Source organism: Glycine soja, chromosome 8 (assembly GCF_004193775.1).
Source record: "Glycine soja cultivar W05 chromosome 8, ASM419377v2, whole genome shotgun sequence".
NCBI lineage: Eukaryota > Viridiplantae > Streptophyta > Magnoliopsida > Fabales > Fabaceae > Glycine > Glycine soja.
The window spans coordinates 7,197,222-7,268,629 of record NC_041009.1 but is presented as its reverse complement, the minus strand read 5'-3'; the positions used below and the strand labels follow the sequence as shown (position 1 = coordinate 7,268,629).

At 31.1% G+C, this 71,408-nt stretch overlaps 7 protein-coding genes, 1 non-coding gene and 1 pseudogene across 14 annotated transcripts in view; 6 read left to right on the top strand and 3 right to left on the bottom strand.

The window, feature by feature from the left end:
* The window catches only part of LOC114421557 (cysteine-rich receptor-like protein kinase 10), a 4,100-nt gene extending 1,341 nt beyond the window's left edge, over positions 1-2,759 (top strand). For both annotated transcript variants that reach the window (XM_028387535.1, XM_028387534.1), the window contains exons 4-6: positions 829-1,063; positions 1,417-1,567; positions 2,077-2,759. In XM_028387535.1, coding sequence (XP_028243336.1) covers positions 829-1,063; positions 1,417-1,567; positions 2,077-2,481 — 791 coding nt within the window. In that variant the 3' untranslated portion in view covers positions 2,482-2,759. The remainder of the gene's footprint in view (positions 1-828; positions 1,064-1,416; positions 1,568-2,076) is intronic.
* A 922-nt stretch (positions 2,760-3,681) lies between these two features.
* On the top strand, positions 3,682-6,320 carry LOC114421556. Of its 2 annotated transcripts, XM_028387533.1 has the most exons (5): positions 3,682-3,921; positions 3,996-4,391; positions 5,112-5,526; positions 5,648-5,865; positions 5,952-6,320. In XM_028387533.1, exons 1-4 carry the CDS (start codon positions 3,762-3,764, stop codon positions 5,847-5,849), a joined length of 1,173 nt encoding a protein of 390 aa, XP_028243334.1. In that variant the 5' UTR covers positions 3,682-3,761; the 3' UTR covers positions 5,850-5,865; positions 5,952-6,320. The 2 variants fall into 2 exon arrangements, with proteins under 2 accessions (XP_028243334.1, XP_028243332.1); XM_028387531.1 differs by having other exon boundaries at positions 5,648-6,320.
* Positions 6,321-8,211: 1,891 nt separating this feature from the next.
* On the bottom strand, positions 8,212-8,292 carry TRNAL-CAG. Its single transcript has one exon. It is a non-coding gene; the product is annotated as a tRNA-Leu (tRNA).
* A 4,932-nt stretch (positions 8,293-13,224) lies between these two features.
* Positions 13,225-16,902, top strand: LOC114421555 (L-Ala-D/L-amino acid epimerase-like). Of its 2 annotated transcripts, XM_028387529.1 has the most exons (7): positions 13,228-13,857; positions 14,626-14,736; positions 14,849-15,065; positions 15,231-15,564; positions 15,677-15,738; positions 15,835-15,907; positions 16,474-16,902. In XM_028387529.1, coding segments are annotated over exons 1-7 (1,329 nt in total). In that variant the 5' UTR covers positions 13,228-13,326; the 3' UTR covers positions 16,475-16,902. The 2 variants fall into 2 exon arrangements, with proteins under 2 accessions (XP_028243331.1, XP_028243330.1); XM_028387530.1 differs by lacking the exon at positions 16,474-16,902 and having other exon boundaries at positions 13,225-13,857; positions 15,835-15,908.
* Positions 16,903-19,552: 2,650 nt separating this feature from the next.
* Positions 19,553-26,887, bottom strand: LOC114421554. The gene is made up of 6 exons (XM_028387528.1): positions 26,288-26,887; positions 25,926-26,140; positions 22,599-22,884; positions 22,430-22,515; positions 22,209-22,300; positions 19,553-20,529 (listed from the first exon to the last, which is right to left on the bottom strand). Exons 1-6 carry the CDS (start codon positions 26,609-26,611, stop codon positions 20,282-20,284), a joined length of 1,251 nt encoding a protein of 416 aa, XP_028243329.1. The 5' UTR covers positions 26,612-26,887; the 3' UTR covers positions 19,553-20,281.
* A 5,473-nt stretch (positions 26,888-32,360) lies between these two features.
* On the top strand, positions 32,361-36,780 carry LOC114422850 (LEAF RUST 10 DISEASE-RESISTANCE LOCUS RECEPTOR-LIKE PROTEIN KINASE-like 1.4). Of its 3 annotated transcripts, XM_028389397.1 has the most exons (6): positions 32,361-32,512; positions 32,649-33,344; positions 33,592-33,708; positions 34,492-34,527; positions 34,621-34,887; positions 35,523-36,780. In XM_028389397.1, exons 2-6 carry the CDS (start codon positions 32,882-32,884, stop codon positions 36,446-36,448), a joined length of 1,809 nt encoding a protein of 602 aa, XP_028245198.1. In that variant the 5' UTR covers positions 32,361-32,512; positions 32,649-32,881; the 3' UTR covers positions 36,449-36,780. The 3 variants fall into 3 exon arrangements, with proteins under 3 accessions (XP_028245198.1, XP_028245196.1, XP_028245197.1); XM_028389395.1 differs by lacking the exon at positions 32,361-32,512 and having other exon boundaries at positions 32,521-33,344; XM_028389396.1 differs by lacking the exons at positions 32,361-32,512; positions 33,592-33,708 and having other exon boundaries at positions 32,521-33,344.
* An 11,550-nt stretch (positions 36,781-48,330) lies between these two features.
* Positions 48,331-53,673, top strand: LOC114421553 (zinc finger protein 4-like). Its single transcript, XM_028387527.1, has 2 exons — positions 48,331-48,745; positions 52,487-53,673. Exon 2 carries the CDS (start codon positions 52,580-52,582, stop codon positions 53,333-53,335), a length of 756 nt encoding a protein of 251 aa, XP_028243328.1. The 5' UTR covers positions 48,331-48,745; positions 52,487-52,579; the 3' UTR covers positions 53,336-53,673.
* An 8,047-nt stretch (positions 53,674-61,720) lies between these two features.
* Positions 61,721-66,177, top strand: LOC114421552 (protein OBERON 3-like). Of its 2 annotated transcripts, XM_028387526.1 has the most exons (3): positions 61,721-62,711; positions 62,775-63,701; positions 65,377-65,963. In XM_028387526.1, exons 1-3 carry the CDS (start codon positions 61,904-61,906, stop codon positions 65,961-65,963), a joined length of 2,322 nt encoding a protein of 773 aa, XP_028243327.1. In that variant the 5' UTR covers positions 61,721-61,903. The 2 variants fall into 2 exon arrangements, with proteins under 2 accessions (XP_028243327.1, XP_028243326.1); XM_028387525.1 differs by having other exon boundaries at positions 61,721-63,701; positions 65,377-66,177.
* Positions 66,178-69,227: 3,050 nt separating this feature from the next.
* On the bottom strand, positions 69,228-70,968 carry LOC114422311 (annotated as a pseudogene).
* Between the last annotated feature and the right edge of the window lie 440 nt (positions 70,969-71,408).

Genomic DNA, 71,408 nt, shown 5'->3' with positions numbered 1-71,408 from the left:
AAATTTCATTTGGTCTAGCCGACTGCGGAACATGGTCTTTCCGTGCGTACCTTTTCCTTGTGATTAAATCTTCTAATGGTCAAACAATTTTTCCATTCCACTATCAGAATCAACTTTTATTTGCATAATTATAATTATGTGCCGTTCAATTTTAACTTCACCTTTACCAAATCTATTTTCTTCAAATATAGTTATTTTTTTACTATTTTTTATATTATGTCGACCCATGATGGACCTGAAACTCTGAAAGAGACTTCACCCGAGACCTTGACTTTCATGCACATAAAATTATTCATTTATCTGATTCATCGGATATCTTGCGTAGACAATAGAATGTTCACGACGAAACTCCTCATTCATCTTATCAAAGCCATGACGACTTTTGTTGAATGAACCATCCCTCCCATTTTCTCTTTTCCTTGTGAAACAAGCACATGGGTTAATTATTAAAAGGTAGCATTTGGAGTTAGAAAACGAACTTTCAAGTTTGGATCACGCTTCCACTTTCTACGAAGGATGCTGGAAACTTCCTAAACCTGAACTCTTCTTTTCTAGATACTATATTAGTTGTCGTGGAATAATTACTAATCCACTAAATCTGATCAAGTTAATATAAATTTAGGAATCATGATTTATGCGAGGCACTTTTTGTTTTAATTCATAAGAATCAAATACAAGTAGTTACCAAGAATTTCCAACAATATTCTACTAAAATAATTGACAATTGAATTTATGATGGTTGTTCCTTTAAAAAAAAAAAATCGTGCTTGTTGTTGTTAGAGATTAATTAATTTTTTGTTTAACAGTAAGTTGAAATGGATGATGCAGAATCACAAAAGAGAGAGCAGCTTGATTGGAAACGTAGGATTGGAATAATCACAGGCGTGGCAAAGGGGTTGCTTTATCTTCACGAAGACTCACACAATTGCATCATCCATCGCGATATCAAGGCGAGTAACATCTTGCTTGATGATAAATGGACGCCAAAGATTGCAGATTTTGGGATGGCTCGTCTTTTCCCGGAAGATCAAAGCCAGGTCCATACACGTGTGGCTGGAACCAAGTAAGCCTATGTTTTTATTTCCCAAGACGAGTCGTAGCTAACACGCAAGTTTTTAATTGGGTGATTTGATATATGATGTGCCATGGTTTGATACTAAGAGGATAAAAAAAACTTTTTATTGAAAAAATATTGATTATAGTAAAAACATAAAAATCATATGATAATATTTAAAAGAGGGGCGGCAATATACTTTTTATGCCTATCAATTTTCTTAATGATAATGTATATTAAATTTTAATATACATTAAAATATTAGTAAATACCCATGGCACATCATATATCAAATCACCCAATTAATACTCTTATGTTTCTTATAATAAAAATACTGATACTAATACTTGGGAATAATACAGTGGGTATATGGCTCCGGAATACGTGATGCATGGAAATCTTTCGGTGAAGGCAGATGTATTTAGCTATGGAGTTTTGGTATTGGAGTTGATCACCGGCCAACGAAACTCTTCTTTTAATTTGGACGTGGATGCGCAAAATCTGCTTGATTGGGTAAGAGTTTTTATTTTTTATTTTTTACTTCCTTCACTGAGGGTTTAGGTATAGTTGTTTCTCTATCACCAAAATATTTATTGTATTTTTCTAGAAAGAAAATGCGTCTCATTGACATTTCCATAAGTTTTGAGGACTTTTTATTTATCAATAAATTAATTAGTAGCAACTGGTCAATGGACATCGATCAATTAATTAATTAGTAGCAACTGGTCGTTGGACATTGATTGATAACCCACTTAAATGCACCTTTTCAGTCTTTACAAAATTAGCTCTAACCTCAACACCCCTAACCTAACTTCACCGTCACGGCATTATCTCATGCCTACATAATCAAACTGCATCTAAAATTCCTATTAAGAACTAGACCTTTTGGCCCCAAATTATAAAAAGTACCGAGCCCAATTTGATGTTTGCCTTCGTGTTTTGTTTTTTTAATGGACAAATGTTAATTTTTTTTATTAACAGAGAGAGAATCAAACTTGCAATATTTTTTCTTTTCGTTATAGGCATACAAGATGTACAAGAAAGGGAAGAGCTTAGAAATTGTGGATTCTGCATTAGCATCTACGATAGTAGCCGAAGAAGTAGCAATGTGCGTTCAGCTGGGTCTGTTATGCACTCAAGGCGATCCTCAGCTACGTCCCACGATGAGGCGCGTGGTTGTGATGCTGTCGAGGAAGCCAGGGAACATGCAAGAACCTACGAGACCAGGAGTACCAGGTTCAAGATACAGAAGACCTCGGAGACACTCTGCATTGTCTTCCACAGTGGGTACCTCTGGTGCCTCTGATTCACACACTTCTGATTCTAGTAATAATTATAATACCACGGTTACTACTAGTGCCACGGGGACTATCTCAGCTACTGCAGAAACAGACCCAAAAGGGAAACGTCCAATTCGGGAGGGTTAGTTAGTTTAGTCTAGCTTCACTATATTGCTGTTATTCTTTTTGCAATGTAAGTATGTGTGGTGTTGAACTAAGTAGAATGTAAATAGATCGAGGCTATAGGAATGGCGATCGAGGCTTAAGTGAATTCTTATTCTTTAATTAATGTTACAAGTGAGAAATTATGTAATCTCTCATTTTCCATGGTTTACACAAAAACCAATTGTTTCATTCATACGGGTTCACCTCAAAAGCAAGTTAATTGTTGAAGCAGAATGGTATTAGTGTAGGCATTTGTTTCATGTATTCTCACTATTGAATCTAGCATTTCTCATCTCATTGTATTTCGGAAAATCTATTTCAAAATGTAAATTTATATCTCAGAATGGATATTTCAAAATGCAATAAAAGATACAAGATACATATAAGGGAATACAAGATTCAAATGCTTTCTTGTAAGCGTTGAAGTAGTTGGGCGTTGGCCAGTGATTTCCAAACCTTATATGGAAGGACGCCTTTTTGTGCTTAACAAAAAACAAAGAGTGAGGTGAGCTTTATGTACAAAAATAAATGATTTTATTAATTTATTTCCTTGAAAAGTGATTTAATTGTGTTATGAATATGACAATTTAAAAATGAATATTATGCTAACAAATTTTAACATAGTAGATGATTGAATTTTTAAAACTTATTAGCAGAAATTTGATTTTTACCGGAAAAGATAATTTATTTCGGTAATTTCTATCTCTTTGAGAGCTAATCTCAAACTTTTGGTAATGAGATATCTTACTTTCGGGTAAAAAATAATTTAAAACATACATATTTAACATTTTTGAAAAAAAGTTTTGCCCATGATTTCTATTAGGAGAAAAAAAGATTTAAATATATTTTTGTCACTAAAATTTAATGTTTTTTTTTTCATTTTCGTTCCTATAATAATATTCTTTTTCGTGTTAATTCTTATTGTTTGTTTCGTTTTTTTTTCTTAAAATGTCTTAAATAATATTTTTTATTGTTAAAAAACTTTTTTTTAGTTTAAAGTGTTATTTGAAGCACTTTAAGAAAAAAAAATATTTTTAAGGATTAAAATATTTTTATTCAGAGACAAAAATGAAAAAAAATATCAAATTATATAGATAAAAAAATATATTTAAGCTAAAAAAATAATAATAAAAGGTAAACAGAATAAACACTCAGTTCAACAAAATAAAAATAAAAATAGAGAAGTAAACAGAAAAGGGGTTAAGCGGGAAGACTGAGTAGAAACCCTAGAGTGAGAAAGAAAGAGAGAGAGAGAGAGAGCGATGAGGAGAACTCTGGTGAGAAATGGCAGTCTCTACACTCGCAACCTTCTTCATCACTCCGCCCTCGCACTTGCCGCTTCATCTCGTCCTCAATTCAGACTCTTTTCCTCCAATGAAAACCCCCCACCGGTTCCCCAAATCGACGACGTGAACAACAAAGGTATTATCCATCTCTCTCTCTCTAACGACGCCGTTTTACACCTTCTTCCATTACCTTTCAATTTCCCTTGGCAGAGCTGAAAGCGCAGATCGAGACCTACTTCAAGGGCGACGAGAAGGTGCTCCCGTCGATCATGGAGGCGATTCTGAAGCGGAAGCTGTCGGGGAATCACGAGGACACCGACGACGAGCTCATGGAGGAGCTCCGCATGCGTCCCCTCGACGACGTCGACGACCGGGACTTTGAGTCCGACTTCGAGTCCATTCACGACACCGACGAGGAGATCGACGATTTGTACAACGCCAGGGACGTGGTGATGAAGAGGATGGTGAAGGATGAGTACTTCAACATGGATGATAAAAAGTGGGATGACATTGTTGAGGACGGGATCAAGCACGGGCTTCTTAGGGACACCAAGGAGTGCGAGGAGATTCTCGAGGATATGCTCAGCTGGGACAAACTCCTCCCTGGTAGTACACCATTCTCAATTATTGATTAGAAAATAGTACCAAAACTACATTAGGATATGCATCTAAGTTTTGTCTACATTGAAATTGGAGAAACTTGATTTTTGATTCCATTGCTTGTTGATGTGCGTGTTTGGTTTCTCTTTGGGCAATTGATTCTGAGTTCGTAATTGATTTTGAATACATTTTCACATGTTTGGTTTCACGCTGGAGAAGAATTTATGATTGATTCTGGGTTGAAGCAACTTTGAGTAGTTTCTGCATGGATCCAAATTCAAAATTTTGTACTGAATTTTATCCCAAACTTGATTTTATAATAAAAACATCCAAACATAAATCACAATACTTCAAAATCAATTTTGCAAAATCAATGTTTTGTAATGTTAAAGTACTATTACTGATAATCCTGTTGTGTAGTGAATGGTAATTAAAGTTTAGAGGAGAATGTAGGGAGTGTACTATTACTATTTAAGTATCATTAATCTATGTGTTGATTGTTACTCTGGTCTTGGCTAATTAGTTCTGTTTAAATGGGTTTTGTAGACAACACTTGATCTTGTTATGTTGTGCTTTACATTTATTGCATGTTCCAGCTGAAATTTCATGATTTGCATCTGAGACAGTTCTCCGTGCATTTTGAATTTTAGTGTAGTTGTCAATTGCAGTTTTAGAAGTGGTTTAAGTGATGTGCTAATTTGCTGATTTGGTTATGTCTTATGATAGATGATATAAAACAGAAGGTGGAAGTAAAATTTAATGAGCTAGGGGACATGTGTGAAAGAGGTGAACTTGAACCTGAAGAAGCTTACGAACAGTTTAAGAAGTTTGAGGATGAGATTGTGGCGAAATACTTGGACAAAATGGAAAAAGAGGAGGCCTCACAGTTTGATGATACTGTTGTGCCAGATAAGAAAAAGGACTTGGATGATCCACCGGGTGAAGGTCCAATTCTGCGGTGGCAAACTCGGGTAGTCTTTGCTCCTGGTGGTGATGCTTGGCATCCAAAAAACAGGAAAGTGAAACTGTCAGTTACCGTGAAGGAGCTAGGGCTTTCAAAATACCAATTTCGCCGTCTCAGAGAATTGGTAGGAAAACGTTATCATCCAGGGAGAGATGAGCTTACAATAACTAGTGAGAGGTAATGTTCTATCTTTTTAAAAAGTCATTCATGTATTATTCAATCTTATAGCATCTGGGTATGGGCCTTTACTGGAAGCAGCCACATTTGTGTTTGAAATGTTCTTTTCCATATTTTGAAGGTTTGAACATCGAGAAGAAAACAGAAAGGACTGCTTAAGGACCCTTCTCTCTCTCATTGAGGAGGCAGGGAAAGCTAATAAACTAGTGGATGATGCTCGATCTTCATACGTAAAAGAGAGGCTTCATACCAATCCAGCTTTCATGGAGAGGCTGCATGCGAAGTCAATGAGGTTGCGAGAATCTAATCAGGTTCCTGCTTGAGGTTTTCAGATCTGATGTATGAATTTTTTGACATTCACCTGCCATAATTTTTTATTGCTCCCTGGTTTTTTGTATGAGTCTTATCATGGGTTCCGGTTGCAGAAACAACCTCCCTGCTTAGAGCGTAAGGCCTCATACATCTGATCCTTCCTAGACCCCACAACAGCAGGGGAGACTCATGCACCGGGCTGACCTCTTAGTCATATCTTTCGTATTTAGTGCTTGAATAATGGATAATTTTTTTTACCTCTTGACAGATATTGTATGCTAGTTGACTCAAATGTTACATTTTTGAGGAGTAACATTGATCATAGAAAAGGCTGAATGACCTCACACTGAAGCAAGGGATTTTTATAACCGCAGTTTACAATGACCAATTCTAGCGTGCTTTTCCACAAAATAGAGAGAATAGCCACCTCACTCTGTAACAAGCACAATTATGAGTAATAAGCAATCTCTATTTCTCTGCTACTCCCGCCCATACTTTGTCTAAGTAATCAATAACATGTCATGCGTCTTAAATTTAGGGTGCTTATTTCATTTAAAAAAACATACGTATACTGTTGAGACAAAAAATGTAGAGGAAAAGTAGTTAGGGATCATTAGAGGGAAGAGTCAGTTAATTGAGAGAAGGACTATATCCTTCGGAAGGATTAGTCGAATATTCCTCGAGCCAATTTTTTAGTGCCTCCTGTCAATTCAAATAGTTATAAAATACTCTGTTTAGTCTCAAATATAAGAATAAGAACAAAAAATCGAAGCATGCTATCTGAAAAAGTTAGTTAATCATATTTAATATTTAATAAGAGTCATTAGAATTAAAATTTCAGTTAAATGAAAGATATTTTAGAGGTAGTTGCATCAAATAAAGTAAAATTAGTTAAAATTTTATTATATTTAAAATCAAGAAAAATATTTTCTCTCTTATATTTGAGACAGATAGAGTATTAGTTAATTTTCGCTTTTCAAAGTTTTTCCTTTTTTCCAAACTTACCACAGTCCAATGTGCAGAATGCATCCGTTTTCTCGGTTGAATTAAATCCCGATTCCCAAATGCATCCCCCCATTTTCATAGAGTGAATTTGCTTTCCAGCAACCCCATAAAAAAAACCTTCTACCGATAGTTCCGGCACCGTTGTTCCGATTAGTTCAACTCCACTCTTTCCCAACGGAGTTCAGTGCACCTATAAAATAATTCAGTTTGATTTGTTAGAAATGTTTTGCAATTTAGTTCGAGTGAACCACATTTGCAATTGGAAGAATTCAGAACAATTCAGTTCAGTTTGAACAATCACAACTTTCTTCACTACTTGAAACTATGTAGTAATCACCATCACTATATTCACTGGTGTACTTCATGACACAAGAAATTAAGATCTGGTTGGTTGCAAGCTAAAGGACTATAGCACATGTTTCTGTAAAAATAGGGCAGTAAGTTGACAAAATACGAAAATAGTAAAAATAAGGTCACATGTGCAATGTTACATTGACAACATACATGAAGCATTAGCCAAATAGAATAAGTTAAAAAAATTCAATATATTGTGATAAGAGGGGATAATTTCCTTTCGAGTAGGAGTAACTCCAGGAGTTTAAGGGAGGTTAAGGGAGAGAATTCAGATCTGATAATATTCATTACATATATCTCAGCACCCCTCATTCTAGTGCAACAAACTCATACTCGGCATACTAGCATAGGCTATTGCATAACAGAAAGATAGAATATATACCAATAGACTAGGGACCACATGCATAACAGCATTTTATTAACTTTTTCCTCCCCTTCTATTCTTAAACAAAATCTCTCAATTTCACATGTACTGCCTTGTTACGAATCGACCTGGTGACAACGGTCCTATTGGCCTCCTTCTGATTAACTCGTGCTTTTGGGTCCTTCTTCAACTCAACATTAATCATATTGTTGTCCAAAATAAATCATTAGTTCATCAAAATTCAAAACCAAATGATTATATACAACGACCAAATAAATCATTTTGGTCCGGGTCATATTTTTCCCCCTTTTCCTTTCATCCAGCACCACATAAGTCCGTTTCACCATTTTACCCTACACTCACAGTGGGATAGAATCAGTGGACACCAAGGTTTAAATTTTATTCTTAAAGCGAGCCTTATCGCTTTAATTTAATGTTATTCTAAGGCTGAGATTCATTCATTAATTCAAATGTAATATTTAGTGCTTGAAAACGAAAGATGTGACTAAAATTATAAGAGGTAAAGAGAGAATATCAAACCTTACATGATCAAATATCGTTAGTGACAAAAAAATCAACCATCAAAACATAGAATATCCGTATCCATGTTATTAAATATGAAGTATAATTGCATGAAACAAAACATATTGTGTCAAGAATGGGATTCGAACCCATGCCCTTTCGGACCAGTACCTGAAACTGGCGCCTTAGACCAACTCGGCCATCTTGACTGATATTCGGTGATTTGTAAAAGTTTTATTTATTGTATTTTACATATCTACAACTGCATATGGCTGCAATAAAAGATTAAGTTATCTTTTCATTTTTATTAAGTGACACCGCATATGAATTGATAATTCAGAAAAAAAAAAAAACGCATGTGAATTGATGACTATTTTATGGTGTTAAATTGTCTTAATCGAAAAAAACAAAACATACTAAAAAAAATAGAAATGATGAAAATCTACATAAAAATATTAGTTTTTTATTTTTTATTTGAGAAGATAAATAATAAATAGACAAAATTACACTTTTGGTCCCCCACTTTAGGTCCAATTTTGCATTTGATTCTCCGGTAATTTAATTCACAAATTAGATCCTTTATTTTGTAAAAAAATGCAATGTTGGTTCGCCGATGTCACAATTGGACGTTGACCATTAGGCAGTAACGTTGACAGCCACTTATCAACGTCTGATAGGCACGTAAAAATAAACATTTTTTAAGTGTCCTTAACCCTAATTAATTATCTTTAATTTATTTTAAAAATTATTAAAAACCAAAAATATTCATTTTCCTCACTTCCTCTCTCTATCTCTCTCTCCAACTCCCACCGCCTTTGCGATGTGAGTTCCTCCTCCTTCTCCTTCATCACGAAAGCCTTCGAACCCCCAAATTGTTGCTCCCTTTGCTTTAAAGTAGCGAACATTTGCGATTCTTGAGCCCTTAAACTCCGATTCATCCCCAAAACCCAAATTCCTTCATCTTTTTGTCCTCCTCTTTCCCATATTACCCTTTTCCTCTTTCTTCTCTTCTTTCACGTTCTTCTTCTCTTCGTCTTAGCGGCAATAATGGTGTCATGACGGTCGACAATAGTAGGGATGTTGATGCGTCGTTTCCTAACAGTTGTTTCCCAAAGTTTTGAGCTTTTTTTTTGTGTACGTGTTAATTTTTTCTCATGGGTGCCAAGTTATAAGCTTGTTTTCTACATAATTGTTATTTTTGTGTCATTTTACTCTCAATTTTGAGTCCAATTTAGGAGAATAAGAGACCTGAGATTTTAGTTTAGAAAATTAGATGACATTGATGATGATGATTTGTGATCATATTTGAAATTATAGTTACAAGGAAATTATTGTTCCACTCATTTGTAACATTTGTAATTTGGCCTTGTTTTCTATGTGATGGGGGGTGGTCCATGGTCGCGGCGTCGCCATTGTGGTGACCACCTGTAGACGTGGAATAGGAAAAAAGGGAAGAGAATGAGGGGTTGCTAAAAATTGCTTTTTGTGTAGGCGTCGTTGTCGAAATGATAATTAATTAGGGTTAGGGACACTTAAAAAATGTTCATTTTTACATGCTTATCAGATGTTGATACGTGGCAGTCAACGTCATTGCCTAACGGTCAACATCCAATTATGACGTTGGGGGATCAACATTGCACTTTTTTACAAAAAAAAGGACTCAATTCGTGAATTAAATTATCGAGAGACCAAATGCAAAGTTAGACCTAAAATGAGAGACTAAAAGTACAATTTTACCTAATAAATAAAAAACTTTTATTTTATTTTATTTTAGGATCTATAAGGAGAAATTTTATTTCTAAACATGAAATGGAGGGAGAGACAAATATCTTTTCTTTTTGTTTCTTTAAAAATATTTTTATAACTAAATAAATTTAATCAGATTACATTTAAGATATATATTTTTTACATTCGCATTCAATTATGAATTGTCATGTATAAGTTTATTAATTTGTATATTTTGATAATGTAAAAAATCATACAATAACAATGTATAAACTATAAAGATTAAGCCTAAAAAAAACAAGAAAATTAAGGTTTTTTTTTTAATTTTTTGGAATATTTTTGTATAATTTATTTTTACTCTCTCTCCGATTTATCCAAATAAAAAGAGAAAATTGTCATCATTTATTTTCTTTACAAATTATATTTTTTTATTGTCTCCATTTCAATTCTAGTCCAAACATGTCCGTATGGGCCAACTTTTGTTTTGCTAACCTAACCTTGGCTATGCGCCACATACATTTGGATGGTGAAGGTTGAAATGATTGAAGTGGGTCCTCTCTATAAAACCTATCACAATTTGTCCCCTTTTCCATGTAAAGGTAGGCCCAGTTCGTGACACAGTTTGATGTTAGTGCTTTCACGTCTTGCAAATAAATGGACACTGATAGGGAACTAGGGTGGGTTCTACTTGTTAATTACCATTTCAACAAGTTCTTGCTCAAGATAATATCTCCTCTCATATTTTCCTTGGAAAATAATAATGTACGAAATAAAATCAAATATTAAATATAAGCATATCTTTCAGAAAAATTCAAACATTAATTCATCATATTACATAAAACTAATTTCTTCGGCTAGATTTAACCTTTGTTGGTATCTCTCTCATTACATGCCTACTTAAATTTGCCTCAGAATATTACAATTTTAGAGGAAAAAAAATTAAAATATCAATTACTTTTTCTAATAATATTTTTTTATATTTACTATGAGTAAATTTATAATTACATTTTAACTCTTTTAGTGATGATGCTTTTAATAAAGAAAATAATTTTAATATAACTTCATATAATTAATATTTTTTATAAAATATATATTATTACCTTGAAAAGGTAAACAATACGAGACACAAATGTATTTGTCGTGAAATCAAATTGTGTAAGCTAAGATGGCCCGCAGTTTGTTCGTAAACTGAGACTTGGACTCTCATTCTCATAGACAAATCTTGGCAGCCCAATGGTCACTTTCAAGTTTCAACTATAAATTGTGCTCATTGGTCACTTTCAGGTTTCAAGTTTTAACCATAAAAATTAGCACTCATATTTTAAATTTTTTAGGGTATTTCTAACAGTGTTTTTAAAATATTGGTTAAAGAATCCAAAGAAAAAAATATTTATTATAGAAATTATAAAAAAACATAAAAAGTTATAGATAACACCACTTTAGTATTTTAATAAAAATATTTCTCATTTTAATTCTTTAATTAATGTCTTAAGAATATTAATTATCATTTTTTATTTTTTATTTTTTATACAGGCGTACATATTTTAATTAAAGGGCCATTATGGACTTGGGGAGGCTACAACTGATTCAGTACTTTCATTATAAAGCAATAATTATTCACCTTATTGCCCAATGCGTGGATAATTGTATTACCTTTTTAGATAAAGAGGGATGAAGGTTGGGTTGATGGTAGTATTAGTGTAAAAAAATTATATAAAGGGAGTATTAATTAAAAAGTAAAAGGAAATTACATACTATATATTATATATTATCTTGAGGTTTATTTGTGACATTAAACTTTAAAATTATTTAAAAATTACACTACACTCCAATTATATAAACTTACTAATATTTTTTAACATATGCTAATAAAGTACTCTATTTAACCAAGGTTAATAAATTAATTAGTATTAAAAATAACAACTCAAAACTCTTATCTAAAAAAAACTCAACTCTCTTTTTTACAAAATTGATGTTGAATGAAATTAATTTTGAAATAAAGTAAGTTATATTGTGATGCTTTTATTAGTATGGTAATAGTAAAACTTTACATGAAATTTTTAATCTAATACACACATTACCTAAGTTTATTTCAATTTGAAATTAATTTTTGACTCAAAATTAATTCCTCAATATATGGAAGATTAACACGAACGTAGATATTTACTTAAAATAGTATTTTATCGTGATTTTAATTTAGAAGATAAAACGTGAATCGCAACATGTACTGAACAAGAAAAAAATAATGCCAAAATTACGTAGAAGGGTGTTATGCTTCAGGGACACTGACTGTTTTCACTGCGTCCTTTTGGCATTGCAAAGAGACACAACTGTGGAAGTATTATATATAATTCATTTCTATTCACTGCTTAATCAAAACTTAATGTCATCAATGATGGCAGACGAGAATCGTCGCAGTGTTGGTGTGGGGTTATTAATTAAACAGTTATAATGATTTCCTATCTAGACCAAAATATACTTCAAAGTTGCTGTATTTATATATACATATATATATACACACAGAGAGAAGGTAAGACTATAATAATGAAGAAACGGAAAATTCATAAACATAATGTATATATTAAAAAAACTTAACCTAATCACGCCGTATCCAATTCATTTTACATTTTTAAACATAATACTTTTTTTTTACAAAAATATTTTTATTATATTTTAGTTCTTCTCATAACATATAGTTTTTCAATATTTAGTGTGTGTATATTTAAATTTCTTTAATTATTAATTAGTTTTAAATATTTTATTTACGTTAAGGTTTTTATTTTTTCTCTAATTCTCAACAAGTTAAATTTTTAAATTAATTATTTTCATTTTTAAATATAGATTTTTCCTGAAATCTAATGTACTTATATTTAGTCATATTTATGGTATAAGAATTTAATAGTATTTAAAACTAGCATTTCCCTAAAGTACATAAACTTTTTCACGTGGCCACTTCCCTTAAATTTATTTTCGTTTAATATGGAAGAATACACTGTCGTATCAGTTTTTTTGTTTTCCTATCATTATTATGTAGTACTACAATATATTGTACTAATAGTATCTATTAAGGAATGCTAAGGCCAGTCTCACACTCTATCTTAAATACTCTCTTTTTATGAGTTAATATTTATTAGAAATTATTAATTTTAATGAATTTTATTTTTTATTTAGTATAAATTAGAAAAAAATCGTTAAATGAAAAAAAAAAACCGGTCATAAAGAAAATATTAGAAAGAAAATGTCATCACTAATATTTCCGTTTACTTCATTATTTTAATTTGATAAAACTATAGATGGTAGTAATTTTTTTATACTTTAAAGCACAAATTATTAAAAAAACAATCTTTATAAAGTAATGAGCATAAAGGTTTGGTGATGTGTTAGGAAGAAGACAGCAACATAGCAGTATGAATCACCTTAATTGGTTAGAATTAAATAATGAAATTCCCAGCTTAGCATCAAAGAATTATAAATTGCATCAAACATTAACATAGAGTTGTTCACAACAACCCAATCATATGCTGCCACTCCTAGGATCCAACATGGCTCAAACACTAAACTGCAGAACACTACAACCAATGGACTCAACTATGATCAAGTCACTGTCCCACAATCCAAAAAACGCCAATTCCACCGCATTCACAAGGCACTTTGCCAAAAAATCTGGTGTTTTTATCAAGATCATGGCTTCTGCTACACCCACAGCAGCTCCTATCACCTTTGGATTCAAGAATTTGTTGGAAACATTCACTGTTGATGTGCATAGAGCAGAGAACAGGCCACTGAATGTGCCCTTAATAGCCCCTTTTACCATTGCTACCTCTAGATTGGCCAAGGTGGAGAACGTGGCCATAAGGGTTGAGTTGAGCAATGGTTCTGTGGGGTGGGGCGAGGCACCAATTTTGCCTTTTGTTACTGCAGAGGACCAGACCACTGCCATGGCCAAGGCTTCTGAGGCATGTGCCTTCTTGAGGAGATGTCCTGCACTCACTTTGGGTTCCATGTTGGGGGAGATTGCTGGTATTCTTCCAGGGCATCAATTTGCTTCAGTGAGTGAGATCAATCTTAGTTCATGTTTTACTAGTGTTTGTGGTGTTGTTAATCATTCTAATCCTCTAATGTTTCTCTCACTTCTTATGCTTTTGAAATTGATATGGTCTTTTTGACCCTTTTACTATACAAATTCCTTGAATTTTGAATATCAGCTTTAGTTTTCTGCTTGGTAACTAAGGACATGAAAGGAGTTACAGATTTTGAGAAAGTTTCAACATAGAATCTTGGATTGTATTTTGTAATATTTACTGGCTTGACTTTTCCCTTTGTGTATCTTTAAGTTTGGTTCTTTAATTTGCTTGATTTTATGAAAATATTTAGTTACATCCTCGTTTACTTAAAAGCTGTTAGCTTCTCTGTTCTGGAATCAATATTAAGATAATTCAAGAGAAAGAAGGGAAAATAGTATTTTCTTAATCCTCTCTTTGTAATGATCATACTCTCTACTCAGTTTGATGGAGAAAGAAGGGAAAATATAGTATTTTCTTAATCTTTATTTTATTTTAAGAAATTAGTTGTTACTTTTTGATGGAGAAGCAACCTGAGATTTTTCAGTTTGGCTTCTGAAGTCGAAAAGGTTTCATCAGAAATTCGTGTTAATTTATGTACTGTTTTCTTACTCTTGAAAGAACAACCGACTAATGTATGAATAAGGTAGTAAATCATAGCACATGGTTTTTTTATCTTTAGACTTGGTAGGATTTCTTAATAAATGCGGCAGAAAAACTTTTTCCATTCTCATGGGGTCCCCTGTGTAATTGAAGGTTAGGGCTGGGATGGAGATGGCAATAATTGATGCTGTTGCAAATAGTATTCGTGTGCCATTGTGGAGGCTTTTTGGTGGGGCTTCAAATACCATAACCACTGATATTACAGTTAAGTTCTTATTTAATCTTAAAGAACGTGCTTATGATGAATTTTTTTTTACAAAAGTATGAGAAAAAAACTATCTGCTAAAAAGAAATCTAAGCCAGCTTATATGTGCAGATCCCAATTGTTTCTCCAGCTGAAGCAGCTGAATTGGCTTCTAAGTACTATAAAGAAGGATTTAAGACTTTAAAGCTGAAAGTGGGCAAGAATCTGAATGCCGATATAGAAGTGCTTCAAGCTATACGTGTTGCACACCCTGAGTGTCAGTTTATTCTTGATGCTAATGAGGGGTATAACTCTGAGGAAGCAGTTGAAGTTCTTGAGAAACTACATGGTTAAAAGCACTACATATATAGTTAAAGTTTTTCTCCATCCAAATAATTGTCATTGTCTTGCCATGCAAGAAAATGTACACACACATGCACCAATATGCTCATGAAACTTTATTGCAATATATTAGGCAATTTGTCATTGAACTTAGATTTGTTTTCTATTACAGATATGAGGTTGACTCCTGTTCTATTTGAGCAACCAGTTCATAGAGATGATTGGGATGGTCTTCGGTATGTCGGTAATATAGCAAGAGAGAGATATGGAGTATCTGTTGCAGCTGATGAGAGTTGCAGAAGCATAGTTGATGTTTACAAAATTGTGGAAGGGAATGTTTTAGATGTCATTAACATAAAGCTTGCCAAAGTTGGGGTTATGGGTGCCCTTGAAATTATTGAGAAGGCAAAAGCAGCAGGTTTAGATTTGATGATTGGTGGTATGGTTGAGACTAGACTTGCTATGGGTTTTGCTGGCCAACTTGCTGCTGGCCTTGGCTGTTTTAAGTAAGAACCATTTATGCTTGAAATTTTTTAGCCATTTTTCAGTTTTTATAACTTCATATTTGTTCACATTCCATTTTATTAATGCATTTAAATATTGCAATCTTTTTTGAAGGTTCATTGACTTAGACACACCACTTCTGTTGTCAGATGATCCAGTTCTTGAAGGCTATGAAGGTACACACTGCCTATATCCATATAAATTTTAGGTTTTCATGTAGGTTTGATTGATGTCTTTGCAATCTGATGACACTAGGGTATTTCTCTTAACAGTTTCTGGTGCCACTTATAAGTTCACAAACGCTAGGGGACATGGTGGATTCCTTCACTGGGACAACCTTGCTTAGTAAGTTGTGATTTTCTTGCACAATATGGCTCCAGATAATCCAGCATAGTTGCTAATATATGCTAGGTGATTTCTGGTATAAGATTCATACGATAAACAACAATGATTTACACCTTAAAGGAAGCTTTTTAAGGCTTATACTTGGTTGGAGATTTAAAACAATAACTTTCAACACTTCACCTAATAACAATAACTTCAAGGAGAATTAAAGCTTCTATGCCCAAGTGGTCTATAGGTTGATCTTTGCTAGCCCTATTCTTCAAATTCCGTTGAATTTCAACGCAATGTAGAGTGAGAGTGTGAGACTGTGCTAGTCCACCTTTCAAGCACAAAAGGTTTCTTGCATGACAAGGCATGCTAGAGATATAAAACCAACTTGTGTCCAAAGTTCTATATACTCCGATGAATCAAATTAAATAGTATATTCTTGTCACCCTATGGCAATCATTCGTTCTTTTGAGCGTGGAGGGTGGAATCAGCCTTACTCTTGCTTATGTGATATGTAATGACTTTTGGTATGCATGCTAACTTCATTATTTTTTATATCTTTATCAAATTATGTGCAGATGTAAAAGATAATTATGCCAACACAAGAATCTGGAAAAGCATAAATGGACAAGTTGGTTAAAAATTGCCTAATTAAGGTGTGAAACTGTGGTTACAGTACAACCATACGTGAAGATTTCTTGTCCGGAATGAGTAGCCAATACTTATCCACAATTGCTATGTTTTTATTTTTATTTTTATAAGCACCCCAATTGCTATGTATTTAACTTATTCGATTCCTCACCCTTTTCTGTAAAAGAAACTGCCTTCGAGGTCTTGCACCAAATAGTAACTAGTTCCTACTTTTTTTTTTTTTTTTTTGATTGGGGAATAACTAGTTCCTACTTGCTAAAAGCTAGGAACCGCATATGATATATATGAGATATGGATGTAATATGATATGAACATGGAAATACAGCAAATTTTTAAAAATAGGTTTAATTATTGAACTTTTGGTTTCTACAATTTAAGCTGTGAGCGATTTTGATCTTACGATTTTTTCAGCTAATTAAGTTATTCTATTTCGAAAATTAAGCAAATTCAGTTTCCTCATCCATTTTGTTCCACTTAAAACTCTCAGATTATTTGTATTATTTATTAAAATATTAACAGGCAGACGATGAAATTGAGGTATGGAATAATTTTAAATGTTTAGAAATAAGAAACTTAGTTGAAGATAAAATTTGAAAGAGTTTATAAGATGTGAAATTAAGGAAAGGAAAATTTTGAGATCCTTTATTTTAAGATGAAATTTGATGTTTTAGACTTTTGGTTGACGAGTTCTCTGAATTCAATATGCAAACATTCTGAATAGAAAATAAGAATCTGAGGGTATTAGATACAAGAAAATCGACGGGAGACCAAATTTGTTAATTGGTTAAAAACAAAAATAGATTGACTTAACCTAGTTTAAAAAAAAAAAAACTTAAGAGACTAACTTCGTGATATATAAATTATGAAGTTATTGAAATTTAAGGTTATGTCAGAGAATACATTTTAGTTAGTTTTAATTTTTTTATTAGTTAAAATGTCATTTGATTATTCAATAAATAATTATTTTTAGTAATTTTTTTAATAATTTATAACGTTTTTTAAAATACACTTAAAATAATTTTTTTAAATGTTAGCTTCTATCATTTTATATTTTCTTTTCTTTTAATCATTAATATATTTATCAAATTTTTTACTTATCATTTTAAAATAAATCATGATTTTATTATTTTTCAGTCATTTTATACTTTTCAACTATTTCAACAATTAGTTTTACCAAATACTTATAATTTAATAAGTTAATTTTTCAGCTTTCAACAGTTAACTTCTAGTTAACTTTTTAACTTTCAGCTAACTTTTTTCAATTAGTTTTGTCAAATATAAGCTTAATAGAAAAAGTAAATTACACTTGTATCTCCTGTGTTTTTTTCCAAATTGCAGTCGACATCCCTCTTGCACCCTACAAAAAAATCCCGTAATTGTTTAGCTCACATTACACTCGGATTCTCTTCCTCCTAAACATCATTTAATAATTTAACAAAAAATGAACATATTTTAATGAAAATTTATGTCTAAAATACTCTCATTTTTCACACACTCGCACTCTCTATGTTTTCCTTCTTTCAAAACACTTCTCATTTTTTGTACCCTACAAAAAAAATTCTTAATTGTTTAACTCTCATTACACCTAGATCTCCTCCTTCCTAAACATCATTTGATAATTTAACAAAAAATAGACACATGTTGGTCATATAACTTTTAAAGAAAATTTAGGTCTAATATACATTTATCTTCTTCCTTTTAACTTCATAAAAGACATGACACCATTTTCAACATGAAAATATTTTAACACTCTTTCTTCTTTTTCTTTTTTCTCTAATTGGACGTGAACCCAATTTTTTATTGGAGGTGAACCCACATTATTGGTATGCTTGTGTTAACATCCTTTCTTTTTTTTTTTTTTAGTTCAATTTTTGTGTGCATGTTGAATCGTTTGGTTGTTGCGTTTTTGTTGGACGTGTTTTCAACAATGTCTATTAATTGAATATGGTCCTTTACTTCAAATTTTAATGTTTTGCTCCTGTATTTATGTTTTTAACTTCTTTCTTTGAAATATTTATTTTTTATGGTTAGGAGTTTGATATAATGTCTCAATCAAGAACGACATCTTCTTCAAATGTTAGCAACAATAAAGTAAGAGTCAAATATTAAAGAAAAATTATTATTATCTTGAGAAAGATCCATGCACAGAGTCAATTGTTCATTTGTTATTGAGTATTTAACAAATATGTTAAGATAATTTTGTCTGTTTACGTATTTCAATTGATGTTAATTAATACGTTAACAAAAAGTGAGTAAAAGTAATGTAGAAAAAGATAGGAGCATCATGTGTAATTTGAGAAAAACACACAAAGTGCGAGTGTAACAAAGATGTTAAAGATAATTTTGTATGTTTACATATTTCAATTGACGTTAGTTAATAAAATTAATAAAATGGGAGATAAAAATAATATAAAAAAAGAAAGAAATATCATATACAATTTAAGAAAAACACAAACACTGCAAGTATAATTTACTCGAAATGGAATGAAATAGAGTGGAATGTAATGCAATATATAGGTCACTTATTTTGACTTCATACCGTAACCTCCAAATTGAGAGGAGATATAAATTAAAATTTTGGATAGAATGGAACCAAATCCATTCCATTTTATTCTAATTCAACGATATTAAAATTTCGTTTCATCCCACGTCATTCATCTCTTACTAATTCAAACACATAGCCTTCATATATAACACGTTTGGTTTCAAGTTTTGAAAGTCCAAAACTACAATTTAAGCAAAAGTTTGTCTCTTGTATGGTCCAAAACCATGGTTTGAGAATTCCAAACAATTGGTTGCACTAAGTTACATACCATACACATCACGGCATTGAATTCGGCTTCCCTAAAGCTCTACTTTTATGCATGAAATACACTATTCAACTATATGGAAGCAAAATCGGTATGGCAAGAGGCATGCTATATAACTCTTTGTGTGGCCAATTGATCATTTATGATTTCAAATACTCCACTGTTGCAAGGAATCCGAAAAATAATTTCCACACTGTTTTCTCAACACAAGTAGTTTAGATTTATCACTGTGCGAAAACTACATGATTGATATCATACGTTCTCTACGGAGTATTCCACCATCATCGAGCTAATTATGAACATCTCTACTAGTACAAGAAAAGTTTAAACATCGTAAGAATGTAAAACTTATTTTCATACAGCAAAATATTGTACACTTACACTACAATCTCTCCTCACCAGAGCAACATGTTCATCAGATATAGTACCAAAATTGGGCCACGCAACACAGCAAAGTCTCAGTATTTCACCTATTTTTCTTCTAAATCACAACATCTGGAAATATTTATCTCTAGAAATTAAAGGGATCTCAACCATTATTGAACCGAAAATGCTCGCACAGTCTGGCTTAATCCCCACATATCCTTCCTGTGAACTTGATTGTCATACTCCACTGTGGTTTTATATTTAGTTTTTATCCCATTTCATTTGGACCCTCCAATTATCTGATAGTTTTTCCTCCATATAACTTTTTTTTTTCTTTTTCTTTTTCACTTTAGCAATCTCTATGAATTCATTGCTTCATATTGGCTTCATCTTTTTGTGCTGCTTAGGCATATCACAAGAATCCACAATTAGGCAGTCCTCGCGCCATCACAATCTCTACAGATGGATGGACTTTTATCAAGTTTGCACCAAGCAATGAACACAGAAATTAAGGCTCAGTTTTAGCCAAAAGCAGGAAAGACATGTCGTCTTATGCAGTTCATCTATGGTATGTGCCATGTGATTTAAAGAACTGAAAATCCGGGTGATTAACCTGAACTAGCCTTAACCAGTTATCGGCAGCCTGCAAGAGGGAACTCACTTGTTGAGATTCACTAACTCCTTTTTTCATCCAAATAGACCCCTTTAACTTATAGGAAGCCATTGCAAAAGTAGGCATAGAAATCTTTGGTACAACATCCATCTGACTGGGATAAACCAGTGTTGGAGCATGAGTACGACCACTTCCTGCAAAATCAAAAGAAATGTTTTGAATATAAATTAGTCAGTATTATCAAAGTGATCTAACAATTACATTTCACGTTTTTGGAAGAAAGCAATGTTGTCCCATATAAGCTTTAGATAACATCAACCAGCAAGTTGAGTAAGGCACCATAAGATTAAGAATCAGTTTCTGTTTTACCATATTTGTCAATTTCAAACTGAGCATAATAACGGTAATTGAGCAAAGATTAAGAAATTAAGACAACACGATACTAAAATTCTATTTGGTTTTGTGCTAGGCAGGTTGACAATGGAAGCATAATAGTTGCCACAATGATTGATGGAACAATACTAGAGGAATAAAAAAAAAACTTTCATGTGTACAAGTGGGTCACAACAAGTGAGAAAACAAATGTGCTTATTGAGCATGTCCAAGAGTTGAGACCACAATGTTTTTTTTAATAGATAATAATAATATAGTCCTAGAGAGTCAAGAGGTAACAAATGGGGTGGGAGGTTAGAGATTGGAAGATAAATTTGGAAACACATGGTTTTGGGTTTAAGTATTAGTAAGGAGTATGTGAAATGTAAGTTTAGCAACAGATGCATAAACCCTAGCTCAAAGGTGAAAATTGGAGACCGTACTGTATCTTGAGTTCATCATACAAAAATGATAAAGAAATAAAAGAGTGAAGTAAACCATAGGATTCAAGCAGGGTGGATGAAATAAAGTGTCTCTAGTGTTATGCATGACTAAAAGGTACCATTCAAGCTTAAGTGAAAATTTTACTGTGCAGCTACAAGACTTGAGATGTAGCAAAGAATTTGAGTGTTGACCAATAAAAAACCGATACGAGAATAAACTCCACATAACAGAGATGAGAATGTTGCATTGGGTGAGTGGACATACTAGACAAAATAAGAAAGGGAATGAATGCATTAGAGAGGAAAGTTGGGGTGGTAACTATTGTATTGAAAACCCCAGTAGAATTTAATTTCACCTTAAGTGATTTTGGCATGTGTGGAGATTTGTAGAAGCCCCACTAAGAAGAATAGAACAGATGGAGGGTAGCCCTATCGCTAGAGGTAGAAACAGATTAAAAAAATTATAGGTGAAACCATTAAAAAGGATTTAGTAAACTAAAGAAATGATTTACATATTATGACATCAGTTTGATCCATGTAGCTGACTCCAATTAGTAGGAAAAAGGCTTGGTGGTGGTGGTGATGGTCAATTTCAAATTGCAAATGAAAAAAAGGAGAAATATTCATTCGCACAATTAGAAAGTTTGTAAGAAAAGGGGAAACACTTGGAGGAGTATTTGTTCTCCTATTCTTGATTTTTTATTAAAAACTGTTCAATTGCTTTGTTAGATTTTATAAATTTCTTATTTCTCTTTCCTGAGCTCATAACACACGTAGCACTTATTACTTGTAAGAGTTAAGAGTCAAGTGAAAAAAAAATGGAGTTCATTGAGTTCATGCTAGTGGAGCCGATGCCCATCTTTCATATTAGTTGACAAAAATGGAATAGGGGAAACAGTAAAGAGTAAAGCCCTACTTTGTCCTCCAAAAATACAAACATCATCAGTTTAGTCCTCAAAAAAAAAATTGTCATCAATTCAATCCCTTAATTATGCAAAGTATCATTGAATTGCTCCTTTTGAGACAGAGAAATGAGTGTAATGAAGTTCCATAATTACCTGTCAAGGGTGTATGGAGTGTATGGTACGTTAGAAAGCACCCATCTAAATCTTTTAAAGTTGGACCTGTGGGTATTCGATATATAGGATACCTAGAACATGAAAATAAAATATGTTAACAGACAAAAAAAAAACAGTATTAAACCATTAGATAAAGTTAATCTTGCGAAGTCTATTCAAAACAAAAAGGAAAGGGGGGGATAAGTGATGCATTAGATTACCATGCCACAGACACCCAACTGACTGGTAATAAATCACAGCTTCTCAATGACTTAATGGTAGGATAGTGGCGTGCAAGATCTTGTATCTGTCAAAATATTATAAAGTATAAGATAGACAGATCATATTATGGATAGATAAGCAAAACATTAACTAAGGATCAGTAATTGCCTTGTCAGCCAATGGTTCACGACTATAAGGAGGATCTTGTTCAAAATACTCGAATAGTAGATCTTGAGGATTCCCAGTTTCACTATCATCACTTGAAAATCCTTCTTGCACAGTACTGCATTTATCATGCATAGATAGTGTGTCCATTTTCAGTGAGACACCACCTGTTAGATGCTGACTACTTCTTTGTGTCATAAATTCAGTCCTTTTTCCATATTCATAATCACTACTTCCTTCACTACATGAATCTCTGTAGTAATCACCCTCACTGTCTTCACTGGTGTACCTAATGGCATAAGAAATTCATATCTGATTGGTTACAAGCTAAAGAACAATAGCACACACTTCCATAACACTTGTTATAATTACATAGAAGTAGGACAGCAAGTTAATAAATTACAAAAATAGCAAAGTAAATTTACATATTTAATTCAAAAGTATACTTGCTAATGTTATAACCCAAAAAAAAATGCTGCATATAAATATGACTCCATTACAAACAGAAACCTGCCTTTCATTAACAGCTTGGACACCAAATAATTCACTCAAAAAGAAGTGAAACAAAAATAAGCACATAAAAATAAGCAAAAAATGATCCTCATGAGTAATAACTTGAAAATTTGTACATAAAAATGTGCATGATCAATGACTATTAAAAAAATTGTTACATGCAGACGGCCCAGTAACCTTGGCAATTTTGTCCAAATTCTAACAAAATAGTCTAAATTCTAAAAGTAAAAGCATGGCGTCACTTGGTGAAAGTGTAGCTTCAACAAAATCAGTGCTTTAAAGTTTAAAGCACCATTTCATACACTTTCCCCCAAATGTGGTTTTAAGTAGAATTAGATGCCTTTTGGTTAAATTGCAATTTTAGTCTCTTAATTTCTAAATTCATGATTTTGGTTCCCTGAATTTTAATTGTAACATTTAGTCCCCTGGTTTTATAAATTGGTGATTTTGGCTCTTCTGGTAGATTATTAACAAATAATCTTGATTAATTGAGTTATTAATCTAATTATAAATTAATTAAAACCATTAATTATTAATCATAATTTTCTACAACATTGTGTTTTTCCTCTTCTCCGCAAACACCTCTTCCACCTCCCTTGTCGCACGTGACTTTATCGACCGCAACACCACAGTAGGATTAATATTCTTTTATTATTTTTTTTAATAATTAATAATTTTATTTAATTTACAATTAATTTAATACATCTAATAATCTTAATTATTAGTTAATAATCTACCAAGGGAACCAAATGTTACAATTAAAAATCAAGGAGCTCAAAATCATGAATTTAAAAAATGAGAAGGATCAGAATTGTAATTTAGCCATGCTTTTTCTATAAGTAAAATCCTAAAACTAAATGATTTTGCACCTTCAATATCAAGTTTGATAACCATGATCCATACACTTAACCCTCAAGGAAAATCTTGAGTAATGAGGTAAAAGAGGGGAGATCAAAATTGGTGCTTAAATTTTTTCCAAAAAACATTGGAAGAGAAGTCAAAATTAGGAAACGGTTACCAAACAGAACAAATTGAAATGACTATAATTTATAAGGGCGATACATTGCACAAGACTCCCACCAAACAAATAAATTGTTCCTAGGATATGAGCCATAACTTCTAAGTCACAAGGCAGCAACATTATCATTGCATCAAGGATCACCCACAAAAAAATCAAAATGGTTATTAACTAATAGATTTAAACATTTTCTTTACAACATACCAAACAACAACTTCTATTAAAAGGAATAGTTGCTATTGACATTCCTCTCGAGGGTAAAGAAATTTATATTGAAAACAGAGTCAAAACCAGCTAATTTTCTATTATATACAGATAACAATATCATCTTTCTAGTTTCCACCTTTCTGAACTCCTGCAGCTTCTATATATATGAGAAGCATTTTACAAAGACTAAAAACCACACTTGTATAGTTGTATTTCTAATTCATTTACTTCTCAAAGTTGTCCTGTTGCCTTTCAACCAGAACCCAGAAAACACATTCAATACGACATAAAATCCATTTAACCAATATACCCGACATAAAATGATTTTGGTTCATTGATGCAACATGACCTAAAGAAGAAATAGAAGATAGGAAATATGAGTACAATTCTGTTCTACGACAATCCTCTGAAGGAATTTGTGGCTAATTCAAGTTAGCTAGGTTATCGATAACTTACTAACACACATCATGAAAGCAAGGATCTTGAAGAAAAAATTCACCCTCAAAGTTAAGAAACACCGGTATAAGAAGGGAAAAAGGAAGTCATGTGACAGAATTAATGAGTCAATCTTAGAGGCCGTTTATTTTCACCGTTTTCTATTTTAATTTTCAAAGAAAATACAAAATATAACTGAAAATATGTTTAGTTGAAAGTCAGGAAACATTTCCTTTGATAATGTTTCTAAAAATAAAGCCCAAATCTGAGAGAAAAAAATGTTGTTGTTTTCTGTTCTCAGTGACAGCGCGGTGGCAAACTTGTAATAACATTGAAATGTATCTGGTGCCATCTCTGATTCTCTTTCCTTTTCTTTGCGCAATCAAGCTGATAACGCATGTATCTTGTGATGTGGGTGTTGATGACTACGGAATTTCTAACAGTGGGAAATGTTGAGGGTGAAGCTGACAGCACCTATGGTCTAAGTGGCAAGGATGGGTTGAAGATGCTTAACTGTGGGGAGAGATCAGCGTTATTGACAGGGAAGAACAGGGTAGTTTTAAGCTTCCCTTGTCGGCTAAGTTGATTTTGATTCAGAATCAAAATAAAGTTATGAAAGCAACTGAACACAAATGTTCCATCACCATTTGCACTCCATATGGAAGAGGCCATTTGACATCTTGGAGGTAAGATCAATCTTACTCTTGATTTTAGTTCAGCCACACAAACCATACAGTACTCGGGAAAAGCAACAAAATTTTTGAAAGAATTATTACAGAAAACATCTGCAAATTTTAGAGGTTGTATTGAGAGAGCCAAATCACGAACTCAAAAAGAAAATAGTTAAACTGAATACATTTTCAAATTTTCATTTTCTGAAAATAGAAAACAGAAAGTTACAACCAAACCACATTTTCTAAATCTTAAAACATTGAAAATGAAAATAGAAAACATTTTCTCAAATCAGACGTCCCCTTAGCCTCTGTATAAGAGTAAAAAGTTCAATACCTGGCATCAATTGATTATATACGCTTTTTTTTTTTTTTATGGACAAATGTGAGAGGTTAGAGAGAGTAAAAGAGCTGCATCCATGTTTCCGGTGGTTAGTATTGTCTTAAAGTTACCAAAATTTTAATATGCACATAAAATAGCAATACCTTGGCTTTGCACTTGACTTCTCAGCAGAGTGAGCATAGAGTTGAATAGCTGACAAATAGGGAACATAATACTGAACAACAGAATCACTTTGGTCAAGCACCAAAGGCACTCCAGCTCCATACGCACTCCACTCCTTAAAAGACTCCCACAGATCACTCAATGTAAAGTAAGACTGATACTCCACATCGCAAAACTTCCATCCTCTCATCGTTGTCTACAATCATAACAACAACAATTCTGACAATATAACTATCAAAGCACAAAACATTTGCAATAACAACAACTGTTTCAACATTTCAAAAGCATAATCAAATTCCAAAGAAAAATAAATAAAGATATGAATTGAGAATTTGAGATCAACCTTGGAGAAATACTGAGCAGGAACTGACGGTGTTGTAAACTCCAAGAACCTATCGATATTACTGACAGCCTCTACGGACGGAGAAAGAGTTGGTTTCAGAGATTGGTTGAGATTACTATCGCTCTTGCTTTTGCTGTTGCTATTGTTATTGCTATTTTCAGAGACATCGACTTTGTTCTTCGAAGCTAAATCCGCGTTTTCAGGTTCGTTGTTCTTGGCTCTGTGACTCTGTTTCCGCTGATTCTGGTTCTTCCTCGCCTTCACCGGAATGTAAAACCGATCCTCGCCGCGAACGCCGCTGAATTGCAGTGCAGTTCCCAGCATTTTCCAATCGTTTTCAGAACTGCGTTCTTCTCCTCCGTTTGGTCGCCGAGGAAACGGAGAAAATGGGAAAATTCGTGATCGCAGAGAGGATCAATAAAAAAGGAAGAAGAAGAAAGAGTAGCGAATCGGAATCGGTGATAGAAGACGAAGAAAAGAAAACGAGGTTGAAGACAAGACAGAGGAAGAAGAAAAGAAAAGGCTTCAACACTCTTCTTTACAACGAAACAGAGAGAGAGAGAGAGAGAGAGAGAGAGAGTACATAGAAGGTTTGGTGGAGATTCTGTCATTTTCGGTTTTATTGGGGTGTTTAACTGATTCTGTGAAGTTTCGGGGTAGGTTGTTGAATTAGTTGGACTTTCTTTGTGCAAGAGACTGAAAGAAAGAAAGAAAGAGTATTCGTTATTATCCACTTAAATTAAATATTTAAAATGTCTGATAATAAATAAATAAAATAACGCGAAATCTGGACACGAGTGAGGTGTGGGCCCACTTTTGATATGGCCTTGCATTGACTCGTGTTTTTCGGCTCAATCTCTACGGATGGATAGATGAGAATGCCACTACGTCTTAGATAATTCTCTATTCTTGCAATAGTTAAGTGCTAACTAACTAATATCTTAATTAGATCAAGAATTAAAAGTAAAAAAATATATTAAATTTTTTTTGTCGAATTTAATTTTTCTACGATGATATTAATATAAAATATCTATTCGAAGTAACGTTTTCTTGATTATTATATTTATTTATCAAAATAATTATAAACATTTAAAGGGCAGATTAGTTTTTCCTTAATTAGTGCATTTGAGACATTGAGGAAATTATGCAATAGTCGAGGAGTACTATTTTAGACTCTTATCTCAAATAGTAAAATAAATTAAAAAATGTGAGATAAAATCAATATACATTTTTTTAATCATTGTACTTCGATTTAAATTTTGGTTACGTCTTTTATTTTTTTTAATTCTTTTTAACCCTCTAAATTAATTAGATTTCACTTCTGTCAACTTAATGGGTATATCTTATAAGAAATCTACATGGCTATAATGCCCTTAATTTAATCACAGTTGACAACAATCCACGCAAAATGTTTTCGTTTTGATTACCTTCTCCATTTCTTCTTTTTCACATTGCTTGGTGTGTTTTCCTCTACCTTTAGCCGCCACTAATAAAATATCATTGCTTGAAAAACTAATCCCACCAAACTATTGTTTTAAATAAATAAAAAAGTTTTTTTTTTTATTTAAACTCATTATTTAAGAATGTGCCATATGCTGAGTTGGTAGTTCCAAACACATTGATTGAATTGAATATTGACCAAGAATTAGTCTGTGTTGCAGCTGCATCAGGGGAAAGACCTCATGCTGTGTTTCATTCCATTCGTAATTTATTGTTTGTTTGCCTGCAGTGTGGACCATTGAATTTAATATATATGGATAATTCAATCTGAAGCAAATCGTTCAAATTTTCTTTTTTATTCGCCAGCAATTAAAACAACTCACTCAATATGAAACAATGAATTGAAGTGAAAATCCTCTTATGATACTGTTTTAATTTAGCATTTCTAGCTTATTAAAGTCCAGTCATATGACTCATAGCTTTCTCTACAACATTATAGATTATGCCATAGTCAAATATCATTTTAAATCTTTAAAATATTTTAGCATACTAGCTACTAAGTGTATGGATAAACTAGGATGCATGAGATTATTCTAACTTATCCAATAATCTTAAAGTCAAATTTTAAGTACATAATTATGTTAAATAATTAAAAAAAGTATTCATATGATCATATTCAATTAAAATAAAATTGTCTTATGTGAAAAATAAAATCCATTCTCAAAAAAAGGATAGTATGATAGTCTTTTTATATAATATATACTTTTGCGATGTTGGAGATTTATTTTTCTAGTAGTTTATGAAGATGTGCCTTTTTATTTTGGTCAATTTTGAAAGTTTAATTCTATTTTTAGCTAAGTAGTTCATTAATTTATGGCCTTAGAAGATATATTATTTAATTTAGTTAATAATTTTAATGATAATATTATTTAAACATATTATATTTCATTATTAAAAAAATGTTGAGTATGTCATCAGTAATATGCATGAAACAAAATTTAATTCTGCTGATAATTATTTCTGTTACTTTTCTTTGATCTACGACTAGTATTTTATTTATTCAATTAAGATATGCTATGCCTGCTCTTACTTTACAACAAACGATTTGCTTCCCGACAGCAACACAGAGGAAATGGTTGTGTTGATGGAAGAAAGTAACAACAACGACGGCAAACAGTAATACCTATACCAACTACCATTTCTTTGACTACAACAACAACAACCCCCAATAGAATGCCCAACCAAAAAATGTCGAAAAGTGAATGACCACTTAATTAAGGATGATAAATGTAGTTGAGACTCCAATAGAAGTATTTGTTTTTATATATTTTTTTAAAATTGTTTTCAAGTTTTTATCCACATAGATACAGTTTTTTTAATTATTGTTTTTAAAAAGTTGTTTATAATTTCCAAATTTTTAGTGTTCAACTTTACATTTTATAGCTACATGCACCTTAATTTGTTACTCGCGTTTTAACTTTTAATTGAATAAACTATTTTTTCTCTTTTCGCTCTGCTTTCTTTTTTACAAAGAGATAAATAAATAAATAATATTATTTTAATGATAAAGTAACTTGGAAAAGTACTACTACTAAAAAAAACAGTTTTGCCACCCATAATAATTCTTTCTTATTCAAACAGTATTGCTTTACCTGAAAAATACTTGAAAGTATGTTTAAAAGCTTATTTTGTGATAAGATTTTATTTAAGAAAGAGTATTTTGGATTGATATTCTGATCATTTTTCAATCAAACTAGTTTATCCGATCTAATTTTAACAATTATAATTTATTTATATTGAGTTATTTAAAATTTTCTCAACAAATTTCATCAGGTTCAACTTTATTGAATTTAATCAATTAGAGTTTTTTTGATGTTGAATCTAACCTAACTTGTTCTTTGACAACTTCTAATTGCAACTCCCAATTGTTTTCTCATAAAAGATATCTTACAACTATATACAAGTTATTTTAGATTTCTAAATCAACGAAATTTTGACATTTAGTACTTATCAGAAAACAATTGTGTATTTGTGTTATTTGACTACATCCCCACCAAACATATTGTATCATTAATTGTTCAATTTTGATGAAGAAAAATGCACCCATGCCATGTCTCCATCAGGATTGATGCCATATAATGGATGGCAAAGAACATGTATAATGGCCCACCCTGGCTCGAATTGAGGTTGAGCCTTTGCATCCGTCTATGTTTCATCACAAAAGCTGAAGAAGATAGGACAATGATGTGAGAGGGTACAAGGTGGAAAACAGGGATAGGACTTAGGAGATAGGTTACCTATTGATATACACCCAGAGAGTATCATTTTTCAATATTCAATAAAAGGGTCCCTTAGGCCTATTGAGGTTAGTATGTGTGTCAATGTCAATGTAAAGCTACAATGACAATATTTACAATTTTATTTTACCTATGGGCTCCTCCATGTAGTATATTCTGAATTCATTTTGAAGATATTCCAGAGCAAGGGAGCTGGTCAATGTTTGAAAATTACAACCTCAATAAAATATGGGTGACTTTAGGATTATAAATACAAAAAATAATAAGATTTCATGGTATGATTATAAATATCATTATCATAATTATTATAAAAATCAGTAAACTTACCCCATAAATAACCAGATATAATAAGATTATTGATTTTAATAATAATTATTTTAAAAACATATATTTAATAAAAATTTAAATGAGTTGAGAGTGTAATTACATTGACAATATATAAAATTAAACTCAACTATATTCACCCAAATGAATGATTATTTTCTTGGAATTTTTGTGTTCTATTGCAGCTCATTACAAAAGCTAATATGAACTACTAGTACTATATATATGTTTAAAACTTTGTTTAGCTCATTATAGTCTATTAGTGTAGAAGCCAAATTTTTTTCGCCATATTTTATGTAGTTGTTCATAAAACGAGCGGTGAGACAATTAAGCGGACTTGTAATTGGAAGCAAACAAGAGAACCTTGACTTGGGAATTTCTGGGTGTTGTCTTCATGTGTACGTGTGGCTGGCGTGGATGACTTAAGACATGAACGACATACATAACGATAAGAGATACAAGACATGACTTGCCAATCACATAACAATTGATTGAGAAATGTTAAGAATATTTATTTTTACTACAAAAATATTTGAACAATCTCTTTATTACTATTGAATAAATTTATTTATAAATTACAAAAAATTATGAATTTTAGTAGTACTTCCTATTTATTGAAGTTAACTTATGTGTTAGAGATTTTTTTTTCCCACGGGAGTGGAGTCGTACTTTTCAAATTCATTTATGATATTGATAATTAGTCCATTGGATAATATCCGCTAGTAGCCCAAGAAGTTCAAACTCTATTAATATGTCCCACAGTCCAAAAGCATTTACATCGGTCAGGTTTGGGTGTTGCTACGCGCAGCCAGCAAAATTACTGATACATCCATCAATTGTGCGTGATTTCTATTTTATCCTTTTGTAAAATTGATACGGATGGAATAATCCGTAAGCCTCATGCTTACAAATTGCCCGTAAGTGGTATATATATATATAAACTCACTCTGCCAAAAATCATTGGTTGGACATTTAGGTTATTGCTTCCTGCACTTCCCACCTTACCCCAACATTTTTTATCCAAAAAAAATTTAATGAGACAAAGGAGGACATTACTATTCACACCTCCAAATGACAAAAATACTACTAATGTTTGACACTCCCATATCATAACGAGTTCTGTTGCGTATCTACCAAGAAACTGCGTGAAAACTTGTTTTCATTGACATGACTAAAAATGAAAAATAAATAGTTTAGAAATGTTAGAGATGATTCGTAAAGAAAAGAACTTGCAGTATCTAAAAAATGAAAAAAAAATGCTAGATTAAAAAAACAAAAATCATATTTAAGCTAAATTAAATTCATTGAGTAAAGTCATCTTTCTTTTTTTTAAGGAGATTAAAGTCATCTTTGCACGCATAGATATATAAATAAAACTAAAGAGAAAAGTCACGTGTAGAGAATTTTCTACTGGTGATGATGCTTTCAAATTGTATCGTTACTAAGTGTATCCTTGATTTGTAATCTGGCAATTGGCATGTTGAATTTGATTCGTCCTTAATATTAGTTAACCTTTTAACTGTCCATTTGTTTAAATAAGAATTTAAAATGGCTGCTAATACATTTGACTTTGTCAAACCATATATCCACCCACGAATCATATATCATATAATACATTGGTTCGATCGCTCTTGTCAGCCGATACAATCATCTGATATAATAATAAAATGTCAAACTTCAGAAAATAAAAATAATACTTAAAAACTTTGGTATACTTAAAATGTCAAACCTCACAAGCCCGGTTGCAGTTTCCTTAATTTTGAAAAGTTTGATCAAAAGTCAACATCTGATAAAAGTATTTATTTAGATCAACATCATCATTAGAAACACCAGCGTAATTCAATCTCTAATCTTCAAAGATATTTGCATAGCGAAGGTTCAGATACAGCTTTGAAGATATTTGCATATCTGTTGAATTATGTGCATTTCGGTGGGTCATACACAACAAAACAATATATTATATATATGATGGAGCATTTCTTGACTAGATATAAATCAAACTTCTAATTAATTAAACTTTTGAAGTGGCGAGGGTTGAAGGTTCATAACAAAGACCAGGATTGGAACAAGAAACTCAGCTAGCCGCTATTGAAAAAATCAAAAAGTCAAACGACAAAGTGAATACTAAAAAGGAACCACGTCAAGCACAACAATTACTCATATTGTATACCTACCCTTCTTTCATTTGAATTATTTCTCATCTTCTTGTGCTTCTTATTCCTCTAATTTGCCAATGGATAATGATAATAATGTTCATGTGAGGTTCTTATTCTTTACATCACTATTCTTTTTCTTAACAGCATCCATTAGTGCTCAAAATAACAACACCAAACACGAAGAGTGTAGCCAGCCATACAGCTGCGGACAGTATTCCATATACTACCCTTTCTGGGGAGGGATCAGACCCAATTATTGTGCCAGCAATGACCAATTGAAGCTCCAATGCGAGGGTAATCAAAACACCACCATTCAACTTGGTTCACAAAGTTTCCAAGTGCTTCACTTTGATGATCCAGTGCATTACACCTTGACCATGGTTCGAACAGGCCTCATCTATGATCATTGTTCTTCCTCGGCCTTAACCAACACTTCCTTCAACTCGAGTCTCTTTCGTTACTCGCAAAATGTTACCAACATCACCATCTTCTATGGTTGTCCTAGCTCCGTGTTTGCGAATAGGAATTACTCTTTTCCATGCAAGGAAGATCACAATATGAGTGCTTTCTATGGGGACCCCGAAACTGCAAGAGTTCAAGACTGTGAAGGACCTAGGATTGAAGTGCAAGTATCAAAGGAACCTGTGCTTGGTGAAGGAATTGAAGGGCTGAACAAAGCTTTGAGTGAAGGGTTCAGAGTGCATCTTATTTCAGAGGCTCAAGTTCAACAGTGCTTAGAATGCGTTGTAAGTAATGGAACATGTGGGGCTAATGATGAGTCTCAGTTTACATGTTTTTGCCAGGATGGAACTGAAGGTTTAGATTGTTCTGATCATCATAGTATGTCTTCTTTCCCTTCTCTTCTCTTGTCTTCATTTATGTGTAGATATGGTTTTTGAACTTTTAAGAATAGATTTTTATGCAAAATTGGTTACATGAATAGAAGCATCTAGCTAGCTTGTGTTAATGGCTGTTTTAGGAAATCTGTAGAACTAGTAGGAACCCTCTGAAAACATAAGCATTGGCCCAGTCAGAACACAATTTTTTCTAGCTAATTAGATGAAAATATTATTGCTGGTGTTCAAAGATGTGATTACAGGAATCTATGATTGGCGGGGTGCTGAAATCTTCAAAGTGCTTGACTTTTTCAAGGGTGACCAACAATTGGTTGCTTCTGAGTTTGAGATTTATTTTCCTGATTCAGGTTGATGAGGCTTCTCAGAAATCCTCCCCCTATTTCTTCAGAATTTTCAGTCAGTCATTACAAGGAATAGTATCTTTGAATTTGTTTAGACTTTTGGACATTTATCGTCACATTTATTTTATCCTTTGGTGGTGCCAATTTGGTCCTCACTAGTATTGCCTGTTGATGTTATTTCTTTCTGTGAATTTGTCAATGGTCTAATCAGAATTTCTACTCTGATTTGGTTTTTTTTCTTTTCTCCCCTATGCGTCTGAATCTAGATTTTATAGTGTAATTCTGTGTGAACGTGTTGAATTGTTGACTTTGACTATTTTTGGGTTGCTGATAAATCATATCATTATTTTTTTTATAAAGTTTACTAATAACAAATTGCTAACTCATCAAGTATTTTTTTTTTCAAAACAACAACCATTAACTGTTTTGGAAGTGTAACAAAATCAAGTGTAGTTCTTTGACAAAACCATCAACTATTTCATCAAAAGGTTCATTGAATGTTGTCAGGCAATACATGCTTACCCAGAAAATTCATTGATAATTTGATGAAATGGGAAATGTAATATGGAATGGTTAATGTTCATTCAAGTTGTCTGATGTGAGTCCAGTAATTCCCATTTTCCCGGCCTCTGGGATCTCAATCAACAGTTGGTGCATTAAGCCAAAAGTGTTTAATTACTTTCTTCATGAACCCTTTGGTTAAAGCTACATTGATGAAAATTTCTCATAAATGTTATCACTCCACAACATGCTCTCATTCCTCTTTATATTCTATGTTTACTGTCTCAGGTAATAAATGGAATTGGGAAAGGAAGGTTGGTATAGGTAATAGATTCAATTATCCTTGATAATATTTTTATTCACAATGTTGTAACATTTCATTATACATTAATTGAAAATTTCAATGATTCTTGTTAGGCGTTTCTGCTGCTGTGCTCGGGGCAATTGTAGTCAGCATTGGCTTTTATATCTGTAGTCGTCAGAAGAAGAAGAAAAATCTTCATGCAGTATCATCATCTGTACAATCTAAAGAAACCTCTTATAGTTCTTCTATAGAAGATACTGAGAAGGGATGCACATACTTTGGAGTCCATTTCTTCACTTATAGTGAACTTGAAGAGGCCACCAACTTCTTTGATCCTGCCAGAGAACTAGGAGATGGAGGATTTGGAACTGTGTATTTTGGTAAAAGTCAACTTCCTTTTGTTTTTTTTTTTTTAACAGCAACATCCCTTATTATAATTATTGACTAAACATCAATTTTGTCCTTAAGACACCACTAATTAGCAATCTTATCCTGATATTACAAAATAGTAAATTTAGTCCTTAATTTTGACAATTGTTAACCAATTAATCTCTAACATTACGAAAAAACATATTTAGTTCGGACTATTGAAAACTACAAATTAATTTGGTCGTTGAAGTGCATAACATTTAGGAACCAAATTGACTGCCAATAGTTAAAGTCAGAAACTAATTTTTCTTCTAATAATATCAAAGAGAAAATTGACCAATATATAGTACTAAATTTATGGGTCAAATTGAAGCTTTCCTGGTCTCAAGAACCAATAATCAAGTATTATTAATTATTTGTTGTAACTTGAAAAACTGGAACATGTGTCACATAGAGATTAGTCAGAATCATCATAGATAAGTGGTGGTCTGAAACTACCTGATAACTTTCCCAATAGTATGAGTTTGAGTAGTTTATACAAAGTCCTAGGTTCAAATCTTGTTGCCTAGCCTCTTCATTGTACACTAAAACAAAGTATTTGTGTGCGTTCAATGATCACTAACAAGGTTCCTGCGTTCATGGTTAGGCAAACTTCACGATGGACGTGTAGTTGCAGTGAAGAGAATGTACGAGAACAGTTATAGAAGAGTGGAGCAATTCGTGAATGAAGTAGAGATCCTAACAGGCCTACACCACCAAAACCTCGTGTCACTGTACGGATGCACATCTCGACACAGCAGAGAACTTCTGCTCGTATACGAATACATTCCAAATGGAACCGTTGCTGATCACCTCCACGGCCAAAGAGCGAAACCTGGCACACTTGCTTGGCACACAAGAATGAACATTGCCATAGAGACTGCTAGTGCACTGGTGTATCTCCACGCCTCTGAAATCATCCACAGGGACGTGAAAACGAATAACATTCTCCTCGACAATCACTTCAGTGTGAAAGTAGCGGATTTTGGCCTCTCGCGTCTCTTGCCAACGCACGCCACACACGTTTCCACCGCGCCACAAGGGACTCCAGGTTATGTGGATCCTGAGTACAATGAGTATTACCAACTCACTGATAAGAGTGATGTTTATAGCTTTGGAGTTGTGTTGATTGAGCTCATATCATCGATGCCTGCGGTTGATATCTCGAGGCGTAGGCATGAGATAAACCTGTCCAATATGGCCATTAAGAAGATACAAAGTGGGGCATTGCATGAGATTGTGGACACTACTCTTGGGTTTGAGACGGATTTCAAGGTGAGGAAAATGATCAGTGCTGTGGCTGAGTTGGCCTTTCAGTGCTTGCAGAGTTCAAAAGATGTTAGGCCCTCTATGGCAGAAGTGTTGGATAGGCTAGAGGATATTAGAAGTGATGGGAGTCATAGGAGCAAGCATGAGGTGCTAGATATATCAGAAGATGATGCTGCTTTGCTCAAGAATGTGCCTCCTCCACCTTCACCTGATTCACATTTGGTGACCATTTCTAATTCTACACCACCAAATGATAGCCAGTGATTTAATGTGTGTTTGGGAAACAGTTGAATCCAATGCCAACGGACAAGGCTACAACATAGTTGCTTTGAAAAGTGTGATTTTCCCGTTCAACGTGGATCTAACCCGTATCCAAACACACCCTTAAATTATTGGGTGTCCTTAGAATGATAGAACTGATTTTGTTATGACTTGTAAATTGTATTTTTTTTTTATTGTGAATTCTTTTATGCAAGTCCATAACATTAGTAAACAACACAGATATGTGTTAACTGTTGTAAACCTTTGGTTAGCGACATTACATACACACATTAATTTATGGTTAAGAAAGTAACAACATTACATACACACATTAATTTATGGTTAAGAAAGTCATTTGGTTAGCGACAAAGACATGTTTTGACATCATAATGCATAAAAAAGGAATGATCTATATATTTTCTTCTTTGTGTTATGAAGTTTTTTGGAAAAAAATCTCATCAAGATTATGTCTAGCTTCATTTATGGTTATCATGTAATTATACATAGAGATTCTACTAATTAATGAAAGATCCATAGTAAGAATTAGACTCAAAACCTTTGAACTTATGTATTTTGATCCTGCAAGTTGATTCAACTCTAGTAAGCTCTATAGGTCTATTCTGTATTGAACTAACAAGAACAGATCCAAAGTTGCAGTTTAATAATTGAAATTTGATTTTTCTTTCGTATACACCATGGAGTAGTTTTCAGTTTAAACTGATCTGACCGACTGATCCCAGTCTAATTTCAGCAACACGTACAAATTTTAATAGAATATAAAAGTATGCAAATCACTTCTGATTATAACAAATAGCTCCTGTCATGTTTAGCATGAAAGCTTACATCTTTTTTTTTCCAGATGAAAGGTTACATCTAATGATAAGAAGTTAAAAACTATAATTTCCAAACTTCTATCTCTGATGTAACCTTCTGTATTAATTTGATGGTGGAAAACTTGCATTGCTCAATTCTTAATAAAGTTTATTAATCTCTTTTTCTTAATTTGTTTTCTTCTCTTTATCCTTGCTCTGGCATCTTATTCTGTCCACTTTACCAAATCTTCAAAAAGATTCTTAGATACTTAAAATATGACATTCAAAATGAGCTAAATTTTATTATAAAATATGATAAAATAACACGAAGGAACAGATTCAGTTTGTGGATTAGATACTATATTTTGATTGAATTATTGTGTTACTTTTATAATAATGATCACAATTCATACTACTTCATAGTGGAGGTTTTGGAGGTTCTGTATTCTAGTCAAACCAAAGCCTGCTCTGGCAAACTTTCCGGGATATATTCATGATCAAAAGATTCCTAAATACATATAAATTAAAATATTAAGAAAAAGGAAGAGGAATCAATTTATGCTAAAATGAGTTACATATATTCTTACATTGTTTAATAATTTTATATTAGATAATTTTATTTAAAAATCAATAGTTAAGTTTCAAATTTAATTTAATTGGTTGAGTAAAATATGTGAGTTGTTATAAATGTTCTTATATTTGTCTTCAATTTGTATAGATAAAAAAATTGTTAAGTTCTAATATTATTTCGATATGACTCATAATTTTTTTAGATTAATTTAAGATTATTTAATATTATATTTAAGTATATAAAATTAATGAAATATACATATTTTTAGAATATAAGAAAATAGGAGTCATTTAGTTATCTTATTTTTTATTTAATTTTGCCAAGATTTAACAAAAATAATTTTAATAACAAATGACCAATTAATTTAATCCCTGAAATTGTTATTCGATATCATTTTAGTTCTTAGATATAATGAATTTTGGAAAACCCTTGAATTTGTAATTCATTTTGTCTAAGTTCATAAATTTAACTAATTATTATTATTTTAGTCTTTGAACATATATATATTAATACTATCACTTAAGTCACACTTTTCATATGACTTTAAATTAAAATGAGTAATAAATTACAGTTTCAAAAAAATTTCATAAATTTCGTTGATTGACTTTAGAGACTAAAGTGATAGTGAATCATAATTTCAGAAATTAAATTGTTCATTTACTTTTTGAAAGATATATAATTATTATTTAATATTCAGATAAATAAAAACAATATTTTGTATAAAATGATTTATAATTTAAGAAGAATATAACTTATCACATTAATATAAATTGGTAATTCCTCTAAAAACTAGAGCAGCCAAACCAATTCATAGTTTTTTTTTCCCTTGTGTGTAAAAACAACAATGGTAAGAGTTAATGTATATTATCCAAACTCTCTATTACTGTGCAATCTGCGGCTCTGTGCTGACCTTAGTGGGTTAAACCAATTCTCAGCAAATCCTTTATGAATATCACCCGTTGGGTTGATCGTGGTGTCATTTTCATGGGTAAAAGGCATTCAAAATTAGGAGTGTCAAAAGATTTTGACATATCTCGTTTAGTCGTCTCTGCTTTGTCATCCACTTGATCATGCAACAGTCTCCAGCACTAACAAAACTTGTCTTCTTCAACTTATTTTCTTCACTAATTAAGTTATTCCATTTTTTCCCCTATCTATATCCTCTGATTCCCTGTTCCTTTCACTGATATAAATTGAGTAAATTAGAGTATACGAGTCCAAAATTTTGATCTATGAAAATTTAAAATCACCCTGCTCTGATATTAAAAACTCAGTTATTTTAATATTCTTACTTTATTTTAATATTTTTACTTTGACGTAAAAAATAACTCATTTATTTTAATATTTTACGTTATTTTTTATTAATGATTTATATTAATTAAAAAGGAAATAACTGAATATTGTTTTATAAAATTATAACATACGTTTTTTTTAAAATTATATCTCAAGAATTAAAATGTCTGATGCATATTGAGAATAATGATTTATTCTACAAATTACTTTCTCCTTGCCTAACAATTTTTCAAGATTATGCAACTGAGTGTGGAATTCTCTTCTATGCGATAATAGAGAATATATATATATATATATATATATATATATATATATATATATATATATAAAACACAACACCCCCAATAATTAAGTTCATTTTTTTGTTGAATAAAAGGAAAATCTACTTCTCTCAAAAAAAAAAGGACAATCTCTACGTTGAGTGGAAGGAGATTTGTGAAGAAAGAGACCCACTAAACTTCCATACCAATAAAATCAATCTATTGAAACCATTTTATATGATAACATGATTACTATTGTAATTGTCATAATCAATCAAACCCCCCAAGTGGATTACATAGTGGCCGAGAATGAAAAGCTGAAAGCAATCTGGAGCATTAATTTCCATCCACTAACACGCTATCAGAAGCAACCAAGAAGATCATCAATCATATTTAAAAGAGCTAAAAAAAATATCATCTCAGATTGAAAATTGATGAAAAGGCGAGTAGTTATAGAGGACAAACAACGTGGGATTGGTTTCAGAATCTTCAAAGAAATTATTATTACGTTGTAACAAATACTAATTTGGCATGGCATGTTCATCTTATTACGTTGTAACAAAAGAGATCTTAACCCCATATAGTGTTTGGAAGATAATGTAGGGGGATCCATGTCCTGCATTTTTTATTTTTTTTTCCTTCTTTTTATAAAAACTGTGAACATGATGAATCTGTCGGCTATTACAGGGACGACCAAACGCGGTGGCATTGCTACAGAGACATATGAATTCACATCACGTGACATTCACGTGGAGGCGGTAGCATGTCCTTACCGTTTTTTGAAATCCATCTGATGTAGAAGTTTATGCAAAGAATATGTATCTCTGCAGTATACACTGGATGAGATGGATGAGACATGAGAGTCACTTATCACTTAGGCCTGTGATTTGACTTCAAGCTAAAGTAGAGCATAAAGGAGAGAATTCGAGATAATCATCGTATTTCATTCATGCTCGTGTTTCTGTGTGCGTTACAACTGATTCGACCCTCAAAAAGTGACAGTGAAACTAAACCCTAACCCAGTCATCAAGAGCAGTTTTTTCTTCTTGTCTTTTTAAACTCCAAGTATTACTCCATCAAGAACCAAAGAGTAATCCCCATGTCACATCATATTGATTATGTTTGAAAAAATGTCTGATTATTAAGTAAATAATTTTTAACCCTTTTTCAAACAGAATTTGAAATAATATTTTTTAAATGCTGTCTTTATATTTTATTTCTTATTTTTTTCTTAATATATTTATCAGTTTTTTTTGTTTTTTATTTTTTAATTACTTCAATAATTAACTTTATCTAATATTTATAATTTAATAAATAAATTTTTTCAATAATTTTATCAAAAATAATCTTATAGAATCTAATATATGTAAAGATTGGTGACAAAAACAAGCAGTGATTCTTGATTCTTGTTCTTGGAGCTTGATTATGTTCCGTATGGATGTTTCCGCGGTTTGCGCTGCATATATATAAACCAGAAATGGTAACCAAAAGCAAATGGGCCTCCAATTGGAAAGTCTATACTTCAATAAAATAGTACCGTGATGCCTTCCAACAAGGTAAGCAAGATAAGACTTTGCGTCTTGCCCAACGTTACAGTGTCTTCGTTACTAGAAGAATCAAGATTCAGCACTCAAATCTTTTCAGTTTTGGCTTCAGACAGAGCCAGTCGGCAAGACAAAGATCACAGCCTGCTGACAAATTATATATATATATATATATATATATACATATATATATATATATATATATGAAAAAATATATTATGCACAAATGATATAAAACAAATTACTATGTTATCTAATTATAATTAATCATATATAATAAATTTATTAATTTTATAATAATTATCTTTAAAATCATATCAATAATTATTTGTAATTAATTAAAAGTGTAAATTGCATCACCATAAAACAAATATATCAATATACTATATAGGTTGAAATAATTAGTAATTTTGAAATTGTTTCATCAGAATTAATTAAGAAAGAAAATCAGTGTCCTTCCCTTATCACTGCATAGTGATATATATGTACAATGAGATGACTAGATGGGAGAGCTCTCCCCACTCAGCAAATGGTTTTTGTACAAACACAATAATAAACAAGTATACAATTTCATTCTGATGAATGATAATTTTTTTTAATGATAATTTTTTTATTGAATTAGTCTTTCAACATTTAATTTATGTGATTCCGAGTTAGACTTATGAAGGTCTAATCTGAACGATCTTGGTTTAACTAGTAGATTTTAATATCTCTTAAATTAATATCAATAAGGCACACTATACTTTCTCTAAGATTGTTAAAGTAGTATAAGCATACCATTTTATTTCAAAAAAGTATCAAAATTTGAGGAACACAATAAAATCGCATTATCCACATATCACTTACAACAAAAGACTTATGATAATCTTTAACTGTCATTTAAGAGTTTGTTTAGTTGTTAGCACATGATAGAATGTGATAAAATGTAAAAATAAGATAATAACTTGATAGGATAATTGTATGGTTATCAACTGTAAGTATATGATATGATGGTGGTAACAAGAGTAAGATTGAGGGTGGAAAGAGGGAAAACCATTATTTTATCAGATCACTTTTTACCTGAACTTCTCTCTCAAGATAAGAAATGCATTGCACTAATAAGATAAGATAGCCTAAAATTCTAAACAAATCATGTGATTATCATAGGATCCTATCATATTTTGGTCATCAAACAAATCTTAAAGGCTCCCCAAATTTTAAATTAGAATGTAGTCTCTCTCTAAAAAACTATTTGACTCAAGTATGCATTTTTCCCAAACCCAATCCTTCTTAAGTTCATATCTATAAATAGCAACGTTGATACTCTCCCTAAGAAAACCCATTCTTAATTAATTTTAACAACACGAATTAGCAAATTACCACCACAAGCATTTATTAACTTAAGCATCTGAATCTAGGTTGAGTATTGGTGTCAAAGTAAGTCAACTTAAACTTTTGAGATTGGCTCATCACAAGTTGAGCAAAAAGTGATTCAAACCTAATTTATTTATTTTGTGAACCGAAAAAATGACTTGATCTCAACCTACTGTGGGTTGGTCTGTTAACACACTTAAGTTTTTTTTTTTTAAAAAAAAAAAGAAAATTTTTAATCTTAAAAATGCAAATACAATTTTGGAAAATTTTGAAAAACGAAAAAAGGAAGAAAAAACAAACTATTATTAACAAAGCCAAATATTATAATAATTTACCATCACCAATCTTAATAGCCTCATTTTAAAAAATGAATTAAGTGATTTAGAAAGAAAAAAATGAAGTATAAGTTAAGTAAAAAAAAAAAAAAAAAAAGCTAGTCAATTGATGATGCCCCGAGTTTTGCCCCTAGCTTCTCTGGCATTAGATTAATGGATAACAAAAGACCGGATTTGGTTGAAGACGTAGGTGTGGTCTGGTCTTGTAGTCTTATCCCTTGAAAGAATACTTCACTCCACGTACTAGAGATTAAGAACATAACATTAATAATCAATCAAGCACAAAGCTCCCGAAGAGAAGAATATTATAGTGCTCCAGAAAGGTCGATAAAGGTGATCAAAATAAAAAGCGTCGTACTAAAGTATAAGGGTCAGGGATGACATTTTTCTCACGTGGATGCTTCATGTTCACGGTTAGTCTAAAAGATATGCATGTTTTCGGTTGTCCCAGTCATGCTCATGACCCTCCAAATCCAATTAATTCTTTGTAATCTGATCTTGTACTCTCAGTGTCTAGAAATCATACTAATAAATTTTGATTAATTTAAGTCAAATCATGAAACTTATTTAATTAAGAAAATAAAATTTAAGATCTTAGATTTTATTTTAAATGATAAAATTTCCCATTACTTCTTTGCGAGGAAAGAATCATTTGTAGTATTTTTTAGAATTGTTTGAAATTAGTAGGGTCAATTCTCCATCTTGGATAATGATTAGATCTGAAATAAATTATATTGAGAAAAAAATATTTATCTTATGTATGTTTACCATTTTTAACAAATATTAATTATCACTTCTGATAGAAATTATTTTGTATTAATATGATCTTAAGAAAAAAATAATGATTGGCTTATTCACAAATTGAGAGACATGAATAAAGTATGAAAAGAAAAGAAAAAATAGAAAACCAGGCGACAAAACTTGTGGTCCAGTCAAAGTGCATATAGATAGAGTCATAGAAGGGAAGACGATTGAATTTGACGAACAAGTTGAGTGATTCAGATATTAATTGACGTTGCCACTCACACTCCACTACTTCAATCCTACATCCATGATACCTCTGTTTGGAAGGAGCCACTTCTACTTTTTCTATTCCCAAGTCAACAGCTATAACTACATTTCTTCTGTGAGACTCAAATAACAAAAAATATCGAACTCACCAAAAATATATCTTATCTTTTGTGAGCATTAATAACTTTGAGAAGAGAAAACAGTGGCTCTTGGATTGAACGAGAGGCGTTTATAAGCGTACTTATAGAATTAATTTATTAATGTTTTATTTTATTAGATAATCATTTAAATTTAGAATCAAAATATTTTATTAAATTTATAAAAGTAATTTATGACCACTTTCTACATATTTTAATTTTTTTAATAATAAAGTTTATTGAGGTAAGCTTATGAAACAGCGAATTTCAATCACACATACATATGCTTGTACATTTTAAGAAGTCAATGCAATTTCTTAAAAAATAAAAAAGAAGAAGCAGAAGAAGTCAATGCAATTGGATTCTCTCTCCAGCAGAATAATTGATCATTGATCGCATTCTCTTTTTTAACTAATGTTGTAATAACCAATAAACCATTGAGATTTTGCTAAATGGTAGCTAGGGGGAAACTTGGCCCCGAGAATATCCAAGTTTCTGTGCAGACTGATTTGGCAGATGAAATAATAAGATTATGTTTGATTTAAAGTTATAAAAGTATGTTTGTGCATTCTAATGTAACAAGTGAGAAAGAAACATTTGTTGCTTTAGAAGTAAAAATATTTTTAAGTTCATTTAACTTTAATCCAAAAATATATTAAATATTTTAAAATATGAAGCTCTTTTTTAATAAATTTAAAATATATACCTTATTTTGCTAATTCTGACAAGCTTGTATTAGTCTAGAAGTGTCTTTTGACTAATATGATCATCAAATCACTCATGCCTCTAGGATCACCACACACACATTTAAACATTTTGTATTAATGATAAAGCATTTTGATTTAACAGACAATCTTTTATATAATATGATATTATTTATTTTAAAATACGCATTATAAATTATATCTTAATTCAAGTTTTAATTTTTTATTTATTTTACGATTTAACTATACAGTACATAATATTAAAATTTAATATAATATGTTGAAAAAATCAACTTGACACAATCTCGTCCCATATATTTTTTTAGTCTTTGATTAGATTGGAATTGGATTCAAATTAAACAAATGATCCAATCAAAACTTCAAGTAAAATAAAGATAAAGATTAACTTGTCCCTTATTCACTCCTAATACAACCCATAACTATCAAAAGATCACCTTCACATAGTTACCTTGTACTAGGTAGGTTCTGAAATTTTTGTAAGAACATTTTGTAACATCAAATGTTAAAAAAATCCTTTTATGTTTTTTCTTAAATATTTCCCTATAAATAAATAATAAAAAATTAAAATGTCATTTCAGTACGTATTTCAGGAAAAATACAATCGAACGACCAACTCTCAAGAGGAAAATTGGAATTAAGAAAGACTAACTTTGATGAGTGGAAGAACGATGACGAGGATTTATGATCAAAGCAAAAAAGGAAAAGCATTTGCTAGTAGTCTGGTACAAAAGGTGGACTAGTCCTACTACCAAAAGCATTTAATGCTTTAGAAAGATAAGTCATATATCCCTAGATTTATATATCAACGACATAAATAATTGTGTTTTTATGTACATTAACTAAGTGTCAAATGATTTTTAATTCATTTTAAATTTTGTAAATATAACTTTCATTATAAACACTTTTACTCAAATGGTATATTTTAGAATGAATTTATTTAGTCAAAAGTTATTAAAGCTAACTAAGAGTGATTTGATTTGTATATTAGTGTAAGATGTTCACTTCTCAAAAGTTATTAAGGTAAAATTTGTAAATTTTTTTTAAAAAAAATTGGAGTAAAATATGCAAAATTAATTTTCTAGATATAAAATTTGACAAAAAAAATTAAATAGAAATTGAAGAATAAAAAGTACAATTAAACCTTTAATTTATTTAAATTTTCTTTGATCTAATTCAAGTTATCCAATCATGCATTCATGCCAATTGTTAAATCTGGATTTGGTCGAATTTAGACAACTATTTTGCAACTCAAATAAAAAATAGGCGTTTGGGGTTTGACTTATAGAACCCGAAGCTTGAATTGGATCAAATAGCTTATTATAAAAATCAGTCTGTTTAAACTTATAAAAATTATTTTTAAAAAATTAAAAGTATTTTTTTAGAAGTAGATAAGATTTATTTAAAATAAAAAACTGTTTAAAAAAATAATTTGGACAAACATATTCAAAAAATAGAAAAATATTTATTTAAAAAAACATTTCTTTAAAATAAAATAAGCTTAAACAAATTAACGGATGCTATATAAATTCTAATGGTTTTACTTTTAATGTATGATTGTTAAAAACTTTTTTTTTATGTAAAAAATACTTATATAACATTTTAAGATGTTTGGATAAATTTGTTTAGAATTAATATTAGAAAATAAATAGTTTTTTTTCTTATTTTGATATGTTTTCTGTACATGCTTAACCAAAAATAATTACATGGATAAAAGAGAGAGAAATCAGATTAAAAACACGAAAAAGCGGTTTCAAATGGAAGAGATAAAACTGACATTCTGTATGTACACGAAGTTCATGCCAATATGATAAAGAAATATATAATTAGATTAAAAATGCAAAAAAAAAAAAAAACAGTTTCAAATTGGAGAGATCGACATGATTGTCATATGTACACGAAGTCCATACCAATATGATAAAGAAATTATATTAAAAATACAAAAAAAAAGACAGTTTCAAATGGAAGAAACATAACTGTCACTCAGTACATACACGAAACTTACGCTAATAAGAGAGGAGAATCTTATTAAAAACACAAAGAATAAGTAAAAAAGTTATTATAAATTGAAGAGACAAAACTGTCACTCTGTGCATGAACGAAACCCGCCTCAATTCAATAGCATGATACAAAAATCTACTAACTTAGTGGTCGTTTAAACTGATGAGTAGACGATGAATTATAATTCAAATGTTTTTTAATATATAAATATATAATATAATCACTTTCAACAAAAAATTTAATTATTTATGAAATATTTTTAAAAAAAATTATTAATATATTAAATAATCATGTTAAATAAAAATTGGTTAATTATTATTGAGTATTTCACTGTTATCTATTTTACATTTTTAATATGTACAAAGGTTACTTTTTCCTAAACAAACATGCTACTTTAGAAGTGTTTTTAAGGTTCTTCATTGTAATATTGTAAAAAAAAAAAACAATTCTAAATTATCATATTCAAATAAGTTAAAAACAAACTTTTATTTATTTTCTTTTATTGTAACCAAACACAAATTATTACTGCTATAATATAAAAATTTCTGAAACATAAATCTTTTTTATAAATATTTTTTTAAGCACAAACAAATCACTCAAATATGTAACTGTTAATGACTCAAAATGCAACTATTAATACTATTCTGTAACACATATCATCACTTCAAGAATTATCTCTTGAATATATTTTATCCGATGTGAGATAAGAGGGGGACAATAATCCTTAATTAAAGCTAAATATCCTCAGTCTTTCAGCTGTTTTATTTTGTTAATTTGGTGTGTAAGAAAGTCTTCTAGAAATAAGAGGCTCGTCTACAATTTTAATTATTTTTATCTCAATGTAAATAAAAATAAACAAAAGTCCTTATCATTACAAGTATAGGCTCACGTCCAATATTTTACATGTGACTTTACTTCAATGCATAATTATAGTTTTATAAACAACTAAAACGGTGCTAATAATATTTTAACAGTGCAGCTCTATTAATGCCAAGGCAAAAAAGGGGGGAAAGAAAAGGAAAGACAACATGCAATGCGCGCAAGTTGGAAAAGATGGGGTACTTATGGGAATCCATATGAATATGACAAAGGTGGCCTGGCTGAGTCAATAAATGGTAAAGAAAAATATCCTCTATAGTTCAAGCTCATAATAATAGAAAAATTATATCACCTAAAGACATAAAGCTAAGGTTAAATATTGAATAGAAGGGACCACTTCTTTTTTGTAGTGGACGAAAAACGACCATTAACAAATTTTTATTTTATTTCAATTATTATTAATAAACAAAAATAAATGTTTTTATGGAATAAAGTTTAAATAAGTTGAGTTCCGACATATTTTAAGACTCAACCAACTGTTACATAAATATTTTCATAGGAATATTAATCGATAACAAAAATCGAACTATCATCTTTGTAATCATAAAAAAATATTAATAAAAATTGACATAATAATGTGAGATTTTATTGTGTTCACATATGTGAAATGATTTGTTTAACAAGAGAAGTGTTCAATTCTCCTAATTGATAACAACTATCCATTTAAATAAACATTTAAATAAAGATTAGTCTATAATTCAATAAATTTAAACACCCATTTTCTCTTACCTAAAAAAAACCTCATATTTATGCTCTAAGTTGAGACTTAAGAGTGGGGTGGGACCATGAAGAGAATTTGTGAAGATAAAACATGGATAAAATTATTAGCCACGATTGATTTTATTAGTTGTTTCACGTTTAGTGTAGCAGCATGCGTCTTCTGCTTGAGTAGCTTAGCTGGTGGGTCTTGGCAGGTAAAGTAGTGATTGCTTTTCTTGTCTATGATGTTTGGTTTGGTCATTTTTAACAACACATCTTCTCACAGTTACAGAGACAGACAAAGAGACAGACACAACAGACACGTTCACACTAATAACATAACTGATAATTAGCCCTTATCAGTTAAAGCTAAATAGAACCTCAAATTCGACAAAAGACGTGGTTCATGTCTTCATGTTATCTGACTTTCTTCCATCTCTCTCTTTCTCTCTCTTCTATGCTTCTTTCCCATAACATAACTCTCTCTCTCTCTCTCTGTGATCTTATCTCCTTTTAATTATTCACTCAACCCTTTACACTGGTTGATGCTAAAAAACATGGTACCCTCTATTGTTGGTTGTTGCTGATACTCCTCATAGTCACAAAGTAGGTGGCTAGCAGTAGCATGTGAGTGAAGGAGCCTGCCTGCAGTTTTTTTAATCGTACTGTACTATGTTTGTTATGTAAGTGCCTCTTTTTCACCCATCTAATCACCTAAAGATTTGTTTTTGGTTATGCACTTTCCTCTAATTCTTCCATGCATTTTAAGCCATTCTTCTTCTTCGGCTGCTGCTGCTTTTTTTTTTTCCTTCTTCACTCTCTTCTTTTTTTGTTTCACTTTTAGTTTAATTGTTGTGCTGCTTTTCCTTTTATTGTGTTTTGGAGTTTCATGGAGCTCCACTTTAATTAGCTTGCAGGAAATTAAAAGTTCTGTTGTTGATGTTGAGGATTTTGTCTCTTTTGTTTTTTGTGATGGTTAATGTCAGTTTAGTGACGAAAGAGAAGGACTAAGCCTGCTAGTTGAGTATCAAAATTTAGATCTATGTTTTAAGGAGCAACGGAAAGTCTCTGATTTGATGTTTATAGCATCTGTTTTCTTTAATTTGTATTGTTTAGTGATTTTTGTAACTCTTAATTCCCACTGTTGTTTTTTCATCCTCTTTTCTCCTATAACCATTCTAGACCATAATTAATTATCTTCTTTAGTTTTTGAGTGTCAGTAATCTTTTAATTACCTGTTTGATTTCCATGATTTGGAGCTGTTTTGGGGTGGTGAGTTAGTCCACTATAAGAAAAGCTATCTTTTTAGTGAGTATATCATGTCAATTGATGAGACATGTTGATGTTGGAATAATTATTTGCTTAATCTCTGGATATAATTTACTTAAATGAAATCATACAAGAGTTTGATTTGTGAAATATAAGGAGACAACTCCTTTTGAGTGTTCTGTTAAACCTATCTGATTTAAATAATACATTTTTGCAATCTTAGTTTTATCTTGGAGCAACTCCTGGAAACTTCCTGGCATGACCCTTTTCATCTTAGTATATTTTGAAAATATCATCTGCTTTTGCCAGCTAATAAAAGATTTAAGTCTGTAAAATCTGGCACGATACTCTACCTTAAGACTCATTCATGATTTGAGAAGGACAATTCCGCAATTTACTAATGATGAAGGACAAAATAGTTATAGTTCACAACAACCGACAATACAAAATGTTACTTTTATGCTTTTGCTTAATTTAGTGCATTATAGAGGCAACTTAAATTAGCAAGAAGGGGGGAAAACATGAAGTGGGAAACTACAGTGTCTTGAAGCAGTGGATTATATTGTGCTAATTGCTATGACCAACTAAATAGCCCTTGAGGTTGTCTTATTCACGCACTTAAATAAATAAATAAATAAAAATGGTGCTCAACATCAAGAGACGAGCTAGATTCTACTAACCAGAAGAAAAGATATGAAATGCATTACATAATAATACTCATTAAAGTATTATTATATGATAAGGAACATAAGGTACACTTTGCATTCAAGTCTCGGGTGTTAAGGTCCATAAGGTACATTTTTGCTTTTAAGTCTTGTCTTGTAAACAACAATAGGCTTCTTTCCTGTGGTACGAAATGAAGAAGAATAAAAAAGATAAGAAATTATGAAAACATTTTTGCTACATTGTTGTTATGAAAAGCTTAAAAAATATGAAATAATAAAGTCATTATAATTCTTCATAGGTGGAATCTGATTGTGTATCCCCCCAATCCCTCAATATGCTTGCATTTTTAAAATTGCCTTGTCATGGATGCATCAATTAACACCTGGGTTCATTTAAGGACCCTGTTTTTTAGGGGAAGGACCAAATTTTGTTAGTTGTAACTTAAGTTTCCAATTCCCTAGCAAGAATGCAAGATAAGTTACTGATAATATGATAGTTTGAAGGTCATTTCCTCTTTTTGGTAAATAAAATATAATTTGTACCCTAAACATAATTATTGCCTTTCCTTGAGCAGTTTAGGTGAGTATTTGTGCTCATACCGGTTGTAGATCAAAGTTATTTATCCAGAAATAAGTTTTCAGTGGAAAGTGTTATCCAGATTGGTTTTCCATAAAGTATTAAACTGCATCCGTTTTTTTCTTATATCAGCAAATGTTAGTTTGTTAGTTTTTGTTAATGTTTAGTTGGCCTGCAACAGTGGCCTATAACATTAGTGGACTGGAGAGAACAGTTAACTAGCATGAGTAGCTTATAATTGGTGAGTTTCTTGAGTTAGTGAGTGTTCAACACACTAATGGTGATTGGTAGTAGCATAGTATGTGGGGTAAGGTGGCAATTCAGAGTATAATTCTTAAAAAATTTCTGTAAAATAGGTCTGCAATAAGAGGCCATTATATTTGTCTGCATAGTGTTTCTTTATTTACTGGATAGTTTCCTGTGACCAGAAGTTTCCTTAGACAGTTACTTTTGGTGAAATAAATGTGTTCTTAATTCTTACACTGTGCTTTCGCTTTTATTAGTGTTGGGACTAGACAAGTTTCTGTGTGTAAGGTGAGATATTATAGCAGTAGAAGGGATAAGTTAGAGAGGTTCAAAATATAAGGCAGATTCAATTTGGAAGAAAATCTTGAAATGGAACTATTCATCACCTGGTGTGTCTGAGGCTATCAGATTAAAAAATATGAAATTAAAAAGCAAATGAGTTAATCTAGTACTTTCAGTCTTTTGAATTTCTTTAATAGAGGTAATGGCCACTCTTTAATTTATGAAGAACTGGTTAGTAAACAGAAACAATCATCTATCAAAGATGGTTCATGTCAGCTATAATAAGTATAAGCTTGTGTATGCTTGTAATCCTTAACAAGAATTCTTTTGGTTCATTCTTTCCTATTTAACCTTCATTCGCCAATGTTTGTTTCTATCACTTCCATTTATATTACATGTATTCTCATATCCTAGTATTTTTTTTAGTTACTTCCCAAGTCGCATTTCTCATATATGGTTATATCCTCTTGTGCAAACAAGCATTATTCTTTTCTGCTATAAGTTTGCTGTTTCACATATTGTTATATCCTCTGGTTCATAATGAAGAAACATACTTAGGTTTGTCCTCTGGGAATTCTTTTAGAATAAAAAAGTATTCTACATGAGCCAAATGTTTTAGATTCGAAAGGGACTATGTGAAAAACTGTAAAACTGACATTTACAAAAATACATGTGGTAGGAATGTTTTAAGGTTTGAATTTCTATTCTCTAGTGCTTTATTCACTATCTATCATGCATGATTTTTAAGTCTACGAAAACGAATAAATGTTTGATAACAAGAAATTTGACAACTTTTTTTTTGTGAGATGCTGTTCAAAGAAGCACTACTGTAAGTGAAACTGTTACATGTGAATGTGATTGTGGTTTCTCTTTTCATTGTAAATCGTTTCTTCGAGAAGTTCATGCTTCATACACTGATCTATGATATCTTGATGAAATTCATATATTCCAATTGTTACTTGTACGGTTGTGCTCAAGGTTTGAGCTATGATATCTCTCTGTAAGAAGCACTTGAATAACATGTTGACTATGAATGTATCTGACTTCCTTAGTCTTGTGGAAGGAATATTCCACATAATAATTATCGTCAGTAATATAGAAATCCTAATATCTTTTTATGTTTCTGCAATGTTATTTTTTATTTTATTGATATAAGACTAGTGTATATGTTTTGCTCATATGACGGATAAATACAATGGAATCCATGCAGTTACTTCTCATGTATATGATTCAATTGGAAATGGTTTTATTTTATTGATATAAGACTAGTGTATATTTTATTACTGCCAACTTCATGTTAATGCTTGAATTTGTTCCATTTTTGCACAGTTAATCAAAACTCCAAAATTTTTACATGGCAAATAATGTATTTGATCAAAATGTAGGTAATGGTATCATGGTAAGCTGACTAAAGTGACAGATTTGTTCCATCACTGCCTTCTGAGAAAGAAGTTAACTCTTAGCAGGTCCACACAAACATGATGACTCCAAACTTGAACTTGGAAATCGAAAATCATTCAGAAGGCAGCAGCCAAGTGGCTTCAAATGTATCCTTGCATGAAGCATCTCATGATCTTACAAAGGGCAGCACCACCACTTCCTCCTGTCTCACAAAGGATGAAACTGATCCAGGTTTCATTACCCTTGACTTGACACTCAACTTCAATAATTCCGGTGATGGCGAGTTGAAAGTCTCGAGTGATGCTAGCAGTGAAGTTGGAGCTGAAGCTCCTGCTTCAGCATCAGCAACTCCAAGGGTTTTCTCTTGTAACTACTGCAGGAGGAAGTTCTATAGCTCTCAGGCATTAGGGGGTCATCAAAATGCACACAAAAGGGAGAGGACGATGGCTAAGCGCGCAATGCGAATGGGGATGTTCACTGAGAGGTTTACAAGCTTGGCATCTCTACCTCTTCATGGTTCACCTTTCAGGTCTCTTGGCCTTGAAGCTCATTCTGCAATGCACCGAAGACACGTGCCATCCTCCGTGACAGCACTGAGGGCTCCTGATATGAGAGCTGCTGCAAAATTTGAGAGAAACCAATTTGGATCACTGGTTTTCATGGAAGATGATGATGTTGGATTCTTTTGGCCTGGCAGTTTCAGACAGGTAGACCAACAAGGAGCTGGTGATGTTAATGTAGGACATGCTCAAAGTTCAAATGCTAGTTTAGCTCCAATGGTGCCTCCTCCACCACAAGCTTCTGCATCTCCTGATCTCACATTGAAGCTTTAAGTTTAAGGCTTAAGAAAATGACGATACATACACAAGCAAAGGCCTTCACAAAGTAATAAATAAGTGGCTAAGAACTGACTCATCCGTTGCTTTGCATCCAGCCAAATTTCCTCAACCACTCATTTTTATTGTGAGGGGTTTAATTATCAGAGTTTTTATGTGTATGTATCGACCACTTCTCTTGAGATTTTTTAGTCTTTGATTTCATTCTCTTCAGACATGAAATTATTAATTAATAGGGCGTGCAATGTACAGTGAGATGTGTATTTCCAATGGCGACTTGAACTTATTTTAATCTCACATTATTAATGGTATCTTTTACTTAATTGTTGATGATATTGTATTCGTGGTAATAGACTAAATGTTTTATATCTAAAATCTGTTTGTGATGCACTGTTTGATGGAAACATGAGGTATGAATGTGATTTAATTGGTGGACTTTTCTTGCAGGAGTTGGAATCTAAATGATTAAGGTCATGTTATCACATGTTCAAGTGAGGATTAGTTTCTCAACTCACCTCGTTAAAAACTATAAGATTATAGTTAGTATATAGAGATTGTATGTAAAATAACATTTTCTAGCTAGTTTGTCACATAATCCTCTGGGGACATCACATTTAAGAGAAAGAAAGAAGAATAGAATCTCGAAGGTGATAACGAATAGTAATAGATTTTTTATTAAACTTCCCAAAAAGGAATCTGGTAAGTCGTATAAATGCTACCTTTGAAAAGTAGATTTAAGGAATATTAAGCTTTTAAATTGTCCTTTGTCCCAGCAAGCATATATAAATTAATCCTCGAGGAAATGTTCGTGCAATGTATGCGTTGGCTTGCGGTAAACAATCGTGAACGTTATATTATAACTACGAATATATATATTTTTCCGTCTATGCTGACTTTACGTGTTATGTTTTGTAGGCTATTATTATGTGTTTCTTTTGCTTGAAGTTGTTGTGAAGTCCATTCCAATTGAAAGTGGAGCTTCTTAAGCATCGTTTTGATAAACAATTTCATAAGAAACCAACTTACAACGTATTTCTGATTACGTTCTTTAGTTAGACCTTAATTACTTTATTATGGACGCTTAGCAAGATCTTTGCTTAGAAAATGCTAATTTTGCGTCAAAGTCAAGTCCTTGTGGCTCAAGATTCATCCATGTATAGGGGCAAGACAGAGAGAGGATGCTGAGATACAATGGAACACGCACATGAATTGGAGTAAACAAAGTTTAAACTTATAAAAAGTCATTTTACCATATAATTTTTCATTGGAGTTTTTCTCACAAGTTTAATTTAGTATGTACAAAGTACTAAAATTAATTATTTATTTTTTATATTAAAATTTAATTTATTAAGTTTTTTAGAATATATATTTAAGAATTGCTCGTCATTTTTCTTTTGGTCAACTTACACATGAGTTTACTCCTTAAGAATCATGGTGTACTGGTGTAAAAGTAGGGAAGAAGATGGGCTTAAAGCCTGGTGGATCAGCTACAATATATAAAAAAAAAATAAAAAAATAAAAAAAAAAACAGATGGAGCTTAAACAATTGGACTTTGACCCTTATTTGTTTCCTTTTTTATTTCCCCCTTTTTTCTCATTTTTCTAAAATTAGGGAATCAACTATAGAACACAAAAAAGTATAACATAAAGGCAATTGAATTAACACACTGATTGATTGAAAGATAATAGAAGAAAACAGAGAAGAGAGGAGGAGTTTTCAAAAACAAAAAACTTATAAGATTCAACTATTTAGAGGAAAGGAGGTTAAAATCTTCCTCTTCCTATTTTTGCCTCCTTTTATGAGTGAAGATTTTGACCACTTTCAATATTGAAGAGACTTGGAGGAAAAAGAAAATGGAGTATTAAACTTTTTATACCATGATAATTAAATTATCTTTAACTTAAGCATTTGAGTTTAAAAATTCATTTTTTTTTGTTGTGAAGATATAATAGTAAATAATATTAATTATTTTCTTTATTCTATTACAAATTAACTTTACCTGTTAAAATCTCTTGTTTTATTTTCTTTTCATTAAAAATTTTATCCTCTCTTCCTTTAAACTAAAGGTATAAAAATTAGTGTTTGTGCTTCGTTACTTAGTTGAATATATAGATGGACATTGGGCAAGTAGAACAAGATAAGAGTGGGTGATAAAGTGTCTATTATCATCACATTTAGTTTAAGAAAATAAAAAAGAAGGAAAAATTTAAATTTTTCTCTTAACTTATTTAATTGAATAGAAAAGTCATTATAAAAACATTTTTATCATTATAAAAAATATATAATTCTTGTATTATTTTGTATGAAAAATATATAGGAAAAACATAATTTCATTTTTTTAAGTAAAATCTTTTTATTAAAGAAATAGTTCAATTTTCTAGTTTATCTCATTATTCTTTTTTCCTATCGATCACTTCTCATGTTTTATCTAATAATGAAAGTAAACATTGTTCATCCGACTTGATTATCTCTCCTTTATTTTTCTCTTAGGCATTGTTTGTTTGAGTAGATCTTGAGGAGAGAGAAGTAATCAAGAAAATTATGATAGAAAACAAAGGTTTTAGTTGTTTGAGAAAAAAGAGAAGTGTGAGAAGGGAAAAAATGAATGGTGAGACCCATGTTAAAAAATCTCTTTAAATGTGATTATATCTGTGAAAGAGAAAAGCAAAAATAAATTAATTATGGAAAAATAATACATATACTCTTTTGTTTTGTACTATAAAAATATGTTATTAAGAACAAATATGTCTTTAACATATATATTCCTTTTTCTTTCTCTTTACTTTTTTTCTCACTTTTATCAATGGAAACAACTTAAAAAACTATTCATTTTTTACTTATTCTTTTTTCTTCTTCTTTCTATTCTACTTTTTTTTTCCTTTCAAAATCTCTCATTATCCCAACAGAGCATTAACTAATCCTAAACAAATACTCCTTAATCCTTAATTAAGATGGTGTTTGGTCAAGGAAAAGAAAAGAAAAATTATGTAAATCTCAGTTGAATTTTACACATTTTACACTCTATTTTAATTTAAAATTTTATTTTTATCATTTAAACCAAATACAACATAAGTCTAACCACAATAGAAAAAAAAATCTAAAATAAAAAGAATAGAACGCCATGGGATTGGGTATATCCTTTATTCATAGGCCGGAAATAGGGGCCTTTGCTGTTGATGTAGACTTGATCCTGAGTTGAACTGGACCTGGGACTGGGTCATGGATGAGGTGTACGTGTATCGAACCTAGTATGTGGCCATAATGCTTTCTTTTTTACTTTTTTAAATGGCTTGGTCAAATATGCCAATGCATTAATGCAAGAATATTTATGTTTATTAATTAATCAAAATTAAATGTACGAAGAATGTATAATTAGATAAAATGAAAAATCATTTGACACAAATCACATAAGTACCAATTATTAAATATTTATGTTATTATTAATAACAAATTATAGAATAATACTAAATATTGATGTTATTGGTGCTTTAAATAATCTTGACTATAAATGAATTATTAAAGAGTTTGATAACAAAAAATTGCAAAACCAACAATATTTTAAAAATTATGCCGAACACAAAAAATCTCAAGATCGACACTAACAACACAACAATAAGTCATTGGATGGTTGAGTGGCCACAAGTGTTGGGTGAAGCTACAACAATGAGAGAATGGTCCAAAGAAACCGAAGTATTCAATAACATTTACAACACCAAATCACATTAGTTCATCAAGTATAAGTCTCTTCCATACACTTGTACTCTAACAATTTATCCTTAAGTATGAGTCTCTTCCACATACTTGTACTTTAACAAATTTTCCTTCAAGTATGAGTCTCTTTCACGATTTTCGACACAAATCACATAAGTGAATTTGACACTGTACTTTAACCAAAAATCTTAATGCTCTAAATTATGAGTTTTGTTTTCACTTATATAGTGTTAAACTTTTTCATTCTTATAAGATGTGAGACTTCACCTCACACCTGTACTCCAACAATTCAGATTTTCTTTTCCTAGTTAAAAAAAGTTTAGTTATATATACAATCAAACTCATTATATTATTAATTAAATAAATAAACATTTATATATATATATATATATATATATATATATCAAAGTAGTTATGAAAAATATTGACTTACTAATGACAATATTTACTTTTCTTTTGACTTGATTTGATTACTCTTTTTTTCTTGTGTACATATAATTGCTTACCACTATATATAGATTTGAATCTTTACTTTTAAATAAGAGTATTTTAGGAATTATGTTCTTTTTTTTATTAGGTCATATGTCATAAATGAGTATTTAGTTTTACTTTTTTTAAAATTTATATTTCTTTCAAACAATATTGCTTCAATTTATTTTCAGTTTTTAATTTTGAATCTTAATATACTATATCAAATTAAAATATATTTCTTATCCATATAAACTATGATAACATCAATGAATCTTAATTTGAATTTGATTTTAAAATTTTGATAGATTATATAAATATGGATAATATATATCGATTCAATAATTCATTTTAATAATTTTATTCTCAATTTTAGAAGTTTCATTTATTTAATTTATTATAATACAATAAAATAAAATATAACTATTTTACTTGAACCCGATAACCCAAGTTATCAACCAAGTTGACTACTCAAATCCTGAATATCTAGGACATTTAAATAAATTAAGAGAAAAAATTTATACCTTAGTCACAAGATAAAGATATAATTTTAATATCATAAAATATCTTTTATTAGAGGAAAGAAAAGATATCTATCTTATCCTTTTCTATTTACATTATCTTAAAGGAGAATATTAAGATTAGATAATCAATTTTTTTTCTTATATAAGAGACCATTGAGACTTAAGGAGTGTATTGAATTGGGATTTTAAAATACTATTTTAGCATAAAAAAGTCTTGTAGATTTTAAAGATTGTGTAAGAATGTTATGACTTATCAGATTTATTTACAAGACTTTCAAGATAGTTTGAATTTTAATGGATTTATATCATAAGAATTTAAAAGATTTGGAAGGACTTTATAGATTTATAAGATTTAAGAGCACTCGGTGAATTTTTAGAAACACATTTAAAATTACAAGAGATGGTGAAAAAAGTAATAAAAATAAGGAGGTTTGGATAAAAAAAAGAAGTAAAACCAATACAATTTTTTTAATCGTTTAATAGCTAAATTGTTTATAACTTTAAGTCCTTCAATACTAATCATTCTTAGAATAACATATTATCATTCTCGCTTTTAGATTTGAACAATGAATTTAAAAATATACATTATTATTCTTTTCAATTACAACAACTATTTCATAATAAATCTAATAACATGTGTTAAATGAGGAACAATAATAAGTCTATACTAGAAGGGGATGATGAGAGTGAAAAATTTGTAGGAAGGTTACTGAGTTATAAGGATTATAAAATTAAGGGTGACACTTATGAAAATAGTATGTCGAATAGGGTATGGACATAATAAGTATAAGAAAAACATGATTGACATTGACACATAAGACAAACATTAATTTAATTTATGTTTAATTATTCATTTGGTTCATCATTTATATTTTAATTCTCTTGTTTGAAAGTAGTTTTTTTAGTCTTTATAATTTGCATTTTAATTCGTTTTAATGTGGTCTTTTTTATCCCTATACTTTATATTTTAATTCTCTTTTAGTCTTTACCATAAAAATATGAATAATATTATCCATTACAACTAACTACAAAATATATTAGCAAGTAATTCGTAACTATTTCATCGCAAAATAATTTATAATAAAAAAATAGTTCATAGTTTATAACTAATTTGTAGCTAATTATTTTTACATATTTTTTTGTAGTGAAGACTAAAATGTAATTAAAATACAAATTATAGAGACTAAAAATCTTACTTTTAAACTATAGGAACTAAAAGAGAATTAAAATATAAGTTATAGAGACTAAAAAAACCACTTTTAAATTATAAGAACTAAAAAGGTACGAATCGTGAAACTTTAAGAACTAAATGAGTAATTTAACCTTTAATTTAGAAAGCAAACGAAAAAGTATAAATTGAAAGAGTATATTTGATATTTTTTTTATTATAAAAGAATAAGAGAAACATATATGACACACATATTAAAGAATATTCTTTTTTTGCCAATTGTTTAATATCACTTTCCATTGAGTAGATCTCGTTTTGCATGTTGAGTATTAAAGAGAAAAGAAAACATATGTGATGCGAGAAAAAAAGAAAGTATGATAACTAATATAAAAAATAACAAAATAGTCTAGCAAAATCTTAAGGGTTTGGGTGAGATTGTTTGATAGATATTTTATACATAAAGTTAGATAAAATTCAATCCATCTTAAAAAATAATCAATCAAAATTTGTATATTTTTGAATATCGAAAATAATTTTTTTAAATTATAAAAAATCTTAATTAAACACCACTAAATTTTGCTGTATTCCTTAACAAATCATAAAAGTCTTAATTAAATACCCAAAAACTTATTTATATCATTTAAAAATTCTGATTGAATATCACTTGACTATATATATATATATATATATATATATATATATATATATATATTTTAAATTCTTTGAAATCCTAATCCAATACGTTCCCTTAGTTAAATAATTCTAATTTTAACTCACAAATTTTTATTTGCATACTTTTATGCCTTAAACTTGAACATAAAGTATCTTTAGATATACCTCCATCATAATTTATGGAGAGACTCACCAAAGAGCATCACATTAAACAAGTCTTGTCAAATATAATAAGAGCACTAACATATTATTTATAAAAAAATATATAACACATTATTTTTATTTTATATATTTTATTTTGATTTAAAAAAGTTCTATACAGTATACGGTAAACTTGCTATTCAGTTATGAAAAATAAAAATATCCAAATAAATAAACTTGTTATTCAATGTATAAATGGACCTCTATCATATCATTTATTCATGTCTGATCACTTATGACAAAAAATAATTATTATTTAAAGAGAAAAGTTTTAAGTATCATCTTTCTACTTTAAAAAAAAAAAATCCTCTTTCGAATTTGACTGTATACACTATACATTTATGATTTACCCTTTACAAAATTTGGAAGGAAAATGAGGAGAAAAAAAAAAGGGGAGCATTTTCACTTTCAGAACATTGACTTTTTGTTTGTAGTACATTAAATGTATCGCCGTGTTGTATATTTACGGGGGAATTTATTGTCTTATTATTTTTCCATTTGGATCCATTCAGCCGAGTTTGCATACCAAAAGCGACACACAGCTTTGGCCAACATTTAACTTTGAAACGAAAGGAAGCAACGTGCCATTTTCCGTTGTTCATTTGTGAGCCTGCCGGCGGCTTGTCCCCCCTGCAATAATCTCGTGAGTTAAATTATTTTTAAAATTTTATAATAACTTAAACATCTTATTCAATCTTAATAAATTTGAACCCTTTCACATCTTTTAATACTAGTTCAATTTAAATTTGTATCGCAACAGTATTTACATGATAATTAAATAAAAAAGTGAATTTTATCAAAAATAGTAATTTTTAATAAATTTCAATTTTAACTACTAATTATAGAAAGAGTTTTAGAAGAAAAAAATATCATTAAAATTTCTTATAATTTAATAGTGACGTATCAACAATGTATAATATTTTTTCATTATTATGTAATTATAAATCATTAATAGTATAATTTTTAATATGTTAATATAGAAATCAACAAATTTATTATATAGACTGATTATATTCCAAGAAAATAAATAATAAAAATAAAAAAATAATTTTCTTAAAGTTATACTTTGAATAACTTATCTATGAACTAAAAATATAATTAAATGTTTTCTATTATATTATTGATGTAAAATATTTAATACTTTTGTTTATGATTAATTTTTATCAAAACATTTAATTAGTCATCTTTAATAATTTTTTTTTCTAATTATATATTTTTTTCATTCACAAAACTCAAAATAAAAACTTTTCTTAATGAATCCGGGCACAAATTCACTTTCTTAATCAACTTTATATTTATAAATATCTTTGTAAAAAACTTATGTTGATTTTATCATAAAATAAAATAATACATAAAAAAATTAGATGTAGTTTCTTAATTAATTTTAGTATTTTTTATTAGAATTAAAGCTTAATTTTAATACTTACTAAGGTCAGTGACTGAACGACCACTTCGACACATTTGAGAGCTGGGCTGTTTGATAGGGAAAATTAAAGTTGCAGTTAAAGAAAAAGAAAAGAAAAAAAAAAAGAGGTACATTTGAGAGTAATTCTCTTCACTTTCAAGGGTTAAGACTGTAATCTCACACATCCAGAAATGCATTCCCTATATCACCGTTTTTATTACACCCCCACAGTGTGAACACTTGAAAAAATAATCACATTCCGGCCGTTGCTTGCAGACTATCCCAAACCAAAACCAATGCTCAGAATAAAAAGAAAAAATAACCTCTGATTCTCCCTTTATTTTCTGAATTGCCCCTCTTAAGTCTCAACCTTCTTTGTCTCCTCTCTCTCTCTTTCTCTCCTTCCTCTCTGGCCATGATTGGAAGTAAAGATCGTTCTGCTGACTTTGAAGGTGAGAACTCCAGGAGCAAGCTTTCAAGGCACAATTTTGAGGCCAACAAGGAGTACCCAGATGAAAAAGGTGTTGAATTTCTGAGGGATTCATCAGAAGTGGGTGGTTGTGGTGGCAGCTCAGGGTTGCAAGAGTTGACCCTCAGCTACCTTTGTGACAACCCAAAATTCAATCTTGCTGAGAAAGAGATTCCTGGTAAAAGCTTGTTGGAGAAAATGAGCCACAAAGGTAAAGAGGTTGTGGTATGTGAGAATTCATATCAAGATGGGAAATGGGTGGAAAGAGATTTCCTCAGCCTGAGTGAGCCAAGAGAAGATTCTTCAAAGAGATCCCTTGAGGAAGTTGTTGAGAGAGAGAGTAATAGGGAGAAGAAGCCAAAATTAGAGATTCTCAACCTCTCTCTTGCTTTGCCTGATGTGTCACTTTCCCTCACAGCCTCAAACGCCTTGCAAAACGGTGGTGATCATCAACAACAAGTTAGGACTAATCCTTGCAGGCCATCATCCACTACTCACACTTCATATTCCAATGACTACACTGCAGCTTCTTTGTCTTACTCTTATTCCCACCCTTTCTCTCACAACCCAAGTTGTTCACTCACCCACAATTCAACTGATATGTTTGATTACTCAGTGAGCAAAGATGACCAAATTTGGAACTGTGGAGAGGGAACTAATGGCTCAGTGCATAGTAGGTTCAAGCCAATTAGAGATGGCTTGGTTGGTTTATCCAACCATGGTGGTGGTGGTGGTATTAGTTCCTTTATGCAAGGTAATAATAATAGTCAGTATAAAACTACTACTAGTTCAGATAACCATTCTTTTTTCCCTTCAGAGTTGCCAGCAAGGCCAAGGTTTGAGGCTCAGTCAGGGGACTCAAGAGGGAGGAATTCTGAGAATCTGAGAGTCTTGGATGATGGGAAGGCAAGGAAGATTTCTAGGCCAGAGAGGATTGTTAGGGAAATTGTTTCAGAGTCTATACCTGTCATGACATTGACAATTCAGGAGCTTACTGATGATGTCATAGCATCAACTAAGGAATACTTGAGGAATCTCATTGAGAAGCCTGAGAAGAAAGAGGAACTGGTAAGCCTGCAAAGCCGGCTCGAGAGAAGATCTGACCTTACCAAGGAGAGTCTTTCAAAGTGCCATAAGGTGCAATTAGAGGTTTTAGTGGCTGTCAAGATGGGGCTTGCTAGCTTCCTATCTAGTCAGATTCAGTTGTCTGAGATGGTAGAGGTTTTCTTGTTTAAGAGGTGTAGGAATGTAACCTGCAAGCATTTGCTTCCTGTTGATGATTGTGACTGCAAGATTTGCTCAGGGAACAAGGGCTTTTGCAGTTCTTGCATGTGTCCTGTCTGTTTGAACTTTGATTGTGCAAGCAACACTTGTAGTTGGATTGGATGTGATGTTTGTTCACATTGGTGCCATGCTACTTGTGGCATTCAGAGGAATCTTATCAAGCCTGGGCCTAGCTTGAAGGGGCCTTCAGGGACCTCGGAGATGCAGTTTCATTGTATTGGCTGTGGACATGCCTCAGAAATGTTTGGTTTCGTTAAGGACGTCTTCATGTGTTGCGCAAAGGATTGGGGGCTTGAAACCTTGATGAAAGAGCTTGACTGTGTAAGGAAGATCTTCATGGGAAGTGAAGATCGCAAAGGGAAGGAATTGCATGTTAAAACTGATGACATGCTATTAAAGCTTCAAACTAGAATGATATCTCCTTCGGATGCCAGCAGTTACATCATGCAATATTTCAGCTGTAAGTGTCTGGACTGTGGTCTTTTCAATTCATATTTAAATTTATGTGTTAATTTTAAAAAAGCATATATTTACTTCATAAATATGGAATTTAAGTGCTAAGGATGCAATCATAGATACAGCATTTAAGTGCTATGGATGCACTATGAATACATCATGATTTGCTTTGTCTAAATAAAGAGTAAAGGATCAGTCCATTTTCTTCAATGGGATTGAGTTAAAAAAAAAACACTTGATATGTTAGTCTTTCAGATTCTAGTGTTATAGTTGCATGAAAACATTTTCATATGATATGAAGGGTTTGTTTGTAGTACCATTATTGATTATTTATTGGAAGTAAAAGTGGTGGCTTTTTTATGTGATTTGGTGGGATTGTGAATAAGGGAGGATTAAATATATGCTCTGGTGGAGCTGTGGAGGGAAAGGATTACTGTTGATAAAATATATTGTGCTTCAAACAGAAAAGAATACAGTATGGCACAGATTGACAAAATGAGAAGCTCAAAATTATTCTCGTTTTACAATTTACTTATGGAACTTTGACCGACAAATAATTATGCTCCTTAGTGTTTGGCTGTCCAACTCAGTTTTCCTTTTCCGGCATCAATTTTTTGTTTGAGGTGGGAAATTCAGGGCAAGTTGAGAAATGATTTGGACTTTAAGAATGAGAATTGAGAACCATTATAGCTGGTGTTTTTAAAATGGATTATAAGCAGGTTTGCTTTTCATTATTTTACCCCAATAAAGGAATATTCGGCCAAAATTTCTCTCTTGAACATTTTAATTATAAGGTTTTTAAAAAACAAAAGCTAATCCTTGCACATAGTAGTATATGGGGGATTTGAATGTCATTTATAAAGTGATTTGAGACTGATGGATTTTTTTATCAAATTCAAAGTCGTTCTGTGACAAGTGACAACCAATCAGGCTTGTTTATTTACCACATCCAATTAGCTTTAACTATTCAGCTGGATATTTACTCCCATCCCAGGCCTGTTATTTCCTGTGTAGTTTTTTGGTGAGCGCATATTACTGGCATTTCATGCCCTAACAGATCCAGGATGCATATATCAGTGGAATCATCTTGTAGTTTTTAAGTCAGTCTAGCTCAGTATTACATTTGATAGAGTTCAATAAGTTTTTATCATTGATTGAAAAAATAAAGGAAGAGGAATGCTGTTTTTAATACTGAACAGCCTATACATCAATCGGTTATGATCTTCTGATGCTCCATTTGCATGGATAAGGAATTATGTATTTAACGAAACTATTTGCATCTTCTTCCCTCCCTGGTTAAGATATATTTACATTTTAGCATTGGCATTTGGTACTGAAAGATTCAATGAGAAAGGAAGCAATGGAATGCCATAGGTTATTGGGAATTGCAGTGGTGGGGGAAACTAGAAAGATGTGTATAAAACTAAGTTGCTAGTATGGTATGGTTGCCTTTATCTCTTTGGCTTTGTTGAATATGTTTGATGAAATAATTCAAACTACATGTGACCCAGTGATTTTTTATCAAATGTCCTTTTGTGTAGAAGCCTAGAAGGCCTTTCTCCTTCTTTAGCTTAGTTATTGCTAACCTTTTTTTTTTTTTTTTATGAAGGCATGTTTGCTTTAATTAAATTACTGACAATGATATCTAACTGTTGAGAGATATTTTTTCTGTTAAACAGATGCGGACAGCATGCCAGACTTTCCTGCTTCTGGTATTTCTTCAAAGGATTTGTCAGCCTCTCAATCTAACCTTACAAAGGATACACCATCTCTTTCAAAACCTAATTCTCTATTACCAAAATATGGTTATGACATGGGCTATTCTAGGTCACATCCTGATGCCATGTCATGTGATCTACTTCAGAAAGACCTCAAAGCTTCCATCTTAAGTGAACTGAAAAATGAGGCTGATTTTCATTTGGGGGCCTTATTAAGGAAAGGTGGACTTGAAAGTTTGGAGAGCATTGTGAGGATAAAGGAGGCAGAAGCCAGAATGTTTCAAACCAAGGCAGATGAAGCAAGAAGAGAGGCAGAAGGGTTCCAGAGGATGATCAGGACGAAGACTGCGCAGATGGAAGAAGAGTACGCCGAAAAGCTTTCCAAACTCTGTTTGCATGAGACCGAGGAAACGCAGAGGAAGAAATTGGATGAACTGAAAGTCTTGGAAAATTCTTATTTTGATTACTATAAGATGAAAAAGAGAATGCAAGATGAGATTGATGGTTTGTTGCGGAGAATGGAGGCAACAAAGCAGCAATGGGTTTAAATTTATATTTTGGTTGCTTTTCCTTATGTTTTCTTATTGAGGATACTGCTAAATGTGTGTAATTTATTGAAATGATGTCTTGGTATTCTGGTGGTTCCCAGAATGGATGGTTTTCGATTGATAAATTCAAGTTTTTTGGTGTCTCAACTCTGTTTCTTTTTCCTTCATAAATGGAGACGGCACACAAGTTTGGTGTGAAAGCTTTTGCACTTCATGTCACTGTTTATATACGACTTAAGAGACTATAAAACCTGTAAATTTTTTCGTTATCACATATCGTTGTTGCACATAGATTTGCATCTTCCTTTATTGTTATAACATTTTCCCTTTAAGAAATTGAATTGTTCTTTTCTCCATTTTATATACTTAGCAGTTCTGTTTATGCTTAGATCATACAGTATTATTTTTAAAAACAATTTCTTTTTTTATTATTAAATTAGGATAAAACATTTTTAAATAGGTCTTAAGCATACCTCTGACTGTATCAATTAATTGGTGGAGTTATTAGTTTAAGTGATAGAGATTTATGTAATTGTGTTAAATATTTAGAGAAAGATTTATAACTAAACTGAAATAAGATTATCTTCTTTGCTAAAGATACATGAATTTTAATAGGAAAAAAGTTTTCTCAAGCATGTTATTATACAAAGATCCTCCACTAAGTAGGAGAGAGAAAGCTTGACATTATTAGTTTGTTAATTGTTGCTCTTGGTGGATGGAGCATAAAGGAGGACAGTGCTGAAAAGCACTTTGCTTGAATATTATTTGGGTTATTCCTTTATTTGGTCACCGTTGATTGCGGTTTCTTACACCATAATTTGGAACTGTTTGTGCTTATGCTGTGTTTTGCCACTCCCAGCATTGGAACTAGTTCCACCAAGGTGATAATGAAAGGGAATCTGTATACATTCATAGTTCCATTCATATTAGTGTGTGACATCCAACCAATCAGCTCAAATTGGATTCCATTCGTTTTATTCTTATCAAGTATAATCACTAAGCTGGTTGTGTAACGGTGACTTTCACCAAAAAATTTCAATTTGCTATTATATTATGGTAGAATCGAATTTTCATCATGCTTGAGGAATGTAATCAATATACTCTATGATACCGTTTTTTAAAATACGATTTAATATAATTCTTAATAACAACTTACATCAGAGTTTTTTTTTTTAAAAAATAAACCTTACATCTCAAATTGAAATTGGACAACTAACAAGCTAGATAGTTGAGTTATTTAACTATTTGATTAAGATTCGATTTCTAGTAATTTAAGATTCAATTTCTGATTCAATGTATAAAAAAAGATTATATCCTAATTTGATAATCTCTCTCCTAAAAAGACTAATCTATGCTGGGAGTACATATAAAAAAAAATCAAAAGTTGAATCAATTATAATAAGACTTTATAATTATATATTGAAAATCTTAAAAGTCACTTAGAGAGAAAAATTATCTCTATAATGTTTGGATATTTAAATGAAAAGAAGAAAAAATAATAAAAAATATAATTTATATTAATTATCTTAACACGATGAAAGTGGTGAAGATGAAAATAATGAAGTGATAATAATAACAATGATACTGACAATGCAGGAGATCACAAAGAGAAGAGAAAAATTTTATAATGATTAAATTATAAATAAAAATAGATATTTTGTCTTTTGAGTATTTTATACTAGAGAAAGAAATATTATATGATTTATCAAGTGAAAAAAACAAAACTGTTATCTCATCCATCTTTATCTAATTTGTAATATTTCATTTTTTAAAATTAAACATAAAACAATTATATTTATGTTGTTTAGTATGTCACATTTTAGCAAAATAAAATGAACTGAATTAATACTACCAATGCCGTGGCAAATAGGGATGTACACGAGTCACTGTGAACCAATTTAGTCATAACTGGACTATTGGATTTATTATTAAAATAATAAAAAAGTGAAAAAAAAAATAGAAAAAGTGAAAAAAAAATAGAAAAGTGATTATAATAACATGCAATTTTATACATTTAACTCAAAAATAATTTTTTATTTACTAGTCTAATATGAAACATCTTAAATTTCAAGCTAAAAGTTAAATCATGTCTTACACTAAAATCATAATATAATAATCATTTATGAGTAACCTTAAAATAAAAAATACAATAAAATTTGGTTGGACTAAAAAAATAAAACTCTAAAGGTTAAAAAAAACATAATAAGTAATTGAGTGAATTGAATTATATTAGATTTTCAAAATCCAAAATCTAGATCTGATCAAACTCATCGAAATGACATTTTTTCAATCTGATTCGAACTAATATATGAATTATTCGATTTGAATTGGTTCAAATTCACCATATTATCGGATTGATTTGAATCCATTATTACTACTGGTGGCAGCTATTACGGCGATTGCAACCGAAAACAGAATCTGGACCAAAAGGAATTGAAGGATATGTGCGTTGAGAAGTGAGGAAGCAGATTATGTGTCAAGTTCTTTCCAAATAATGCATCGACTTTTTGTGAATTAGTCAACAATTCTTTGAACTGTGGAGTGGGTAGTTTGCCAGTTGGAGAATACGGAAAAGTTGCTAAGTTCAGACTTTAAGCAAAGTGAGTTTTGATGTAAACTAAAATAATAAACATGAAGGGGACCACACCTCTAGTTTTTAGTATTAGTTATTAGTATTATTAATTAAGGATTAAGGATAAGATGGTAGAGGAGTTGCACCAAAGAAAATTTTAAGGAGATTGTGATCATACATCTAGATAGAGGGGTATGTGAAAAATTCCACATGACGAATAATCATGAAAAAAATAGAACATGTTTAAGTTTCACATCAAATATAGATAATATCGAGATAAATTATATAAATAGAAAACAACTTTCGTAAATCTATTTTGTAAGTTTGAGTTAAGTTCAAAATCATTTTTCATGACACTTAAGTTAAGGGAAATCTCATCCTTGTGATGTGGGTGAGAGTTCAATCTCTTTCCTCCAAACAATAATGCCCTCTTAAATATAGTCAAAACAATTATATTTTAATATATTTAGTTGATTTATCATATTTCATGCATAATTTAATCTTTTAATTATTCGTATAAGTAAGTCGAACCTCCTAATTACTTTTAATTATCATATTTAAACCATAATTATTTCTTTAAAATATGTTGGGCTTATTGCAAAAGTTTTTAAGTTCACTGCTAACTATTCATGAATGCTACGGGAACCAATACAGAGAGGACCACACAGAACCAACTTATTTTTAGTATGGAAACAAACCGCCTCAATTAGTCAACTTAATTATATCTCACAAGACTCCAAAAGATATTGAGAGAAAAAAATTACACAAGCCATTTCCGGCAAATAAAAACACAATTACAAAAATAAATAAAAAATGAAAGGGGAATGCTGGATCAATCCAATTTGAATAATTAAGGTACATGGAAGTGGAGAAAAATGAAGCAATTGATTTGATCATGCATAACGTGGCAAACCCACTGACATATCCACAAAGACTCCAAACAAGAGAATTGCAAGACCCGTGAAGTTGATCAAATGAGATTCTCTATGGTGTGTGACGAGTTTTATCATAGTGTACTTCTCCATCAACCCTGTTAGTGCAGCACAAATTGCCATGAAAAATAGTGCTCTAACAGCTGCTACGTGCCATGGGGCCATTGTACTCCTTGATTGTGCTGATCCTTGAAGCATAAACCCCAGTCCCATAAGCCACTGCATGCACTCAACAGTCACGTCCCAGTTATTCAAGTTTTAACATATATATGACTTATATATTATTGAGTAAATTATGCTTACATTTTCTAGGATTTTGTCAAATTTCTTCTGATGTCTATTGTTTTTCTACTCTGACACGAATTCTTCTTAAATCATTTGAAAACATTACACATGACACTCCTTAATTATTCAAAAAATTAATAGTATTACATAGTGTTCCTCTATAAAAAGAATGCTGTAAAATATTAAAAAAATCTCAATAAGTTTTAGAGAATGCGAGATATTTTAGGTCTTCAATGCAGTTAAAATCATATATAGGCATTCATTATTGTTAAGATCATGTACATAAATGTTATGTTGAAATAAATTTCTTCATAAGTATTTATATATAAATATAAATAAAATAAAATAATTTTTTTATAATAAAACAAACTCATATATATACTTGACTTTAATAATAGAAGTTTTTTATTTATTTAATTTGTAAGTTGATTTTAGTTTATGAAATAAACTCAATTTATTTTATTTTTATTTTTTCTCCCGCGATGGAGTACTCAAAAAAAAGTTTAAGATTGGAGGCTGGTTACGTCCTCCCAGTTCACCATATCATAGAACTTGAAAACGGCACATAAACCAACAATCCCAAGAATTATAGCTATGAAATGAAGTGTCAAGTGAATTATCTTGCGTGTTTCATGTGATCCTGGCACCGTTTGGTGTGACAGTATTGCTGCTCAAATTTCACACACCAACCTAATTAGTTAATTAATCGATCACTTTATATAGAAAATGATCATAAACTGTATATGTATCCATATATCACACACATTAAGTTGTTCACATCTTATTATATATGTTGGTTAATTAAGTCGTTAAGGGAAAGAAATATGCTAAATTGGGATAACAATGATGAATTGATCAATGCAGTAGAAGGGACATGATGTGGGAGTAAGATACCTAGATCAATAAGGAAAATGAATCCGAAGAACATCATAAAAGGGTGAACCTGCAAGGTGATCAGATGAAGTAGAATATGATTTTTGTGTATTAACAAAGACAAGAAACACAAGAATTAGTGTTAATTACATTGAAAACACGAAGTGGATTTTGAGAATCATATTCAATGCCCTCACGATAATGCAGCACCAAACAAGCAAAAGGATTAGAGCAAGAAGGCCAAATAAGTGTGCCAAAATTGTGGTACTGTATGAATTCATCCTAATGGATTAAGTGGGAGATAATTAAGATGAGAGAAAATTTGGAAAGGAGTAATAGAGTGAGTGAAACTTGTTAATTATAGTACAATTTTTTGCTGGTTCTGACATGGTATTATTCTGCTGTGATTCAGTCTTATAGAGTTTACCTTTTGATAAAGTTCACAAAAGAGGGAATTGCTTGATCTCTTGGTTTTGGAATTTTGAATGGAAAAGAAACTTTAGGCATAAGCCAACTCTAGCAGTTTCTAAAGTAAATATTCTTATGTTAGAATGGTTTCCAATTTTTGTCTACTATGTATATATAGTCTTTTTGCATAGGGATTGATGCCCCCATTGTCAGAGCATTATACACTACAAACCGTGTAAATGAAATTAATTAATTTCTGTGTAAAAATGCAACTTTTGATATTAAACTATTTTTCTTCTTATTAAATAATTTTCTAAGTAGTGATTAAATAATTAATAGTAATAAAGTTTTTATTAAAAAATTTACTAGTATTAG

What these genes read in the sequence shown, in the direction of transcription:
- LOC114421552 (XM_028387525.1), top strand. Translation starts at nt 61,904, where the DNA reads ATGATTGGAAGTAAAGATCGTTCTGCTGACTTTGAAGGTGAGAACTCC. An exon ending in CATCATGCAATATTTCAGCT is followed by an intron (nt 63,702 to 65,376) that starts GTAAGTGTCTGG and finishes TCTGTTAAACAG; the next exon opens with ATGCGGACAGCATGCCAGAC.
- LOC114421555 (XM_028387529.1), top strand. Translation starts at nt 13,327, where the DNA reads ATGCTGCCACTCCTAGGATCCAACATGGCTCAAACACTAAACTGCAGA. An exon ending in AGTTCTTGAGAAACTACATG is followed by an intron (nt 15,066 to 15,230) that starts GTTAAAAGCACT and finishes TTTCTATTACAG; the next exon opens with ATATGAGGTTGACTCCTGTT. An exon ending in AGTTCTTGAAGGCTATGAAG is followed by an intron (nt 15,739 to 15,834) that starts GTACACACTGCC and finishes TTCTCTTAACAG; the next exon opens with TTTCTGGTGCCACTTATAAG.
- LOC114422850 (XM_028389395.1), top strand. Translation starts at nt 32,582, where the DNA reads ATGGATAATGATAATAATGTTCATGTGAGGTTCTTATTCTTTACATCA. An exon ending in AGATTGTTCTGATCATCATA is followed by an intron (nt 33,345 to 33,591) that starts GTATGTCTTCTT and finishes TGGTGTTCAAAG; the next exon opens with ATGTGATTACAGGAATCTAT. An exon ending in ATTTGGAACTGTGTATTTTG is followed by an intron (nt 34,888 to 35,522) that starts GTAAAAGTCAAC and finishes GTTCATGGTTAG; the next exon opens with GCAAACTTCACGATGGACGT.
- LOC114421553 (XM_028387527.1), top strand. Translation starts at nt 52,580, where the DNA reads ATGATGACTCCAAACTTGAACTTGGAAATCGAAAATCATTCAGAAGGC.
- LOC114421556 (XM_028387533.1), top strand. Translation starts at nt 3,762, where the DNA reads ATGAGGAGAACTCTGGTGAGAAATGGCAGTCTCTACACTCGCAACCTT. An exon ending in CTGGGACAAACTCCTCCCTG is followed by an intron (nt 4,392 to 5,111) that starts GTAGTACACCAT and finishes GTCTTATGATAG; the next exon opens with ATGATATAAAACAGAAGGTG. An exon ending in CTTACAATAACTAGTGAGAG is followed by an intron (nt 5,527 to 5,647) that starts GTAATGTTCTAT and finishes CATATTTTGAAG; the next exon opens with GTTTGAACATCGAGAAGAAA.
- LOC114421554 (XM_028387528.1), bottom strand. Translation starts at nt 26,611, where the DNA reads ATGCTGGGAACTGCACTGCAATTCAGCGGCGTTCGCGGCGAGGATCGG. An exon ending in CTGCTCAGTATTTCTCCAAG is followed by an intron (nt 26,141 to 26,287) that starts GTTGATCTCAAA and finishes TTATGATTGTAG; the next exon opens with ACAACGATGAGAGGATGGAA. An exon ending in AGTTGGGTGTCTGTGGCATG is followed by an intron (nt 22,301 to 22,429) that starts GTAATCTAATGC and finishes TTCATGTTCTAG; the next exon opens with GTATCCTATATATCGAATAC.